Source organism: Cupressus sempervirens, chromosome 4 (genome assembly GCF_028749045.1).
Source record: "Cupressus sempervirens isolate cs-2001-9-10 chromosome 4, ASM2874904v1, whole genome shotgun sequence".
NCBI lineage: Eukaryota > Viridiplantae > Streptophyta > Pinopsida > Cupressales > Cupressaceae > Cupressus > Cupressus sempervirens.
Window position 1 is genome coordinate 581296233 of NC_143121.1, and position 72089 is coordinate 581368321.

The following is a 72089-nucleotide window of genomic DNA, read 5'->3' on the forward strand; positions in this document are numbered from 1 at the left end:
GCCTCCTATTCATGGGAAGCCTTTGCTTTTATACATTTCAGCCACTGAAACATCTTCCTATTGGCTTAAGAAGATAAAGACAAAAAAGAAAGAGCTATTTACTACTTGAGTCAAACACTGGTTTCTTATGAGAAGAACTATAGCATTATTGAGAAAGCTTTCTTGGCAGTTGTCTTTACTTGCCAGAAGTTGAGACACTACATGCTTGCCCACACTACACAACTTATGGCTAAAATAGATCCATTAAAGTACTTGCTCAATAAGGCAACTCTCATAGGAAGATTGGCTAAATGGGTCATGATACTCAGTGAGTTTGACATCCAATATGTTGAATGCAAGGCTATAAAGGGACATGCAATTACAGACCAGCTGGCCGAGGCACCCATAAAGAGTCTTCTACAAATGAACATTGATTTCCTAGATGAGTCAATTCTAACAGTCACGCACCATAGATGGGTTATGTTCTTTGATGGGTCCTTCACGCAACAAGGACCAGGTGCTGGATTACTCTTTATTACACCACAGAGGTACTTATTGCCCAAAGCGTACAAGATTCTATTTCCTTGTACAAATAACATTGCTGAATATGAGGCTTTCATCAATGGCTTGAAAATTGTAGCTGAATGGAGAGCGAATCAGTTAGACATCTTTGGTGACTCTCAGCTTGTTATCAACCAAGTAAATGATGTGTATCAAACAAAGGATGAGAAAATAATTCCTTACAAGCACATGGTTGATGACTTGAAGAAGTATTTTGCACACATCACCTTCCAGCAAGTTCCACGAGCAGATAATAAAGTGGCTGATGCCATGGCCATCCTGGCCTCTCTGCTACAAATGCCTAAAAATGATCTCCGACATGAGTTCTTGGTGGAAGTGTTACACTACCTTGCTTATGATACCCCTAATTCCAGGATGACCTGTTCTATTATAGGACAAGAATCATCCTGCTACCATCACATCTATTCCTACCTTTGTAATCAAACCATTCTGGAAGGTCTGACCCAAAATGAGAAACGTTACCTAATCCGTAATGCTTCACATTATGTCATTATTGCTGACGATCTGTATAGGAGATGTCTCGATGAAACACTCCTTAGGTGTTTAGAACCCAATGAGTCCAAATGTGCACTAATTGACATTCATGAGGGCATTTGCAGATCTCATTCCAATGGCCTAACACTAGCTCACAAACTCCTTCGTGCTAGTTACTACTAGCCCAAAATGGAGCAAGAAGCTATCAAGTACACTAGGTTTTGCAAGCAGTGTTAGCTACATGGGAATCTCATTCATGCTCTAGCTAGAGAACTGATTCCCTCTATGAAAACATGGCCATTTCAACAATGGGCCTTTGACTTGGTGGAGGAGATTCACCCAACCTCTTCTAATGGACATAAGTTCATTATCACAGCTACAGATTATTTCACGAAATGGGTAGAGGCAATACCTCTCATAGTTGCTGATGGAAAAATTGTAGCACTTTTCATCACAAACTACATCATCTATAGATATGGTGTACCATCCTCAATCATTACTAACAATGGAGGAAAATTCAAGAATAAAGACCTCAAGGAACTGTGCAAGAAATTCAAGATCACACAACATTGGTCTTCCATTTATTACCCCTAAGGTAATGGCCAAGCTAAGGCATCCAATAAGGCAATCTTCAAAATTCTTCATCACACAGTCAGCAAATCAGGGAGAGACTGGCATCTCCAGATCAATCCAGCTCTATGGGCATATAGGACAAGCATCAGAACTCCAACGGGCACGACTCCCTTTGCATTGGTGTATGGGGTGGATGTTGTGCTTCCAATAGAGGTCAAGATTCCTACCTTGAGAATCTCTATGAAAGGCCTTATCACTGATGATGACTACAGGATAGCTTGACTTTAAGAGCTTGTGTTATGAGATGAATGATGACAAGTGGCATGTGATCATCTATGTGCATATCAACAAAGAGTGGCACGAACCTACAATCGAAGGGTCAGGTCACATGACTTCCAGCTGGGTGACCTCATCTTGAGAGAGAACCCTAAGAATCAACAACACCGAGTGCAAAAGGGAAATTTTGAACCAAACTGGCTAGGTCTTTACATCATTACTGCAGTATATGGATCTAGCACCTATCAACTTTCCACAACTGAAGGAGACGTGCTTAAAGAACCTGTCAACACTCTCCACCTGAAGCGGTTTTATAGTTGATTTAATCTCAGCAAGCCCTTTGTACATATCTAAATGTCCTGAATAATCATAAAAATTAGAAAAAAGTCCTAAAAATTTTGTTACCCTAGTGAAAACCTCGCAATAGGCACCTTCCTAACACCAAAAAAAAGTGAAAAATCTCAAAAATACAAAAAAAATCAAAAGAATAAAAATACAAAAAAATTGAAAAACAAGAAAAGTGCCATTGGTGAAAACCTGGAAATAGGCATCATGGTAGAAAAAAAGAAAAATCTTGCCAAGAAGGTGAAAACTTGGTAAATAGGCACCTCTTGTTCCCAATGCTCCATCTTGCAGCGCATCTTTTGGCTATTCTGTACAGTCGCTTTCATGCTTTCTCTTTCTTTCTTTTTCCTGCTCATGTATCCATGGATTGAGTCTTGTCACAACTTGAGGGCATTCCCTTTAGTGTCACTATTTTTGAGATTCTCCTCATAGAATCTCCTTTGAGATAGTCACCAGTGGTCCTCACTACATCTACCTACTATTGCCAGTGTCACTATTTTTGAGATTCTCCTCATAGAATCTCCTTCGCAATAGTCACCAGTGGTCCTCACTATGTCTGCCTACTGTTGCCACTATAACTCATTTTCAAGATTCTCCTCATAGAATCTCCTTTGTGATAGTCACCAGTGGTCCTCGCTGTGTCTACCTACTATTGCTAGTGTCACTCTTTTTGAGATTCTCCTCATAGAATCTCCTTCATGATAGTCACCAGTGGTCCTCACTGCATCTGCTTATTGTCGCTAGTGTCACTCTTTTCAAGATTCTCCTTATAGAATCTCCTTTGTGATAGTCACTAGTAGTCCTCACTGTGTCTGCCTACTATCGTCAGTGACACTCTTTTCAAGATTCTCCTCATAGAATATCTTTCGCAACAATCACCAGTTGTTTCAACTATGTCTACCTACTGTTTCTTAGGTCATGTCTCTAGATTCCTTTATGGAAGATCTCTCTTGTGTCAGTCACCAGTCATCTTGGCTATGTCTGTTTACATTCGTTCATTCCTTCTTAGGTTCTTCATAGTGAAGATTCCTCTTTAACCTCAATCACTAGTCATTCTGGTTGCGTCTGCCTACTATTGTCACCCTACTGAAGAGATTTCTTTCAAACATGTTCTGGACACTAACACTTGACATCAATCCCAAATCATTGAACTCAACAATGATATAATTGTTTGGATATGCTGAGCATTTTCTTCTTTTTTTTTCTTTTGCTTTATCATATCTCCTCGAGCAACTCGATGGTTTTGTCTTTGACTAGAGAAGTAATGACTGGGGGCATGATCTTTTCTTTTCTTTCTGTTTGCAGTTTAGTTCCAATTAGTTGACATATTCCTATAAGAGGGGTGTCCACTATAAGAACCTCCATCTCGTATTGGATGGTCATGTGTACCTTGACTCCTTTTATATGAATATGTGAATAACATTGGTTCTTCTCCTTATTTGTTAGAGTGAACTCTTCATGCTACAGTAAATACTGACACTCGTCTTGTTAAGTGAACGTACAAGTCATTGTGAGTATATCTAGCACACTTCTATCTCAAGTTACGAATGGAAGGGTCATTGCAAACAGAGTGAATACTAAATACTTAGCATAAGAGGGATCTCCCATGTGTTTGGTGTGCCTATCATGCAAGCAACATTCAGGTCATCCTAGCATTTATGCTCTGATGCTTATGTTAACTTGATATATTAAAAGGGACAAATGTTTTGGTCATTCTAGCTTCTTGTGCCTCGAATGCTTACATTTAATCTCAAAAAACTTATAATGTATGTTCTATTCATATTCTCATGATTGCAATGTCAGTGGGAATTGTATAAAATATGAGCTTTATTTTACGTCCAGTGATGATTAATTGTTGAGGCTCAATAACCAAACCTAAGGTTGCATTTAACATAGTCTTGCATTACATACTTCACTTGCATAAGCACATGATTCAATTGCAACTCTGTTCCCATCCTTTGTGATGAGGAATTGTTGGCTTCTTCAAAGCATCATGTTCTTCTCGACTGCACAAATGATCAATTAATCACTCTTTTGGCTACTTTGGCTGCTCTGAATTCATTTTGGGACTAAATTCAAAATCTAACACACCTATGTCACTCAAAAATGCGTTTTAAAATTTTGGGGACCGATGCAATCGAATGCTTGTGCAACCCAAATCTCTCTGCTACTTTGTGATTCTTGGAATCCTTTCAACTCTACATTGTCCATATTTTCAAAATCCATTTTAGAAATAGTTAACTCAAGTCAACTGTGGCTAAATCTAGTGAACTTTTGGTCAAACTTGGTATTTGCAACTTCACAATCATTTCAAATCAACTCTGAATCTTCTTTCGATCATTCTAATCTCTTCTATATTCTACTGAATCTTAGATTTCTTCTATATCTCATGATATACTACTTCACATCATATTTCTGGTATGTCATCTTTTGATTTCACTCCTGAGGGGGTAGGATGATTACATCATTGAACTTGCATTTCAAATCAATCTAAATCTTCATCGCTTAGGAGATCTTGTTCCCATCTTATGTCCTTATCACTTGAGGCATCTTATCACTCAGGGCATCTTGTTCCCTTCTATCTGGCATCTTTGCTATCTATCTTATCTTTTCATCAATTGATCAACCTTATAACAACCCTTCTTAGAGTTCAATGGATAGGTATTGGGACAATCTAAATGCTGACTCTTGAGGATCAAGCCTCATTCTGGGGATGATTCTATGACTCATGATTGGACCTTGTTATCTTTTATCAATCTTAGGTATCTAGGTGTTCTATCTGGATCCTTGAAGTTTAAGCTCCATTCTAGAGATAATCTTCTAAATGCTTTCAATCTCAGGTATCTAGGTGTTCTATCTATATCCTTGAAGGTTAAGCTCCATTCTAGAGATAGTCTTCTAAATGCTTTCAATCTTAGGTATCTAGGTTTTCTATCTAGATCCTTGAAGATTAAAATCTATTTTGGAGATAATCTTCTAAATGCTATCAATTTCAGGTATCTAGATGTTCTGTCTGGATCCTTAAAGATTATGCTCCATTCTGGAGATAGTCTCTTAAATGCTACCAATCTTAGGTATCTAGGTGCTCTACTTGGATTCCTTAGGATTAAGCTCTATTCTAGAGATGGTCCTTAAAAGCTTATCAATTGGTCTCTGTGTCATCAACTTTGGAACCAATCTCATCTTCGCATCATGCTTTCTGATTTTCTTTGAATTGAACGTGTTGCTCGCACATTCATTCAAAGAGAGGCAAAATGTAATACCCCAAAATTGGCTCATTGCCATGATACGAATTCTGGTCTATTTTTTATCAATCTTAAGTCCTATGTCACTAGGAAAATTCTTATTCGGCTACATTCATCATGCTTATTATTTAATTCCTATAGTATTTACTCATATTAGTCACATTAAACCTATTGATTAATATTTAATTTAATTACTAAGTATTTATACTTTAATTAAATTAAATTATATCCTAAGGCTAATGTACTATGGAATTAAATTTATTTAATTTAATAAATGTACCTATTTTAATAAATTAAATGAAATTATTTAATTAAATGGAGAACCGACTTCTAATTAATTAAATAAAGTTATTTAATTAAATGGGAAGCCATTCCTAATTAATTAAATGAAGTTATTTAATTAAATAAGAAAAGTGTCTCTAATTAATTAAATAGAATTATTTAATTAAATAGAAAAGGTAATTATGAGAGCATAGCTCATTTTATTAAATTAAATATCTCACCAAAATCTCTCTTCAGTTCAAAAAAGGAAATTCCTAGTTCACTACTGATCAAATTAGAAGTGACCCAGATCACTTGCTTTTACACTAAAGTCTATCTAAGTTGACTGACTCTTACACTCAGATCTGAGTTAGTTAACTCCCTTTAATTTGGGAATCTTCCTTTATGATTGAACTTCATCTTCAATCTTGACTGTTGATTGAAATCGATCTCAATTGTTGATGGATTCCAGGAAAGTCTATTTAAGAGACCTTCATCTCTTCATTTTGGGAGGTTAAATGAGAATTTGCATGGAATTGCTGCTAGATTGTGCATTCACTTGAGCTCATTACTTTCATAAGATATTCATTTTCTAGTTTAATCTCATTTAGCATAATATGCATACATTTTAGCATAATCTTCTTTTACATGTTCTTAGATTAAATGTGCATACTCCATTCTAGATTAATCTACATTCTCATATAGATTAGTCGCATTTTCTTTTAAATCCTTTGTTCGTAGAGGGTCTGGTTGCTTAACACCTCAAATATGAGGATATGTAACAAGAAATTCGCTTTAGATAGAAGGCAACAGGTCGCCTTGCCAGCTAATTTTTGGATGAACAATCCAATGTTCATTCCAAGATGAATCCGCAAATAAGGACCATGTTGAAGTGTGTGTGTTAGCATAGGCCACATTTTCACATATACAATGGAAAGAATATTGTGAGTTGGAATGGCCATGATTTACTTACTATCAGATCATAATGCTTCATCCCCCACTCAACTAAATGCATTGGAAGTAACTCCACAACCACTGGAATAGAATCTTTGGGATTCTATTAGAGTGCCAAATTCTAATTTAGATTGGCTAGTTCATACTTTAGTTTCATGATTTGGCTACGAAATTCCCTTTGCTGGTCTATGGCGCCTCTGTTCGTGTTCTTACAGATTGGGCACAATTGCAAAGCATTATTTTAAGGGTTCATCTTGGAATTCCCCTTCTTCCAATTGGGGGTATCTCTTATATTGCTTCTCTAAATCTATTTGCTACCAACCTTATTGTATCTGGATTATGAAAATGTTTAGAGTGGGTTATCTTCAGATGGGTGATAACCCTTTTTAATTTTTTGTTATTAATATATACATAAATGTAAACTTTAGGGACGATGTTGGGTTTTCTTCACCGATTCTTTCGCAGTTGACCTTGTTGAATCAGATTAATAAATATTATAGTGGCTTGCCACTTTTTCTTTAAAAAAGAAAAAGACTACCTCATTTTTTCATCTCAAACATGAAATCTAAGACCTAATCAATAATAGTATAATTACTATAGATCCTTCCTTGCTAGTATCCAAAACTAATCATACCATATTTAAAGATCCATTGGGCTAGTTCAAACTTTGACTCATAGGCTAATTACACATGCATTAGATATGACTACACCATAACTATTTCAATGAGTCAGACTCCCACATATCCACATTCACCTTAAAGGCTAAAGACCCTTGTTGTGCTATCAATACATGTCATACCAAGATCAACCTACTTGGATCTCCTTCTAGACCTCCTACATCTACTAGACCTACACCTCCTAGTAGACCTAATGCCCCTACTTCATCCAATTATAGCCTTGTTAAACAACTCAGCAAGACCCCTGCATAAATATCCATCTTGGACATATTATGTGTGTCTCCACAATATCAGAAGATCTTCGATCAAGCCCTTAAAGAATCAGTATCCCAAATAATATTGATGTTGCCCAGTTCTAGGCTATGGTTGGAAACCTATCCACATCACAACATATCACTTTTTCCCACCAAGATAGATAGCAGAGAAGGAATAAATATTTGTACCCTTAAAGTTGTCAAGGGTTTGGGTTACTCTAAATAAGATGTAGATTCCCCTCACAGAATCACAATAAAGGCCTATGATGATGGTGAGTGCTTCTAGAAAGGCATCACAATCTTACCCATTAGAGTTGGTCCAACTATTGAAAATACATTATTCTAGGTCCTAGATATCAAAATGAATTGCAACATGATACTAGGATGCCCTTGGATCCATGATATGAAAGTAGTTACCTCTACATACCATCAATGCTTAAAATTTTCCTATAACAATGTAGAGGTTACCATCCTTGGTGATCCAAACCCATTCCAATTTTGTGATAGTCTTAGAGGAACTACTACATACTATGTCCCAAAAAATCATGCAAAAAATCCACTCAAGTAATCAAAATATGTTGATCCTTCCACACTGACACCTACATTCAAAGGAAAGCTCAAGATTGAAGACCAAGGTTGTGGTGAGTATTCTATGTCACATGCCTTTCACATTGGAAAACTCTCTCTCTCTCCAAGTCATATGGTAAACTACAACTTATTTAGAACAAGCCTAAGTTCATATTTCAAAAGAAACCTTTCGTGACTTTCACTAATGGATGTGGACTACATGAAGAACATGTTTATGAAAACACATCTACATGGATTGAAAAGGATAAAGAAGAACAAGAATGTACTCCTATATCCTTAGATAAGTATGGACCTAGATTCACTTTCATGCAAAAAAAAAGATACAACAGATGTAGTCGTTTGGGACCTCAAAAACAAGGCATTATTCAGCCTATTACTACATCAGGACAACCTCATAGCCTAGGACTTGGATTCAAACCATTTGTTTTGGATCTCCCTAATACTGAGTCATCCTTGTCTAAGAATGTGAACACTTTGAACAATAAAAAGGCATTTGAGAACACCCAACCCAAGCCTACAGAGCCTACATTTAACATTGATGACCATGATACCTCCTTTGGTCTTGACCACATCTTTGATCCTGATGAGCTACCCATACAAGATAAGCATATCACTAGCAATTCTACTACCCTTCAATTCATCCACAATCTTTTGACGAAATACATTGTGATCCAAGCCCTCCTACCTCTAAGCATGATACTTATTACCCCTTTGATAGAACTGCCTATATTTTCCTTTGACCAAAGCTTATTCAACATTGATGATGGCATTTCCCTAGTTTACCCTAAACTCATTGATTAGGACCAACAAGTATCACGAACATTTGACCAATTTGAAAATGATGATGCCATTGTAGAATTCTTGAGCTCTAAGAATATTTACCACAAGGTGATCACAAGTCAAGATTCTCCATTTACCTAAACATCATGGCATATTTTGGGGAGTTAACTCTATCTTCTAATGAAAAATTAGAAAAATAGAAAAAAAGGACAAAAGTCAGTCTCTTTCTGAAAACTAAAAGGCACTATTAGACCATGAAAATGTAAAAATAAAGGACATATCCATGAAAATGTAAAAATAAAGGACATATCCAAGGGTGAAAACCTCTCTGAGGCACCCAAGGATGGAAGATTGGACATACCCCCATTGAAATAAAGATCAGCCTTGTGGAAATGATAGAAGAAATCTAGGAACACCTAAAAACCCTAAGATCATACTTTTTGCAGCCTCCTTATCATAAGAAGAAAGAGATGAGTTTGTTAGATTATTTTTAGAGAGGCAAATCAAGTTTTCCTGGTCTTATGTAGACATGTTGGCATTAGATCCTAAACTAGTCCATCACTTGCCACTAAAACTAGGAGTGAAACTAGTAAATAAAAAGTTGAGAAAGATGCATTCTCAAGTTGCTCTCCTTATTAAAGTTGAATTGAAGAAATTATTGGATGTTCGCTTCATAAGACCCAATGGTTATGTAGAGTGGATAGCTAACCTAGTACTAGTAAGAGAACACTTTGGGGGCATCCAAATATGCACTAACTTCCGTGATCTTAACAAGGTATGTCCCAATGATGATTTCCTTTTACCAAATATAGACATCATTGTAGACATGACATTTTGATATGAGATGTTATCACTGATGGATGGCTTTTTTGGGTACAATTAGATAAGAGTAGCTCCTAAAGATCAACACAAAACAAATTTCACATACCCTTGGGGAACATATTGCTATACTATTATGCCATTTGGTGTCAAAAATGTTGGGGCAATATATCAATGGGAAATGACTACCATCTTCCATGATTTCATGCACATCCTAATGGAAGACTATTTAGATGAATTCCTTTGCAAATCCCCTAGATGAAGGGATCATTTGGACATCCTAGATCAAATATTCAATAGAGCTCCTAGGGTACATTGTTTCTTAATGAGGCATCAAAGTGGATCTTGAGAAAGTAAAAGAAATACTTGAAATGCCTCCTCCAAAAAATCTAAAAACATTAAGAAGTCTACAAGGGAGATTATAGTCTATCTGTAGATTAATTACACAATTAGTAGATAAGTTTCACTCCTCTCAACATCTATTATGTAAAGGAGTATCTTTTCAATGGAATAGCCAGTGTGAAGAATCCTTCCAACAACTCAAAGATAATCTTCTACATCCACCAATTATAATGGCTCCTATTCTAGGAAAACCATTCATTTCATATATATCTACTATAGAAACAAAATTAGGAGCTCTCTTAGCTTAATATGATGAAAAAGGGAGAGAGAGATCCATTTACTACAACAATTAAACACTTGTGGGTTATGAGCTAAATTATTCACTCATTGAAAAAGCTTGTCTTGCTATCATCTTTGTAGCCCAAAAGTAGAGACATTACATGCTCCATCAGAAAATAATGCTTGTCTCTAAGATTGACCCACTAAAGTATCTCCTAAGCAAGGCCACTCTAACCATGTGCTTAGCCAAATGGGTTATGATCCTTAGTGAACTTAACATCAAATATGTAGATAGAAAGGAAATCAAAGGGCAAGTGATATCAGATTAGTTAGTAGAAGCACCTATGATAGATTATCATCCATGTTGTTAATATTTTTGGATGAAACCATATAACATGGATATAGCTAATGAATGGAAGCTTTACTTTGATGAATCACATAAAAGAAATGGTTTAGAAGTTGGCATTATGTTTACCACTCCCCAAGGTGTCATAATCCCCAAGTCATATTGGATAGCATTCAATTGCACAAACAACATAGCAGAATACAAGGCAATGATTATAGGACTGAAGCTAGCTATCCAATGGAACATTCAACATTTACAAGTTTTTGGTGATTCCTAGTTAGTCATCCACCAAGTTAATGATGACTATGAAACCAAAGATTATAAGTTAATGCCTTACAAATAGATGGTAGATTTCCTTAAATCAAAATTTTTCAATATTTTTTTTTCATCAACTACCACAAATACACAACAAGAAAGTTGATGCTATGGCAATTATCACTTCTATGATTGATATGCCTCAAAATGTGGAGCATTGTGAGTTCCCTATCAATCAACTTTTGATTCTAGCATTTGAAATCTTTCTATCTAAGTTCGTGTATGAACTTGTTGGTCACAATTCCCCTTGATATCATGACATCTATGACTACCTACACATCCAAATCCTACCCCTTAACTTATCCAAGAATAATTGTCAAGCCTTTATTTTCCAAGATATTAGATATGTCATCATTGGTGACACCCTTTACAAGAGATCCTTTGACCAAACCCTTCTTAGGTTCCTTGACTCATAAGAAGATGAAACTACCTTACACAAGGTTCATGAAGGTAAATGTGGAGGTTATTTCAATGGTTTGAGTCTAGCCAAGAAGCTAGTACAAGCTAGATATTATTGGCCCACCATGGAACAAGATGCATGTAATTTTTCCAAAACATGTCATAAGTTCTAGATACATAGAAATCTAATCTATGCACTAGCACAAGAATTACAGCTAGTCATATCTCCATGGACCTTCTAACAATGGGAATTTGATCTTATTGGAGCTATTTCTCCTCCTTCCTCTGACTATCATAAGTTGTTCATCACAACAACATAACACTTTACCAAGTGGGTTGAAGTCATCCCTCTGACTTTCACCATTGGAAAGTAGATTTCAATGTTTATTTTGAACTACATCATATGTTAGTATGGAGTACCCTTGGATATTATTACTGATCATGGAAGTTCTTTTCAAAAAAAATATGTGGATAAGCTTTGCAAGAAGTACAACATATACCATTGATATTCTAGCATTTACCATCCATAGGGCAATGGCCAAGTAGAAGCATCTAATAAGACCATTGTCAAGATTATCGAAAAGACTGTCAATGATTCTGGTCAAGATTCGCACTTACAACTAACAACCAAGTGTGCATGCTCACACTAGCACAACACCATACTCTATTTTCTATGGCATTAAGGCCATACTTCCCACTAAAGTTGAATCTCCATCATTAAGGGTATCCTTACATGTTTTTGATGATGAAAACTACTGAATATCTAGGCTCCATGAACTTGAAATGCTTGATGAGTGGAGACAAGTTGCATTGACACATATGTAAGCTTACCAAAACCAACTCAAATGAAGCTATAATAAGAAATTTTGAGGGCGTCATTTTGAGATTGGTGATCTAATCTTGGTGATGAACTACAAGACTCAACATCATAGAGAAAAATTAGGCAAATTTGAACCAAATTGGGAAGGATCTTATGTAGTTATTGAAGTATTTGGATCTGAGGTATATCAGCTTATGACTCTAGAGAGTGAACCACTACTTGTGTTCATCAACAAAATGCATCTCTACAAGTACTATACTTGATTCTATCTAAAAGCCCTAAAAAATATCAAAAAATGGAAAAAAGTCCTTGAAATATATATTTTTAAAATAGCAAAAAGTAATGAAAAGAGAAATGAAAAAAGTGAGAAAATTCATGAAATAAATGGATGTCTTGATGAAAACCTGGCAAACAAGCATCTTGGCACAAAAAATTGAGTCAAGATAAAATTTTCATCCAAAAGTGAAAACCTGGCAAATTGGCACTTCGAGCAAGTACCATGGTAAAAACCTGACAAATAGAAGCCATGTGTAATCATTTATTGCTCTTCCATCTATTAGGATTCCATTTAGTTTTTCTACTTTTATCATTCCCTAATTATATTGTTCATATTACAAGGCATCCCTAGTCTTTGATCATGGCCCATGAACTAGTTAATGTCCATTGTTATCTTATCTAAGTATCACTAGTCTGTACATACTCTGTCTTTAGAGTTTGTACATAGTCTGCATCTTGTCTGGGGGCATATTACCTACACAATGCATGAGTTTGAACTTGAACTATGGACATCTCCTTAAGAACATCTTATCCATGGGACTTATCACATATTGGATTGGAACTAACACTTTGAATCCTTTATGATCCTAAAAAATCTATAAAAATCATAAAATGTCTTGAAAAAATCCCTAAAAAAACATAAAACGTCCTCAAAAAATATATAAAAATCATAAAATGTCCTTAAAAATCCAAAAAAAAATCATAAAATGTCTTAAAAATATCATGAAAAATCATATACTATCCTAAAAAAATACTAAAAGTCATAAAATATCCTAAAATAAACACTAAAATTTGTAAAATGTCCTAAAGAAAATGAGTAACACAAAAACATCAAATATCCTCACAAAGCCCTAAAAATCACAAAACCCATCAAAAATTTGTAATAAACCTTGTAAATACTCACTATGGATAATAATTCCTTTTTCTTAAACACTTGCACATGCATAGACTAAAACTCAAACCACTGCACTTGAATGACAATCACACTATCTGGGCAATGTGAACCAACAATCAATCCAACATGTCACTATGAACCTATCAACTAAATCAACAAAACAAGCTATAACATGATCAACCTATCAAACACTATCTGCAAACCTAAAGTGTGAAAAGGAAATTAATAATGGACAAGAATAACTATTGGCTAATGTTGTTTAGTGAGTGATTTATTTTTTCTTTTTTTTTCTTTGATCATGTTCCTATGCCACTCGACGATATAAAATGACCTATGAGAGTGGTCAGGATGGTTCATGGTCATCTTTTCCTTTTATCTATTAAAATAATGTACCTTTGAGAGTCTAGGACATGGCTATATATGCCTTAGGAAGGAAAAGGTCATTTTCTGTCTGCATCATGCTTGTTTATGCAAAAGGTTTCACTGGTGCTCTAGCCCTTTATGCCATGATGCAATGCATTCCATTTTCCATATCAAAATAAAGCTCCAATAACATATAGTGCACTTTACAAAAGAAAAATTCCTCACCTCATACTAACTATTCCTCATCTCATCTCCTCTATCTTCTACATCTCCTTCATTCGCTACCTTGGTCTTGTGCTCTGATACATCAAAAGCATTGATATCCTACATTCCTACATATGTCAAAAGTCCTAAAAAATCCAAAGCAATACATCCTTGCATCAACATGGAATTTATATTATTTCACATTTCATTTGCATTATTTCTATATCATTTTAAATTTCATTCGCATTCATTCCATATCATTTAAATTTCATTGGGCATTCATTCATGAGGAAAATATGTAGCAACAATAAAGATGTCATTTCCTAAGCATAACATGTGATAAATCAATGCATGATGTCATCATATAAAATTCCACATAGAAAAGCATAAATCCATCCATATAAAACATATAAAACATATGCATAATCCATCTCACATAGTTACATCTCAGAAATGTCTCACAAAAGTATCAAAGTACATGGCCATGGTTTACATCAATATTAACTACCATAGGCGTGAACCATGAAAGAGCATAATAGAAAACTAAAAAGAAAAATAGAGACGCCCCTCTATACATAAGGATACATGTGTCAACTTGTGCTATTCCTAGCCTCACAGCCTCTATCTGGCCTCGAGCATGATCCCTTTGCTATCTATGGTGGCCTCATTGGTCCCATCACCCCTGCATTGCTCTATGTCCTCTGTGTCTAATATGAGTGAGATCTTGATGCACAGAAGCTCTCTACCCTCTATCCTAGTGGCACTACCATCTCATACTAATCTCTCAACTACTATGTCTGCATATGTGCCTTGGTCATCATCGTAGCCATTTCTTGGAAGTTCAAATCTTTCATGTTACTAATGAACTTCTGGGACTCTTGCACTACCCTCTCTACCATATGGACTATGGCATCCCTCCCTACCATAGCCTAATCCCTCTCTTGTATAGCTTGATCCCTCTCTTTTATCATTGCATCCCTCTTTACTACAACTCGATCCAATCAACTCCAGAGACCTCCGATCACATCCATAATCTCTAATTGGTTAGGTTTGGCTTATATTGGTACTAGTGTCCCCCCAGTGTAATCCACTAGGTCCCCCTCAACATCCATCACTGCCGCATCCACACCTATGTCATCCTCATCACCTTCCTCATTATAATCATCCCCACCCTCCTCGTAGTCATCCCCATCACCACCTGCATCCCCTCTATCCCCACCCTTTGCTTCATCAGCTCCCTGATCCTCTCTCTCCTCATCCTCATCCTCATCCTCTACATCAACACCCTCATCATCATCCCCCACATCATCATCTCTTGCCTTAGCATCATCCTTGCCATCCTCCCCCTCCTCCCCATCATCATACTCATCTCCTCCCTCCTCATCATCATCCTCATATCCTCCCTCCTTCTCATCTCCCTCATCCTCCTCCCCATCCCCCTCCTCAACCTACTCTGCCTATGATCTTCCTTGTGGTACCCACACTACTGGATCTGTTAATGGCCTTGGATGATGTTGCACAAACCATCTATCATATGTCATTATCATGCCTGTGTGCTCCACATCTATTACTTCTCCCCATACCCTCAATTGTAACTCCTCCATTTCACATAAGCCACCTATATCCTGATAGGTGCTCCCCACTCTTGGAACTCTACTCTTGACTATGCAAATAATGCCAAACCTATCGGCACCTCCTGTATCTCCTAAAACTATTTTCATACCTGCTCTAGTAGTTGCATCTCTATTACCAAGTGACCAATCATTGTGCACCCTATGAGATAATGTTCCTGCCCATAGTATGGTAGGTCAATCCCATTATTGTCCATCTCAGGGAAATCTTTGTAGGGTATCTAGATAAACTATGTCATAGTATCTAATTGGTGCCAAAAGAACTAAGTGTACCCTAATGCTCCTCGTGCTAGTATGCCTCTATAACTATATGAATATGACATGTCCTCCACTATCCCCCTCTCCATAAGTCATCTAAATACTACAATGTGTTCATATGCCCATATCTATAATAGTGTACCCCTGGTACTAAATGTTAGTCTGCATTTATATGCTACCTGATGTAGATAATAGTACAACATCGCCAATATGCATGGTCCCTAGGTGAACATGGCCCCATCCATGATCATCCTCTCTAACACCCAACCCCATCTGATAGGGAATCCATGTCCACACCTATCAAGTATTAGTAGTCCACCAATAACCCAGTAGATCATAACTATCAGTGACTTATGGCATGCTACTAGTAGCTCCCATCCAATCTCACAATCCTAGATCTCTAGCTTGACATCTCCACATCTGAATAACTAGTGTAGCACCAATCGCCTAGTAGCTGAGTCATACATAGTTAAGTCCCCATGAATTGGAATATTGATGATGCACCATACATCATCCAAGGTCATAGTAGCCTCCCCTATCAACTTAATAATTCATCTTTGAATTCCATCTCTCTGTTAGCCCTATTAGTAGGGCTCTGTTCTCTCTCACCTCTAGCATAAATGTGATATGACATAGACCAAGTCCTACCAAGATCTCTCACTCACTAGTAGTCATCTGATCATGTAGCATTAGGCTCTGAGGCCTATTTCCTCTCATCCATAATAGGGGTAGATCCTCTTGCATAACCATATAGCCTATGCCAACCTCCTATGGCTTGGTATCTAGTTTAACCTATATTTGACCCAAGTTTAACCTAGTTTGGCTCTAGTTTGAATAAGTTTGACTTTTTATAAGCATGCTTGACTAATGTAACTTATGTTTTGAAATCTTTCTAGGGTTTTGAACATGCCTACCAAGTTTCAGGTCATTTTGAGCTCATTTGCATCATTTTTACCCTCTCCCTATCGATTTGTTAGATTTTTCCTCCATATCAGTTAGGTTTGAATAGGTTGTACCTTTTTTGACAATATTGACCTAATTTGACCTATTTTTTCAACTCTTCCTAGGGTTTTAAACATGTGGTTTAAATTTTGGATCATTCCAAGTCTATTTGCACCCTTTTGGGCCCTTTGCATTACTCTTTGTTAGCATCTAAATGAGTTTGACCTACATCTTCCCTAAGTTTGACCAAGGTTGAAAAATTTAACCATATTTGACTAAGTCTTAAGCCTTTTTTGACATCATCCTAGGGTCTTTCTAGTGTACCCCAAGTTTGAGGTCGATCCAGGCTCATCTGGACCCTGTTCGGAGCCCCGAAGCATCCTAGGGTGCAATTGGGGCCCCCAACTATGCCCATGGTGCTTTTGGTCATGAAAAGTGTTCTTAGTGTGCACTTGGGCATGCTAGGAGTGTCCACTATGTAGTTGGCTACGTTTTGGATGCAGTTGGTGCATTTTGATGCCCTAAACTTTCCCTGAGACCCCATTTGACCTTGTTTGACCCTCGATTGACTCCTAATTGCCTAAAAAAGAATAGAAAAGCATAAAAAGTATAAATATGGCCTTGATGTACTTACCAAAGGTCTTTTGTCTACTCATCATTGATAAGTACACACTTGTTCACCATGATGTTGCTTCGTGGGTAACTAGTCCATTCTGCTTGCTCCAGAGCTCTTTTCTACAAAATGTGAGGGTGAAAATGACTTTCAAACCCTCTCTAAGACCTTTTATAGTCTTTTTATTCCTAGATTAATGTGCAAGAGGCACTTTCTATGTTGGTTGCAATGCCTTTTAACACTCTAGAGCCCATAACTTTCACATTTTAGCTTCAATTTTTGATTTGTCAGTTGTTATGGCTTTGTCTTCTCATTCTCAATGAAATTGACCTATCATATGTACATGCTAGTCAATTTCTCAAGATGGAACCAATATATACCACCATTACTAGGGCATACTTTTATGACTTTTTCATCAATTTTCTTTGACAGAACACTCTAAATCACATTGTATCAAAGAGGGGCAAAATGTGGATGCTCAAAAATGGTTCACGTCTACGATTTTATCACATTTTCAAATTCATCCCATTTTCTCATTCCACTAATTCTAATCTTTTGGTTAGCTTTATTACATCTCAACAATGTCTATTATCATTCATATCCTCTTTCACATCAATTGCAGATCATTTTGGAACCATTTCAACATCATAAAGAATCATATCAAATCAGCTAAGAATTATATCAAATCATATCAAATCAACACAAAATCACCCCAAATCTACCTAGAATCACCTAAAATCAACCATAATCAACCTGAAACATGTCAAATACCTTAAATCAATCATCCTCTATCCAATCCTAGGAATTGTTGTGGCTTTTGGTGCCTCAAAAACCTATATATCTAACTATAGTACTATCACGACTCTCAGTGCTAGGTCAAAACATCATTCTTGTCATTTGATCATGGACATTGTTGAGTCCCTTAGTATCAAATCATGACATCATCAAACCATTTTAATAACATTGACAATGTCCATCAATATTATTATGATCAATCATATCAATCAATCTTGATCCTATAGCATTTATGATATCGGTTAAATGTAATGTGTCCTTAATATATGTCATGTGCCCTTGGCATGTTATCAATCAATAAATTTGACCATGGCTTTGTTCTACCCATCATCATCTAAGTTGATCCACATTTTCATCAAAGTATACTATCGCACTTAATCAAATTGGCCAATCATCTACTAATTTTCTCTATAGGATTAAATAACCCATAATTTAATCTTATGTCATTTCACTATTTATTCTTCCTAACTAACCTTTTCAATTGATTTATATTTTATTAATTAATCAATTAGTCTTCACAAAAAAAGGAAATTAACAATTTCCTAAGTCCCATTTTCCACTCATAATTTACAAATTCATTTTTTTTTGTGTGTGGATATATGGATTGCTAATTCAAATATTCCACATAATATTGACACAATATTGACATCATCATAATACATGGCATGAAGCACCATGGATTCTCCTTTTACACTTGGCTAAGATATGTCATAATCCATCTATTCTTATTCCCTCACACATATCTATATTTGATATCCATTGTCATAGATTCTTGGCTTTTAGTGGGTTTGAGGTGTCACATGATGCATCATAGATCCTCCACCATTTTTAGCCATGTTTGACTTCTAAGCATAATACAATCCTAAATTTGGCATCTTGTTTCATACGTGTCATGGATTCTCAAAGGAATCTCTTGCCAAGTCACATATCCAACATGACAAGTCCAATGCTCTCATCTTGCATATTGATTATAAATTGAGCCCTTGTTCTTTAGTCTCTCATGCTTCAAAAAAACTTCTTCCAATACTCTCATGTCATTATCATTATCATGGACTTTTCACTTCCTAGTTGTGTGCATTATAGGCAATTGGAGCTACAACATATGGAGAAAAAATAAGGAGATGGGAGCTACAAATGAAAGAGGGGGTTCTAATTTTGTGTTGCTTTCTTTTTTTATTTGGCTTTCATGGTAGACTAGAGGTTATCAATATATGTTTATTGAGCTTGTGATTTTCTCATAGTATGTTAGATATTAGCCCATTTTCTGGTCCCACAGTCATATCTTTTAATATGCTACAATCCTAATGAGGTTTTATTGCATTAATTTCTTTTTGGTATGTATTTAATATAATTGGTAGAATTCTCATGGTTCAGATAATGACTATAGAGACATAAAGGTGTTAGTGGTCCATTGGATGTTGTTTCTAAGGTTATTTCAAGGGAAGTAGTTTTATTGTGCCTTGATGAGTTTATGGTAATAATCTCATCCTAGATGATCTCCTAACATTAAAGTATTCATTGGAAAATAATTAGCATATGCTATTACTATTCCATTCCATTACTTATACAAAAGAAACCAGATAAATATTTTTCCTTTACCTTCAATTTTTAACATTGTAGATAAATGATGTAGCTGATGGATTGATATTGAATAGAATGTTTGGAAATGCTTTAAACAAAGGAATTGTAAGTACTTCCAATTCACCTTTTGTTGTTGTCAAGAAGTGAACTATAATACTCAATAAAGGAATTCCTTTGTTTTTCATGAATAGGTATAGTTAGTTCTGTATTAGTGAAATGTTAACTTGTATATTAGAAGTTGTCATATGTCAATTGAAGATGATCTGTTTGTGACCGCATATCTTGTTTTCTACTTCCAATAGGCCTCCTAATCAGCCATATGAGGGTGGTCTACAGAGAGATTTATTCTTACCCTTCATCTCATTGTTGAAGGTGCAAAGAAGGAGACTAACTTTGAACAAATAATGGCTGAATATAGAATTAAACCATTTAATTTTGTATAATTCAAATTAAATATAAATTTAGTCCTTTTAATTTATAATCTAATATAGATTGATACTTGGAAATCACTCTTAGGATTGTTTTTTAATGCATTTTCTTGTTTTAGGAGCAATGTGTAGTTCATCCAATCAGTTCATCTACTGACTATAGAAAACTCACTTTAGTAAGGTTCTTACATCTCTCAAATTTTGAAACATGGAATATCGAGTTCTTTTAAGTTAATTATACTTTCTATATCAAATTCCACTAGTAAATATAGCATAGTACATACAAAAATATTCCGCATATGGGGTTTTTGGGGTTGGTCTTATGGTTGATAAACAATGATTAAATCAAACAAAATAAAACTTGAGGTCCTTCCTAAGTAGGGAGGTTGAGCTTTTGTAACATATAAATATTTTCACTACATGACACTTATTGGAGAAGGTTGCTCTTTTGATTTTTGTGTTTGTTGCCTTAATTATTGCAGTCTTAATTATATGGTTTGGTGTAGGCTGAAAAAAGATTATATTTTTGTGGTGAAGAAGCCTCTTAGCTTTTGCAAGAAAAGTTTCAAGGTTTGATAGGTGGATGCATTTCCACCCCAACAAGTGTAGAAGTTATCATGGGGTAAAAGTTACAAGTTTATATTGGTAGATAATGATCTTTGAGTTTATATCTTGGAAAGAATATTTTGAATTTTATGTTTTCTACACCCATTGATCACCTTGTAGTTGTAGTGGTAGATAGATTTATGTACTTCTTTGCACTGTCTAATTATTATTACTGGGCATTGATTGACTGCAATTGGAGCAAATGGCTATGGTTACTTTCTATTCAATGATCTCTATGGGAAACCTCTAGGTGCAATAGATTACTTTGGACTGTCATATCCCCATTTTAAGATAGAACTTTAATAATAATTATATAATACAAATAAATAATAAAGTTATATTAAAAATAAAACTAAACTATAAACCAAGGAAATAATATTTAGTATGATATTTTAAATTATTAAAAAATAATAAAATTTTCATGAGTAATGAAAGAAATAAATAAAATTAAATACAAGAGACAATATTGTAAAAATTATGTTAACTTTCTAAATAGAATTTAATAATAAATAGAATAAACACATATAAGTAAGTAAATAAATAATATAACATAGAATAATATAAATTAACTAAATCTAATGAAAATTCAAGGGATGTTTGATAAATAGAGATGAATCCTTAAAATTAAGATATAAAAGGGAGGAGAGTTTATTTTAGAGAGGGGAGAAAGGGAAGAGAAGAGGAGAGGAGTTCAAAAGGAAAAATGGAAGAGGAGAGTAATATGAAGAAAATAAGGAAGTGACTTTTTGAAAATGTATCAATGATATTGAAAGGATGTGAACCTTTGAAAGGGTCATAATTATGAAAAGTTGTGACTCTTCAAAAATATTTTAATTATAAAGTATTGGGACTTTTCCAGAAGATTTTAGTTATGAAGAGTTGTGACTTTTTGAAAGGATTATAACTATGAAGTGCTGTGACTTTTCAAAAGATTTGTATTATGAAAGAGTGTGACTCTTGGAAAAGAATAAGGTAACAAAGATATGTTTATGAATTTATTTATGAACAATACTTGTGGATAATATTGTGTTAGGTCATGGGTAAACACCATGGATATCAATGTGAACTCAAAGCATGGAGCATGTGAGATAATAATATCTACATTGTCTACCATGGCCAAGATTCAATATAGAAGCATGGAGCGTGGAGATATTAAGATCTCCATTGTTTGCCATGGCTGATACTTGAGTAATAATACATTAATCTATTAGGAGAATTATAAGATTCGAAGCACGGGGGTAGCAAGGTATTAACACCTTGAACTGACCACCATGGTCTAGAATTCTCCGTGTTGCTAGAATATTCTGATGTTGTCAAACATATGCATATGTCGTTAGCCTTGGATAGAGGATGCATGTCCAAGAAGAATCTTAAGGAGTGCACTCTTGGGATGATGGTGAAGTAGCTATGAGCTATGAAGCCTGATCTAGAGATGTCCTTAAGATTGGGGTCAACTTAGAGGGTAGAATAATATAGTTAGTTTTATTATTATTGTGATTCTAACATTTATTTTTGCAGGTATTACTTGTCCCTATCTAACCCTATTAGTGGGGAAATTACAGTGGTATCAGAGCCTGATCTTGCCATCCTTTAGGGTTATAGAGGATTTGGAAAAATAATTTGTATGGAAGACTAATGTAGAAAGTTAATGACTATTAGAAAGGATCCAAACATATCCATGATAGAAACCTAATAATTTGGACTAAAAGAAATGTATATCTCAACTCAACAAAAGAAATTATCTAATTGCTTGAGGACAAACAATTTGAGGAAGGGTGGATTGTCATATCCCCATTTTAAGATAGAATATTAATAATAATTAGATAACACAATGTTATTAAATAAATAATAAAGTTTTATTAAAAATAATACTAAACTATAACCCAAGGAAATAATAATTATTTAATCTATATTATTAATAAAATAATATTTAATATGATATTTTAAATAATCAAAAAATAATAAAATTTTAATGAGTAAAGAAAGAAAGAAATTAAATTAAATACAAGAGACAATATTGTAGAAAGTATGTTAACTTTCTAAATATAATTTAATAATAAATAAAATAAACATATATAAGTAAGTAAATAAATAATATAACATAGAATAATATAAATTAACTAAATCTAATGAAAATTCAAGAGATTTTTAACAAATAGACATGACTCCTTAAAATTAAGATATAAAAAGGAGGAGATTTATTTTAGAGAGGGGAGAAAAGGAAGAGAAGAGTGAAGGAGTTCAAAAGGAAAAATGGAAGAGGAAAGTAATATGAAAAAAATAAAGAAGTGACTTTCTGAAAAGGTATCAATGATATTGAAAAGATGTGAACCTTTGAAAGGGTCATAATTATGAACAATTGTGACTCTTCAAAAATATTTTAATTATAAAGTATTGAGAATTTTTCAAAGGATTTTAGTTGTGATGGGTTGTGACTTTTTGAAAGGATTATAAGTATGAAGTGTTGTGACTTTTCAAAGGATTTGTATTATGAAAGGATGTGACTCTTGGAAAAGAAGAAGGTAAGAAAGGTATGTTTATGAATATATTTGTTTAATTATGCTTATGAATTTATTTATGAATGATACTTGTGGTTAATATTGTGTTAGCTCATTGATTAACACCATGGATATCAATGTGAACTCCAAGCATGGAGCATGTGATATATTGATATCTACATTGTCTACCATGGCCAAGATTCGATATTGAAGCATAGAGCATAGAGATATTAAGATCTCCATTGTCCACCATGGCCAATAATTGAGTAACAATACATTAATATATTAGGATAATTATAAGACTTGAAGCATGGGGGTAGCAAGGTATTAACACCTTGAACAAACTACCATGGCTGAGAATTCCTTGTATTGCCAAAATATTCTGATGTTATCAAACATATGCATATGTCATTGGCCTTGGATAAAGGATGACTACCCAAGAAGAATCTTAAGGGGTGCACTCTCAAGATGACAACAAAGTAGCTATGAGCTATGAAGCCTAATTTGGAGACATCCTTAAGGTTGGGGTTAACTTAGAGGGCAGAATAATATAGTTATTTTTTATTTTTTTTTGGCAAAAGTGGGCGAACCATTGAATATATTATTTTTTCTAAAACTAATTCAAGAGCTCAACTAGGAAAGAACCAGAAAGAAAACACAACATTGTAAAATATAGTTAGTTTTATTATTATTGTGATTCTAAGATTTATTTTTGTTAGTATTACTTGTACCTAACTAACCCTATTAGTGGGGACATTACATCCATCCATCCATTTTTCAGATTCCATTTGGAACAAATGGCTATCCTTACTTTTTGTTCAATGATCTCTATGGGAAACATCTAGGTGCAACATATTACTTTGGACTTTTTAGTGAGTAGTTTGCTCTATAGGTCAAATGGTATAAAAAATATGAATGAATTGGATTTTCACAAGAGAGACATTTTTATTTATTTAGTATTGAATCCTATCCATTGTTGATCATAAAATATTTCTATTTATGTTTATTTTCATGTTGCCACTCTTTTATTTGTCAATTTTAGCCCATTGATGCTAAGGATGATTGTATGTAGAGCACTTCCATACTCTTGTATTTGAAGGTGTACCTACATTTGGGGCACAAAATAGGGCAAAAGCTTATTGATTTGTCACATTATTTGATGTTTTTTCTCTCTCTTTTATCTTTAAATGTTGTCATAGGATACACCAAATTTCATCTATGAAGTTCAAATTTTAGCGAATTTTTACTCTTTCTGAACTTCATCCAAATTTTATGATATTTAATATAAAATTATTTCTTATAATAATATTATATTATTTTAAAAATATTGAGTTATTTATTTTAATTATTTAGCAATGTCAAACTCTTTTGACAATATTGTGGATATATTACTTAAATTTTAAAATAATATAATTTATATAAGTTAAATTTTATATTGAATTCTTTCTGAATTGAATTCAAATTCAAACCTTGTGACATAGTTTGAATTTAATTAATTTCTCAAAAAAATTGAACATACAATATGAGCTCATTCTATATGTCTGATTATGTCTATGAAATACAAAATACAATGATGAAGGATACTTACAATGTTTAACCTCATTTGGCCTTTAGGTCATATGAATTGGTTTGGAATAATTGTTTGAATTTTATTGATCTCCCATCTCTGTATTTCTTAATTTTTTGATTATCTTGGAAGGAGGCCCATGCATGTTGAATTCTTTGACATATTATATTCGACACAAACAACTCCTTTTATTCCTAAAGGCTAAAACTAAATCCCATGGTCACCTGGGTAGATAGGAATGGCCTTATGGATTAAGGTTTGTCATTTTTGAATTTTAAGTATGCTTGGTATGAGAGTGTGTGTGTTTTACATGAGTCTAGTTTCTAGCAACAAGTGCAATAATAACTCTGGTTATGAGTGTGTATAGTTGACTATGTATGCATATGTATGCCCTTTTATATATGATTGTGCATATAGCTTTTCATGCATCCAAAATGCAAAAAATTATCCTCTCAAAATATTAAAAATGTCAAAAGTAATTGATTCTATTGTATGTTTAGTGCTCAATTGTTTGCAATAGTAGAGCTAGCACTCATTAGAATCCATTCTAGATTTCTTATTTAAGATGTTGGATCAATTGGGAAACCACACATTGTATTAAATGAAAAACAATCAATTTGAAACAAATAAATGTAATTAAAAATTTAAATGAATTCGTCTCTAAGTAGAATTCATCGATATATTTCTTGTTGCCTCCAGAATTGATTAAATGGGTACATCTACCAAAGATTGGGGATATGTCAAGTAATGTAGGTTAGTTTCAATGAAATAACTTGCATAATAGAAGAAATAATATAAAATATTATATAAATAGTTGATAATTACTACAAGTAATAGGCCACTTTGAGGGGGAAACCTCCAAATATCTTCGATTAGAACACACTTCACAATATGATGTTGAAATAAGATTCACAACCTCCTAAATATACCTAATTTTTCTTAGGTTGAATAGACACAACCCTACATAACACCTAGGCTAACCTACCTACCTATGTAATAATATAATAATGATAACATGATTTAATTGAGGATTAAGATAGCCACATGTTGACTATTCATAACCCTATATATGCCAACATTAAGGGCATAACATGCCCCCTCTCTTGAAAGAAGCATTGTGCTCAATGCTAACCAAGTGTAGATTCTTTTGAATGAACTCCTCATCCTCCCATGTGGCCTCTTCAAATATTAAGTTCTTCCATTAGATGATATATTGAGTCAAGGTTCTATTCCTCAACTTCTTCATACGTGTTTGAAGAATGCACTCTAGTTCCAAAATTATTATTCCTTCTTCATCAAGTTCTTTTAGTATTGTTTGAGTAGGAATATTCTACCCAATTACTTTCTTCAAACAAGGAACATGAAAGATTTGATGTATCTTTGTTGTTGGTGGCAACTCAAGCTTATAGAAATCTTTTGCATGATTTGGTATGGTCCATAATATCTTAGAGACAACTTATTATTCTTTTATTTTTGCTTCATTGATATTTGTTTATAAGGATACACTATCAAGAAGACCCAGTCCCCAACTTCACAATTTCTTTCACTATAATGTTGGTTTTTCTTTTTGTTTCATTTGATTTTGTGCCATAGCTAAATTCTCCTTAAGTCCTAAAAATATAGTTGGTTCTCTACTTCCTAAACTCTTGGTGACACCTTTAATGATGATGTGATGGAAGGAGGATGATATTCATAAAGTGCCAAAAATGGAGAAATTTTTTATGAGCTATGAAAAGAAGTATTGTAGCACCATTCTGCAAGAGGTAGCTAATCTACCCATTAAGAATTTTTTTCTGAAGTGAAACAATGTAGATATCCTTCCAAACATTTATTAACAACCTCAATTTACCCATTTGATTGAGGATGGTATGAAGAACTATGAGCCAATTGAGTATCTAAACATGAGAATAAATCTTTCCAAAAGTGAATAGTAAAGATAGGATCATGATTAGTAACAATAACCTTAGGTGTACCATCTAGCTTTTAGATGTCCTCCAAAATTTTTTTTTTTCACTAGATGTAGTGCCTGCCCCTGGTTCGCATTTTGTTATCATTGTTGAACTCTTTTAGAGCTAGTTTCATGTTGATGGTTAGTAAAATTATTATGAGATTATCAGATATTGTGCTATGGATTCAGTTGATATGTGATGAGATTACTTAGACTCTACATTTCATGTATGTATGATAATTATTTTTAGTGTTTGCAGTTATTAATGATGATTAGTAAGATGATTTATTATCATATGTGTTTTCTTATGGATACTTACCCCATACTTACATGTGTATGGTGTGCGTGTTTGCTTTGTTTGTTTGCTTTTGTATGGTGTGTCTAATGTGGTTAAGGAAGGGAGTCATAGTCACCTGCTAGTCGGGATCTACACGATGCACCACTTCATGTCATTGACTGTTTAGTTTAGTATATATTGTGCTTGTACATGCATAGTTTTTATGCAGGTTGCAGGTATCGAGTATCGACTTCCTTGAATTGCCAGGATGAGCGTACCCTATCAAATTATCTCAATGATAAGAGAAGGGAGATAAATTCTCAAGTCCAAATCCCAAACCTAAAAACCATTTGTCCTAGTGAGTTAGGACAAGTATCAAAGTTGAATACCCATCGAATGTGTCGAATGACATATTTCATGATTTTTAACCCTTTAGATTTATTTTGTATGATTTCTTCTATGATGGGTTTTCATATTTTATCTTGGAGGTCTATGGTGAATTTTTCATTAATTAAGTCTTAATAAATAGATTTAATTAATAAATTATTTATTTGAGAAACTTAATAAAATATCATGATCTTTGATATTTTGATTGTAATTAATTAAATGTGAATTATTGGGGAAAAAGAATTAAATAAAAGAAAACTAGAAATTAAAATTAATAATAATAAAAGTTACAAAAATTAAAATGAAAGTTATAAAATTTAAATAGAAATTATTTAAAAAGTAAATTGGAGTTATAAGCTTGCATGGGAATTAACATGTGTCAACAACACGGGGGTTAGTGCATCAATAGAGCACAAGGTTTCTACAACTCTATGACTCATCAAAAAGGTTGGAAAAGACCCATGCTTAGTTGGTGACACCTTTCAGCAGTTTCAAGAAGCATTCCAAAGGTTTCTTGAGAGCTCTTTATATTCAGGCATTCATAGAAGCTGAATGGAAACTACAAGCTACAAGCTTAAAATGGAAGCTTCAAAGCTTACATGCATGGGAGAATTTCATATGCTCATATATTTTCTACATGCTTCTATGATTCATCTAGCACTTCTAGTCACTTGGAGATTCTCGGTTGGCTTGGATCTTGGAGGAATTGCAATGATGGAGAAGGAAGGGATTTTCTATGGACTTCTGAGGCATGACGAATTAGCATCAATGTCCAGGTGCACTCGTGATAATCACATATTCTATTTGCACTATTTCTCTTCCTGTCTTCATCATGTTTGTTATATGTATCTAAATACTCTCTGTGATTAAATCTATAATTGAAATAGGAATCTAGATATGCTATTTGGTTGAGAAGAAAACAATAGAAAAATCGTAGATCCAATTAAGGAAGAAATTAGATCTAAATGGGTTTGGGTTCGAATTAGAATCAAATTGAAATAGATTTTAAAATGGATTCAAGATTTATGGCCAAATCCATTAGTGAAATTATTGGATAAATTTAGAGAACAATTACATTTTAAGAGGAAATTCTTAATTCATCACAAATTGTCCTGTCGCTGCCCTTTGGATAGACCCGAACTCAATCATTCACAAATTTTTATTGTGATTGAATTTATTCAATTGCTCCTGTCAGAATTGGCGCAACTTGGCCCTCTCCAACATATTTTAATTTTAGCCTGATCCAACAGTTCATTAGGGAGATATGACCATCGTACTGGGACTGTTTTATTCAAGAACAGATATTTCTCCATTTCTCATAACTAAGAGTTCTTTATGCTTAAACTTCACAAAAATAATATATATCAAAGCATGAAATGAATTAAAGATATTATTGTAATCTTTCCTTGTTAGAATCTTATTAATATGCATTAGTTTTATATGATTTATTATATAATCTAATTAAATCAAATTTAATTAAAATTAATTAATAGTAGAAGAAGTGTAATTAATTATTAGTCAATTTAAGTAAATATATTTTTAAATGAGGGAAAATTATAAGAAAAGAGATATTAATAAGTGGAATTAAATAATTGAATTATTAATGAGATCATTATTTAATGGATAAGATTATTAATGAGTGATAGTATAAATAGTTTTAACGAGACTAATTGGTCAAGATAGAGGAAAGAAAATTCATTATACTACGATTAAATCAGAATCATCTCTTGAGAGAACATTAAATTATAATGATTCAAACATTTACCCTTAGTTGAGTTTAGAATGGTTGATTTCAAAACATTACTATGATTTGAGTTATTATGTTATTATAATACGTTATGTATTATTAAATAAATTATTGATATATGTTAATGGTGTTAAGAGTTAGTTAAATATTAACTAATGAAGTTTATGGAGGTATTCTCTAGATCGATTATTTATAGTTTGATGAGTTTATTATTTATTAATGTTTGTTGGGTCTAACAAACTATTAATAAATAATGGTTTAAATAGTTATCAACAAATTTGATTAGAAATAATCTAGTGGAGATTATTTAATAATGAAAGTTTTGTAAAAAGATATTAGTTTTGGATTTGAAGTATGATTGATTTTTAATCAATTCACATTCATTGAGTTGTCAATATAATTATATTATGCGATTGAGATTTATCTTGAAATGACTATCATTAATACGAATTAATTAAGGAAACATTAGTATTCATAAAGAATGATGAATGTGATCTATTAATAAGATTTTCAATATAGCTTGTCATTAAATATTAGCAAGTTGTTATTATTGAACTATGAACATGAACATTTGTGTATGACTGACTTTTAGTTATTAGTCAACTAATAATAATTGGGTTGATAGTTTGGTTGTGAAATTATTAATTAAATAAATTAACTAGAGTTAATTGGATTTAATTAATAATTAAGTTATGTAATGAAGATTTAATTGATATGATTCTTTTATCGAGGTTGTAAAATATTGATATCAAAGTTGATAGGCCTTATTCTCATGACTTGAATAATAACTTTAGATATTTTAATGGTGAAGACTTAGTAATATATAATTGAGAATTATTAGAATGATAAAAGGTCAAAGATTGTGATCCGATATTAATTGATCATTCTAATAAAGTTATAATCTCTTATTCGAAGAATGATAATTGGTCCTCTTATAATATAACGAATAATGATCTTAGAAAAGTTGAAAGGTTAATCAATTAGAATATGGATCATGTTTAAATATAGAGGATAATTTAATTAAAGGTCAATGATGATCAGTTTAGTGAATATTTATCTTTAAGTTATTCTTAAAGTATTATTTTTAATTAATGGAAGAATAATGCTATCGAGGAACAAATGGGTTGACTTGTAGGTCAAATGATGGAACTTAAGAGACTGGAAAATATACTTGCAAACAGAAAACTGGAAACCCCTACACATTATTCAACTATGTGAATTTTAGTAAACCAAAACATGTGTTTGCATCGTGTATTCTCTATGCTTCTTGTTTTGGATTTTGGGTTGACTAGTGTTGACCAGTCCTAGGTTGTTACCAGAAGCTCGGGGGTTATGAGATATGATGGCATGTTGATCTTATTTGGTCTCGATCTTTATAAGCCCAACCATGGTAATGTGATTGTGTGCTTTATGAAATGTTTGTATTTGTTCATCAGTCTTCATGTGAGAAGCTGAGATGTATATGCATCTGAGACACTTGAGCTAATGATTTTGAGTCATCGATCAATTATCCTTGGTTTGTTTTCTAGTCACCATGATGGGACTAAAGTGTTGATTTATTTCTTGATGATGTCATGTTGTGACATGTTTTGACTCAACCATTTTGGAGTCTTCGATCAGTATGATTTTGAGATATTCTTGGTTGCTTATTGAGAACCAATGGATATTGTGATTTATTTTGAGATATATTTTACCTATTGAGAACCAATGGATACTTATGATTATCAGTGATTCCTTCAGTTGCCAATAGAGAACTGTTGTGGTCATGATTTTTCTATGGATGCTTTTCGGATGCTTATGGAGATTTGATGATTCTTATCTTGGTGATTTGATGATTCTTATTATGAATTTTTTGATGCTTTTATCATGGATATTTGATGATTCTTTTTATGGATTATCTTTTGGATTTTCTTTATAGTCGCTTGTACAGGACTGTGGTGATTTATGATTCCATGAGCTTAGGGTAGGTAATCTACTTATAGTGTCGGGAAGTGGCTTGCAATGGGGGTCGGGGCCCTAAGTGGCTACCAGGGTAACTCATTGTAAGTTTGGTTAATAAGTGATAATATTTACACACTAAACGGGGATTAAATGAACCTAAAAAGATAATTGTTTTGATGTTCTCACCCATGCCTTGAGTGCTTGTACAGGCTAGGATGGGAGTAGTGAGAATGCAAGGTTGCAACCTTGCATTCCGTAGTATGCCTCGTCAGTACGAGAGGATACTAGTGGCCGCATGAGATCAGTATGGACTTTTGGAGTTTAGCTAACTGCCAGGGTAACTTGTACATGATAATTGTGATGACACTTTCCCGCTTGCAGAGTAAGTTTCCTACATGTCATTGTGTGCCTCTAGGAATTAGATGTCAATTTTGTGTGTGATTGGAACCTTTGAGTTAGTATACTTTTAGGATTCCTGGACTATAGAGATTTGTGTTATGTGTTATGGATAGCCTCTTTGGGACTTGAGATTATCTCCTCAGCATGGTGGGAGTGGACCACTTAGGTACCACACAGTCGGGTGGTAGTGTATTTTCCACTCTTATCATTTGAGATTCATTGAGACATCATGGCTGATGCGTCCTTCATGATGGTGGATATGTATCCTTTTATTGATGATTAGCATATGTTAGATGGTGTTATCTTATGCTTATATTTGCATGTTAGATTACTTTCTACATATGATGTTGTATATGTTAGGAGTGATATTCCTACTATGTTAATACCGATGATCTCTTTGGTGATTTGGGATGTTATGCACGAAGGGATGGCTAGGGCCCACAATGGTCTAATGATGCTATTAATGGTTGGGAGGAACCGTGCACTTAGTTTATTTTGTTTGATCTTTATGATAGATGTATATGTCTTCTATGATGATGTATCATGTGATTATCTCTACTTTGATGTATCATGGATTGGAATAGGATGATGTACCTTATTTCACATATGTATATTCTTTTAAGCCTTCATACCTTGTGACATGTATAGTGGATGATTAAGCATTTGGAAATGTAATGTATGAACATTGGACTTATCATTATTATTCATGTGGATGTTGTACTAGATGGATTCATGTATGTTAGTTAGTTTAGATGTAACTCAACATTAAGGGATTCTTAAAGAATGAAATTAGTTATGTATGTTATGTTTACTTTTAGATGGACATTGCTATTACTTCCGTTATTATGTACAAGTTATATGTGGTATTTACTTTCATGTTATAAAAATAAATAAAAAATGTTACCAAACTTAGTGAAATTCTAGATTAATTCTTTGGATCCCTTGGTGGGGCATTACACTATACTTGTTGCAAAAGGATGTGATAATCAATGAGACGTGCATATTTAGTGAGGCAATCAACTACTACCATGATGACAATATGACCTTTAGATTTGGGAAGCCCCATGATGAAGTCCATGGATACCTCTTCCCAACATTGGCTAGGAATAGATAAAGGTTGCAAGAGACCTGGTGTCTTAATTATTTCTCCCTTATTTCTTTGACAAACCAAACATTTATCCACAAATTTTTGAACATCACCTTTTAGCCCTTCCCAAAAAAATCTTGCTTGACCCGATGATATGTCTTATGTAGTGCCTCTCCCATTTGAATTCTGTAAGTCATCCTGATGGATGCAACCTTGTTGATCTTTTGTTGTGATGGGATCATGATTGTGACCCTAAGTGGTCTACACTGTCAAGGTGTTTGGATGTATGTTTCTATATCAATTGCTTTGATTATGCTTTTGACTGATTTATGAGATTATGATGTGATTTTTGGTTCACTGAGGTTTGTGCTAGTGGTTACCAAGATTGATGTGGTATCATGAGGTTGTTCTGTGATTACCTTGAGATGTCTGCAGAGATTGCACTATGTACTTTCTACCATGCTACACTAGACTAGGTTCCTGTAGCAGTGGTTAGTCATGTCTATGATTGTATTTGCTTATATCTTTTAAGTGCCTTTAAGTGTTGTTTAAAAAATCTTTATTAAATGCTTAAGTAATTAAAATGGGTTGTTCTTGTTGGAATCTTTGGTTATGTATTGCAGACATTTACCTTGTTATATTTTGATCTGAGAGATATCTGTTCTTATGTGATGCTTTATATTTGAGATGACCTAAGGGTCAGATGTTACACCTTGATTCCAATTTCATAGATTTTAGACTACTATGCTATTTAGTTAATCATATTGCATGATGATGCCATTTTGAGATGACAGTGTGTTTTATGATGATATATGGTTATCTGGTTTTTGGACATACCTCTGAATATGTTATGTGATGGATTTAATGCTATGGTTATCTACTTCATTCTTGCATTGTTATGCTTTATGCGAACATGAGTGATGTAAATAGATTATTTTAATATAATTAATTAAATGGTTAAATTAGGTAATTTAATGCATTTATTGCTTTGGCTATGTTATTATATGCAATTGCACTTGATCGTGTTGTTTAGTGTGCAGGATTTATATCCCTGGTAGTGGCACATGGAGTTAGTGATTCAACCATTCATATTTTACCAATGTCATCCTTATATGGTCGACGTATCCTTTATTAAAATGTTTAAATTAAACCTTTTGGTGATTATTAAATCTGAACTCATTTTCTTTATGTGATTAGACTAGTAAGCGTGTCTATACATTTAGAGGTTCGCATTGTCGTGAAAGTTATTAAGGAGATTTATGTGTTTTTGGGTTTTTGAGATTTTTAATTAATTTATTTTAATTTCTGGCACCTTTTCCATAGATGAATTCCTATTTATAGAAATAACCTATTTTCATTTGGGTTGATTCAGAGTTTAACTAGGTTGGCTGGTTAAATGCCCTAATCGATTATTCACCCGAAAAGTGAATTAGTATCCAAAAAAAAATTTAATTCCTCACTTTTCACTTTCGAATTGAAAAGTTGGAGAGTAAAACCCAAAATCCTCTTCATGAGGATTTACTATTTTGTTCATTGTGGGAGCTACGGGTGTGGGATCATCGCGAGGTTAAGCTCATTAGATCTAGCTCAAGGAAACCTTGGATTGCTACGATTTTCAACTACTTCTGTAGGATATTTATTTTATGGTTCAGATTCCCATTTTTCCCTTTTGGCTGTGAGGTAGGGCTTTCCTATTTTATTGTTTCTACTCTGTTTCTACTTCCATTTCTTGTAGCATTATGTTAGGAGGCTAAGAACTAGTTTTTCTCTCCATTTCTGTTTGCTAGTTCTGCCTGGTTGGTCGAGCATGAACATTTTCCTATTTTTGGAGTGAGGGTTTGGGTTTTGTGTGCCGTTATGCTGGCCATTTTTGCATACAGTGTCCAATTCATTTTATTTTTGGATTTTTGGGGTTCTTGAACCCAAAGGCCAAATGGGTTTTTATTTTGGTATTTTTCTAAAATTTGGGGTTTTTACCTCATTTTGTGTGCCACCCTATTTTCTTGGGTTTCCTTGGCACAATGTGGGTCGTGGAATTGGATGATCTATTGCGATCATTGTGATCCCTGTATGATATTTTCATGTGCATTCATACTTGTAAAAAATAAAAATCTTGGCTTGTATTTCATCCTTGTTCCAAGGATCTTCGGGCGGGGCATTACATCTAGTATCAGAGCTCATGTTCAAACATTGGGATCTCTGTGTTTATGTTGCCCTTGTAGTTGTTGTTGTGCTGGTTGAGTACGAGTGTCTTGGTGAGAACTTGTGATCTTTGTTGCTTTGTTATCTACTCGTGATGGACTTTCTTGTCTAGTAGATGCAACTAGATCTATGTGAAGAGAAGGAAGCAAGTCTTCCTTGTTTTTTTGTTAGTGTCAATGTGCCCTTTTGTTTGGTTGCTTGTGTGACCCTTTTGGATGGAACCACTAATTGGTGTCCATGTGTTGGCCTTGTGTGCCTCTTCTTGTTTCTCCTCATGGAGAAAGGTGCATTGTTTCCCTTATTTTTCTCCTTATTGCAAGTAAATAGATGAATCTTATTTGTGATTCTATGTTATATCCTTATAGTGATAAAATGGTTCCTTTCATTGAAAATGAGTTTTTATTGTGAATCATTGCAAAGTAGTAGTTTTGCATTATATCCTTGGGTTAATGACTTAAGTCCCCAATCTGATTGCTTCTTAAGCTTATGTAAAACTATATTAATTTGATAGATATTTAAATATTGCATTGCATGGAAAATAATTAAGGAAATTAATGTTGTCTGCATATGCATGAGGTTACTAATGGTATACTACTTGATATGTGTGAGTGTGTTCTCTAACACTGATGGGATGATGTATTCCTTAGCATTGTGTGGTGATTTATCCCTCTTGTGTGACTGTACTTAGTCATCACCTATAGTGTGATTTGTTTGATGCCTTATTTCTTTTGGCTAGAGGTACTTTCCTCATGTTATTGGGCTAGCATTTTTTTTCAGTATTTTCCTCTCTTGGAGTAGTCATAAAATTTTATCTATCACTCTCTTTGTGATAGTTCTCACATTTGACTTATTGTTGAAATAAGCTCTTTTTGGTACTTACTGTTGGAATTGACAATTCCCCCATTTGGACTTTTGATTATGTTTCATGATGACTATTCTGGATGTGTTTTACTGCTTCCCTATTGTGTTTTGTGACTCTACCATGTTCATCTCAAACCGCTAGTAGTACGTACAATGGATAATATCATGGAGAACATGCTAATGTGTCTTTGTTAGATTTAAAGTTGTTATTGTAATTGCATGGTTTAAAATATGAGTAAACATAGTGTATTCTTTAAAGAAATTGAAGATATGTATTCGCTTTATGGTGACTCTTGAACCCTTGCTTGAAAACCTTTTAGTTTCATTGTGCATTAGTGCTTATATTATGTTTAATTAAAGAAATTATGAAAGAGGAGTAATGATGGTTTCAATGTGTGAACTACCATTCATTCCATGTCTTATGTTGTTTTGGGCATGTGTACTCTTGTGTGGATTTGGACATTTTGTCCGTTGCTTGTCTTGGTGGCCAAGACTATTGTTTTTGCCTTTGTGGTTTTTTCTTAAGTGGTGACTCAAATCGTAGGTCTTAGGTATCTCTTAGCTCCATCTTGTTGTAGTCTTTGTCGATATCTTTTTGACACTTTTAGAATGGAGCTAATCCGAGTCTGAATGTGAAGCTATGGCTTCTGGAGTTTTTGATTGATGTTAAGTGTACCTTTCTGAGTAGAGACCAATTCAATCATGACATATCATATTTATGGCCATTGGAGAAGTTTAACTCTTTATGTTATTCATAATGGAAGAGTTATCTTGTCTTCATAATCTACTAGGTACTTGTTGGAGTTCATGCTGAGGTTTGTGCATTCCTTTTAGCATTAAACCACCCTTGTGAAGTGGTGGGGTTCGTGAGCATTCCTTGCTCTTGGATGATGTTACCTCATCATTTAGGAGTGACTCAATTCTTTAATGAGTCTAGATTCTCCTTCTTGGACATTGCCTTGGGTGCATCTCCGTATCTTTTTCTCTCTTGTGAGAGTAGGCTAGTGTGGTTATGCCACTAGCTCAGTAGTGTTCTCTTGTGAGTATGTTGATGGTTGGGGAAATTGTGAGTTCCCTAACATGTCTTGGGCTGATTTTGTGCAGAGGTTGAGAGTTACTCCCTCTTAGTTCTATACTCTATATTATCCTTCTCCCTAATCTTATATCTTCATGTGGTTTGTCTCAATCAAGTTTCTCTTTGATTGTTGACTTGAGGCTGGAGATTGAGTTTAGTGTTAGGTTGGGGGTGGTTTTCCTAGCATGGTGCTAGAGGGACATGGTATTATTGGACACATGTTACCATCTCGTGAGTTGGTATGTAGACATTACATGATTGTGTCCACTGATGAAAGTTTGTTTGTGCAACCTTGTGGAAAGGTGATATCTTGTCTGGTTGGGTTGTGTTACCCTAGTTCCTAGTGATAGTTGAGCTCTTTTACCTTGGAGAGGCATTGTGCTCCTACACTTGGTGGTGAGTAGTCTTTTGGAGTGTGTCTTTTTGTTGGTAAACTTTCATCCTCTTTGTTCAAGGGTGAGTTTATGTGGAGGCTAAGTTTATTCTTCCATTTCTTGTAGCATTATGTTAGGAGGCTAAGAACTAGTGTTTCCCTCTGTTTCTGTTTGCTAGTTCTGCCCAGTTGGTCAGGTATGAACGTTTTCCCTATTTTTGAAGTGAGGGTTTGGGTTTTGTGCGCCGTTATGCGAGCCATTTTTGCATACGGTGTCCAATTCCTTTTATTTTTGGATTTTTGGAGTTTTTGAACCCAAAGGCCAAATGGGTTTTAATTTTGGAATTTTTCTAAAATTTGGGGTTTTTACCTCATTTTGTGTGCCACCCTATTTTCTTGGGTTTTCTTGGCACAATGTGGGTCGTGGACTTGAATGATATATTTGAATATCATTTAGATCACTTATGTGATTTTATGTTGCATTGGGATACATGTTGCATCCATACTCCCTACATTGTGTTTGGTTGAGTGATTTTATACCTGGTGTTATTGTTTCTTTTAGACCTTTGCTTTTGTTTCATGAACACTAGGATTTGTATAGAATCCATACTCTTGGATTGAGGTCGGTTGAGTAAGTTCATGATGTTTGGTTTTGTTGCATCATTGGGATTCATGTAGAATCCATGCTCTCAGATTGAGGCTGGTTGAGTGATTTTATGATGTTTGGTTTTATTGGCTTTGAGATTCGTGTAGAATCTATCCTCTTGAGTTGCTTTCAGTTGGGTATTTTCTTTTGCATTATGTTCTCATTCCTGTCCTTGTGTTATGATCTTGGTGATGGTGGTGTGCCACACATGAGTACGTGCACGTACATTTGTTAGGTGACTTGTGAGGCTCGATCTTTTATGGATTTTTCGGAAGTTATGATCATTGGGGTTGGGATGGGAGTATGCATGCCCACAGGCACTTGTCGTAGGATGAGCATGGGTAGGGTAGGGTAGCATATGGAGGGGGCTTCTATCTTATAGCCTAGTGACCTTAGTCCCATAAGGTTGGTGGAGGATAGGAAGTTTTAAATAAGTGATAATTAAATAAAATGTGTGACTAATAATAAAACTTAAGATAATAAAATGTGTGTGCAGGGCCCTCTGTTGAGGAGTTGAAACACATGATCCAAGCTTGGGCTTTTTGATGCCAAGCGACTCTCCATGATGTCAGTCCCTACTTAGTAGCCTTTTGAGTGTCTGGCGTGAGTGTTAGCCTTGGATGTTGTCCTTTTTGTGTATTTGTGGTTGGACCATTATCTCCATCAGCACGGTGGGTGTGGACCTATAGGTTCCACATGGTTGGGAGGTGTAGCTACCTTCACCACTGCTAGGGATCAATGTATAGAGATGATCTTTTTTTCTAGTGCGACCGTTGCTGTATGTCTTCACTTGATACTTCAAATTCTGGAGTATGCTTTCTTATGATTTGTGCTTTCATTGGGATGTTGGTATATCATGTTTAGATGATGTTAGTTTATTTGATGCATTCCCTTATCATGATGTTTAGCATATGATTAGATGATGTTATTTGATTTAGTAGTATATCTGTTGCTTACTGCTATTTAGCATGTGATAGGTGATGTTATCTATTGTAGGATTATTTTATGCATTTTCACTAGCATGTTAGATTTCCTTATGCTGATATTGTGCATGTTTTTAGTAGTGATGTCCCTATTATTACAATACCGACAATCTAGTCGGTGGCTTGGGATGTTACGCATGGGGGATGGCTAGGACCCACGATGTTCTTATGATGCTTTTGACGGATGGGAGGAACCACACACTTATTTTGGTTGTTTAGTTTCTTCTAGTTTTTCTGTTTACTGCAATGTTTATTTCAGTATGTTCCTTACTATTATGGTTTGGATGGATAGATGTTCCTCTTTCCTTTTTGTTGCTGCTCTTGAGTGTTCATTCCTTGATTCACATGGATCGGTTACTCCCTAGTGTGGAGGTTCTTTCCTCTATTTTGGTCTTTTGTGTTTCTAGGAGTGTTTTTGTGTTCTTTGGGCAACATTTTTTCAGCATGGTGTGACATTAAAAATGTATCACACGTCCATGCAAACTATGTCATACGATACTGTAAAGTATTGCATGCCTTCTTAAGAAATGTCGTACAAAACTAGAAGAGTGTCATACGCTTTCTTGAGAAATGTTGTATGACACTAGAAGAGTGTCACACACCTTAGGGAGAAGTGTCGCTCTCCCTTAGTAAGAAGTGTCACATGGTTTTTTTGTAAAAACCTACACTGGAAGATAGTGGGCACTTTTCGTCATGTTCCAAACTTTTTGAGGGTTGATTTGGCTACCCTTTTGGGTGTTCTTCAACCCTATGTTGTTGCATTTTGAATTCTGTTGATTTCTTTTGAAATCCAATTTTTGTGTTTCTGTTTTAGTCTCTTGGAGTTTAAAATATATCATTTAAGTATAAACTTATACTTAAGATATATTTTAATAAATGTGATGAATCTTTTGAGATAGGTTTCAGACCTCTCAGAGATAAGTTAAGGATTCTAAAAAATTTCAAGGCTTCAAAAATCCAGACAGCCAATTTTCAGGGCTTCAGGATTTCAGGCTTAGCCAAATTTTAGGATTCTGCATTTTACCCCAGCTTGGTGTTTTGTTGATGAGTGGTCATTTCTTGAGCCCTCATCTTGTTGTGGTGGTTGTTGGCTTTTGTTTGTGTGTGTTAGTTGGTAGTGGCATTTAGAGATCTATTGGTTGTCAGGTTTGTGGTGAAGTCTTCCATTGCGATCATTGTGATCCCTGTATGATGTTGTCATGTGCATTCATACTTGTAAAAAAAAAAATCTTGGCTTGTATTTCATCCTTGTTCCAAGGATCTCCAGGCAGGGCATTACATCTTCAAAAATCCTGAATGACCACCAATTTGGGAGTCATTTAGCTCTTTGAGAATCTTGTGTTTAAGAGTGGAATACTTCTAGAGATACATGTGCTCTCTATACCAAAGAATATCTGCCTTTAAACAAAACTTATGTGAACTACTAGGGTCACTTTTTATTTGTTGGATGAGATTATTTTTTGCAACATCATTTTTCCACTCTTCTTTGGCTTCTACCACCAAATTTTCTTGTAATATTGAAATGGTACACAATAAGGCTTCATCTTTTTCATCCTTCCTAGAAAGTGCATCGGCCATAATATTTTCCTTCCCTTTCTTGTATACAATTTCAAAGTCATATCCCAACATCTTAGTGACCCATTTTTGTTGCTCTTCTAATGATAGTCTTTGTTCCAAAAAAATATTTTAGGCTATCATGATCTATCTTAACCATGAAGTGTCAACCCATTAGATCAGGCCTCCATTTTATAACTACATGAAGGTTTGCTAGCATTTCCTTCTCATAAATAGTTTGACTTGATTTTTACCTTTTAATTGATGAATCTCAAAAGTAATTGGTCAACCTTCTTGCATGAGAACTCCTCCTATCCCATTTCTAGAATCATCACATTCCACAATGAATTCCTTGGTGAAGTTTGGAGTGGCAAGAACTGGAGTTGTACACATAGACTTCTTCAATTGCTCAAAAGATACATTAGCAGATTCATTCCAATGAAAAGAATCCTTCTTCAATAGAGTGGTAAGGGGTGCTGCTATACAACCATAGTTCTTCACAAATCTTCAATAGTATCCTATCAATCCCAAGAAACCCCTCAACTTCTTAATAGTTTTTGGAATAGGCCATTCCATGATAGCCTTAATTTTGTTAGGGTCCAACTTTACTCCTTCATGTGAAAATGTGTGTCCCAAATACTCCACCTCCTTAAGACCAAAAGAACACTTGGATGGCTTAGCATAGAGTTGATGATCTTCAAGTAATTGTAATGTTTGATCTATATGCTACAAATGTTCCTCCCAAGTCTTTCTATAAACTAATAAATCATCAAAAAACCTATCACAAAATTTCTTAAGAACTTCTTAAAAATGGAATTCATCAAACTTTGGAATGTAGATGGTACATTCATAAGAATAAATAGTATCACCAAAAAATCATAATGACCCTCATGAGTTTGAAATGTTTTCTTACACATATCTTCCTCCTTAATCCAAATTTGATGATAACCCAATCTAAGATCTAACTTGGTAAAATACATATCTCCATTTAATTCATCTACAAGATCATTGATGACTGGAATAGGAAACTTATCTTTAATGGTGTACTTGTTGAACACTCTATAATTTGGATACATGCACCAAGTGTCATCCTTGTTATGCAGCATCACAATAGATGAGGAGTAAGCACTTTGGCTATGTTTGATAATTCCTACCTCTAACATTTCCTCAAAAAATAATTCTATGTCACTTTTTTGTATGTGTGGGTACCTATAAGGTCTATTTTTTGGTGGCTAGCTCCCTAGAACTAGTTGTATGGAATGGTCATGATCCCTCTTAGGAGAAAGTCCTTTACGCACATCTCCAAGAATCACTAAGTGATGATCAATTATTTCTTGTAAATCTAGATGAGTAAGAGCATTAGATTGAGAGACTTCTAATGAACATAATGGTGAGGCTAATTATTGCCTCTATTTTATGATAGTTTTAAACACTCTATTTTACTTCCACCAAGACATTTGTGAACTTATATTTACTTGAACTAATGATTAACCTATGGGTAGATAGTATGTTATATTTTGCCAATATTATATATATAATTTAGTATTTCATATAACCATTAGAATGTGTGTTCTAATATTTTAATTTAATTTGATAATTCTTATTTTCAAATATCTCTGCATAATAACTAACCTATTAGCAAAGGAAGCTGAAGATGGTCAGAAGTATTCAAAGGGAAATGTTAAAAACAACCAATAGCATTCAAGGAGAAAAGATGTCAAGGTTTAGCCACGATGAAAAGATTCATAACAGTACCAAGGGACACAATCGCTAATATGGAGGAGCTATGAAGAATTGTTATATTTCTTTGCATTTATTATTGTGTCAAAGCAGTTGTCTAGACTTTTTTATTTGTTTCGTGAGTTGTTATCTTTTCTTCTTTTCCTCTAGTGGATTTGAAGTTAGTTTATTTTTCTTTTATGTTTTAGAATAAGTGTTGATCTTCTATTTTTAAGGATTAGACCAATAGTGTTAGAAGTTAGAAGAAATTTTATGACAAGAAACTATTAACTCTTGCAGTGAGTTATTTTTATAGTTTTATGTATCGTTCTCATGCAATGAATTTCTAGAACATAATGAAATAACTCCTAGTTTATATTTTGTGTTAGTAGATTAGTAGAAGCCAACCAAGGGGGCCCACTTGGGAGGTGGATTAGATTAGAGTAACTTATAGATTTGTTTTCAAGTGTCTTTAGTATTGCAAGTAGAAGTTATAAGTTCCTTCCTATAGCATCATACTTTGTGAGTGTTCTTGCAGCATCTGTAAGAATAGTTATAGTAGATGAACTAAGTTGGAATATATATTAGTATTTAATTTCCTTTCCAATATTCATTTTATTAAAGAGTTAAGTGTGTTAGTTTCCTGTAGTACCAGTGTAGGTTCTTTCCTTGCATTTTACTTTCCTACAGCATAAGAATAATGACTCATTAAGAAACCTAGTGCACATACTATGCTGACCATTAAAAGAATATGCCCCTGGGTTGAAAAAATTAAATGCATCTCATGGTGGGGAAAAATAGTCCTTAGATTGAATACACTATTCCTAAGTATGGCCTTTGGCATGATTATTATACACCTATTGTGAGGCAGACCACATAGTTGGACCAAAAATCCATCTACACCTTTTTTAAGAAGCTTTTGCATTTGATGAGATCTTACCATTTGTGGGGATTTTTCCTTCTATATTCTTAGCTCCACTACCTTTACTTTTTATGAAATCACATGACTAGTTCTTGGAAGTTAATCTCAATTGTTCCCAATGTAATAAGCCATTGTACTCCCAAAATAATATCCGTTGCATCCATGGATATTGCATACATTGGGGTATCAAGTTGATAATCTCCCATGGATAATTTGATGCTATGTCACTTCCCTGAACAACTAACTATGCCCCCATCTACAATCAAGACCTGAAATTTTTGGGTTTGATATATAAAACAATTTAGAAGAGTTGCCAACTTTTTGTTGATAAATTTATGAGTACTACCTATGTCGATCAATGCTATTTATTTTTGCTTCTTTAAAAACCCAATACCTTGAGAGTTTCTAGTGCAATGAAACCTAAAAGATAAATGATTGTTTGAGAATCATGTAATTCCTCACTTGATTCCCTATCCTCCTTTGATATGGGTTCATCCTCTTCTTCCTCACTTGGACCTTCAATATAGAACAATTTCTTTTCACTACATTTATGTCCTCAACAATATTTTCTATCACTTTTGAAACACAACCCTTTTTCTCTTTTTTCCTCAATTTTTTGTGTAGTCAACATAGTAGGTTGAGGAAGAGAAGGTCTTGAATATCCTTTTTATCTCATCACATTAGCCCCTTGTTTTATAGGAATCAAGAACTTCTCCTCTACCCTGTCACTCATTTACTAACCTGAGACAAAATATGCATACCTCATGTTGAATGTGGTCCTTTAGATCACGCAAGAATAAATCATTCAAGTTCTCCTCTATAACTATATCGACTCTTAAGGATAGATTTTGGAATTTTTGAATATAATCCTTAACTGATCTTGTTTATTGAAGCTTAGCAAGTTGGCTAAAGAATTTTTCTATCACACTATTGTTATATTGTGCTTGGAGTTCTTCTATAAAAATTGACCATGATACAATGAGACCCTTTTTCCTCCTATGAGTACAAAGCCAATGATACCAAATGAATTGATCTAGTTCTAGATATAAGGAAGCCATCATGACCTTTTGTACATAAGGGATTTGATGTACTTCAAAAAAAAATCTCTATTTGATTTATCCATGTTAGAGGATCTTTGTCATCAAATTTGTGCATATCCACCTTTGGAAAAAAATTCCTAGATCCCATAGGATTAATAAAATTTGTGTCATTATTAGTCAACTTGAAGGTTTCACCTTGATTTCTCGAGAGCTCCTTCCTTGTTTCATTCATACAGGTTCTTAACATGCTACGTATATCTGATATATATATCTCCTCATAGGTCACACATATCCATCTTAACCTCTTTCTTGAACTTACTAAGTTCCTCATTAGAATTACTAACCTTTCTTGCTTCCCAATCTTGATCAAAGGATTTCCCTAGTGTGGTAGCATTCTTTTTACCTCTTGTTGAAGGCCCCATCATGATAGAAACCAATTTTTTTGAAATAAATCACGCAAATGAAATGTAAATTATTTGATTTTTTAAAAAAAATTATTGTAAGCTACTAGGGTCAAGATACCCTTACTCAAAAAAATTCCAAAAAAATAGCAAATTTGTTGTCTTAAGAGAGAATTTTCCTAATTTTGCAATATCTTGCTTTTTTTTCAATTTCCAAGCTTTTAAATTTAGGCTCCTCTACTATGTATTCAAAAACCCAATACAAGTTATACTCCAATTTGGCAAGATGTGAGAGATATGAAGATCTTAATAAATTGTGTAGAAATAGTAATTTTGTAATATTTTTCTCAAATTTGCTCCAATTCCTCTAAATTTTGGATTATAGCTTCTTTAGTATGGTCTTCAAAAACCCTTTAAAAATCTTTGCAGAACTCTCTAAAATCTGAAAGTTATGCTCTTCCCAAAATTGCCACAATGTTAAGAAAAAATATTGCCTCTATGATGCTAAGATCATGCTTTGATAGCACTTGTAATGAGATAACTTGCACACTAGAAGAAATAATATGAAATATTATATAAATACTTGATAATATCTGAGAGTAATAGACCACTTCTAGGGGGCAACTTCCAAATATCTCCAATGAGAACACACTTCATAATATGATGTTGAAATAAGACTCACAACCTCCTATATATACCTAATTATGCTAAGGTTGAATAGACACAACCTTGCATAACACCTAGGTCAACCTACCTACCTAAATAATAATATAATAATGATGACATGACTTAATTAAGTATTAAGATAGCCATAATTTAACTATTCATAAGGGTGTGGCATTAGCTACCAATTTTTCATAACTAAGAAATTCAAGGCATATAACACAAAGTTGCATTTTGAAGAAGAGGGTTCACTAAGACATGCCTTCATTTTGTGGCTGCACATTTCTGGATTGACATTTTGACATATCAATTAGAAGTATAATTGTAGACATGGTTAACATTTCATTTTATTTGATGTAGGTTATGTATGAAAATAAGGCCATATTTCTCGACTCAGTCGAGGAATCTCCAATAGAACTCTTTGACTGGGTTGTTACGATTGATGATGCAAAAAGGATTTCACTGAGAACTTCATCAAGTTCTAGGAAGAATGATGATGCAGATATCTATGTCAACAATGAATTGGGATTTGCAAAATATCAAACCATTAGCAGGTACAAATTTTAAGCTTTTTGCACCAATTGATATCTCAGGTAAGTCCAAACTTTTCTTACCTATTTTAGTATTTATAAAAACATCTAGGTGAACTATGGTACACATGATCATAGTTTCCTCTAGTAATCTCTAGTCTCACCAAAATTGTTTCCATCAAGGTCAATACTAATTCATCCTTATGAATTAAAATATGAGGCCTCTATGTAAGTTTTTATTACTCATATTTACACATCAACTTAGAAATTTAGTTTGATTGTAGGTCACTTGTAAGAGAGACATTGAGTTTCTTGTTTGACTTAAGTGAGGCTCATAATATTACTAGTTGGAATAAACCTTGTTTTATGAGTCATTTTCTCTTAGATTTATCTAACAATTCAGTTGATGAAAATAATCATTCAATGCTAAATTGCTTCCATACTAATAAACTAGAATGTCTATATTGTGCCTTTTTTTATTGTGATATATATTGTTCTCCTCAATGATAACATACATTTTCTGTCTGATTTGGTTGTTGTATCACTAGACTAATTTGTAACAAATGGATATTTTATCAAATGACTAGTTTCTCTAAGACATGTTTCCTATCTTTTCTAGTTCAAAGGAAATAAGTTCAATTTAAATTCTTATTGTATAGGGTTTTCATATTGTTTTTTATTTGTGAATTAATTATATTCAAGTAATTTTTTCATAGGAAAAGTGTTGGAAATATAAGAGGACTAATTAAGAGGGGACGGGTGAATCCGTTACCACAAAAATAAATCCCAAATCCCTTAGATGTCAATACAAATCAAAATACAAATATTGTTGAAACTAAATTACTGTTGAAACTTAGCTAGCACAAAGATACTCGGTTAACACTAGCAATTTACTGTCACTTGGAAAGTATTGAAATATCAACTATAACTCTATAAATAGTGAACATGTAGATCTTAAGATATTAAGTATGATTAACCTTAATTAAGTTAGTTGCATACACATAAAAGAAATAGCATGAACACAAGTGACACCAAGATTTAACGTGGAAACCCAATTTGGGAAAACTACCAATTGCAACTTGTTACTATTTTTCACTCTTCTAAAGTGAGCCCTATTAGGAGTCAACCCTATCAAAAGTTATAAAAGTTGTGTCTTCATTTTTGGGTAAATAATAATTATTTTGATGGTTTATTGTGTGAAGACAAATCTATTTACCAATAGATTTTTGGCGAGTACTAGGGACCCAAAAATCAAGATCAGTGTCTATATTTGTTCCCTTAGTTTAATAATTATCTTTGTGTGTAGGAAATTGGCAACTCTATATAAAGACCATGCTGATTGTGAGAGTTATGAGAAGGCCAAGGCCAAACCCTTCTCTCATGGAACTTTATTCAATGGAGGATCAAGTGTTGTGCAAGTTTGTGGACAATCATAAGGAAAGCATTTCCCAAGCTATCAATAACAACATAAACATGGAAGAGGACTCCACATCTTGGCTATTGTGGAGAAGCCTTTGTGTTAGATTCCACAAGTTGAAAGAGCTAGAAGAAAAGAATAAAGTGTTGCAAGCATACCAGAAAAGGGTATCATAGTTAAATGAAAAGCTAAAAGATGATGAAAAAGAAGCTCCAGTTATTTTAGTTTCATCCATTTATTTTAATCACCTTGTCATGAATGAACAAGAAGTCCAATCAGATTCACTTCAGCCTCCTACTGATCCAATTTTAAAGGATGAGAATATCTTTGCCAACATAAGAGAAGTGGTGGGCAAGAATGATGAAACATTGTCCCAAATTTATTTTTCTCCTCAGGTAGAAAGTTTTACATTTGAAGGTTGTGATGATCATCTCTCTCATTAAGATTCTATCAAATTTTTTTCTTACCATGCCCATCTAGAATATGAATCTTTTAATATCACACAAGATAGTGAAAATAATGACTATTTTTGTGTATATGATGGAGAAGGCCCTATTTTAGAATTTTTTTTTTTGAGGTAAATGGGGTATTAAATCTTCTTGATAATGTTACTTTTGAAAATGGTGTTGAAAAGTATTTTGAAGAAGGTTTAGTCATACACCATGATCTAACATTAGAATAAAGAAATTATAATAGTTGACAAACAGAAGATCATAAAGTATGATTTATAAAATTGGTAGAAATAATTCACATAATCAAGCCCTAAAATATTTTTCATGATTAATTTGAACCTGAACATGTCCACTTGAATTCCAGTTAACATAATTAGCATGATTTTAATATTCGTGTGAGAAAGATATAGAGCCTTTGTGGAGAACATCTACATACAATCATCCATTACAGGTGTCAATAGTAAAATAAGTTGTAAACAACAAAAGCTTTCCTCTTGTTTTGTTGGATATAATAGGAATGTCCCATCTATGAAAGGATGCACATCCCTCTAAATATGGTGGTGGTAGTGGCAACAATTACTATAGCCATTGGTGTAACCCAAGTGTATCTAATATTTGGAATGAACTTTTGTATTCCTATGTAAATTAGGTAAGGTGTCAAAGATAGATTTAATTTTATGCAACATATAGGTGTCAATATTAAAATAAGTTGTAAACAACAAAAGCTTTCCTCTTGTTTTGTTGGATATAAGGAATGTCCCATCTATGCAAGGATACACATCCCTCTAAATATGGTGGTGGTAGTGGCAACAGTTACTATAGCCATTGGTGTAACCCAAGTGTATCTAATATTTGGAATGAACTTTTGTATTCCTATGTAAATTAGGTAAGGTGTCAAAGATAGATTTAATTTTATGCAACATATAAGGTCTATGAGTTAAAGTAGTGATCAATAGTTTAGATGCATCGTATTTAGCATCTTTATATTCTTTTAATAAAAATCAAGTTGAAAGGTATCAAATGTCAATTTTGGGTAATCATCATTGTACTAAAAACTTTAAATTCACAAGTATTGGTGTAACATTGTCAAAAAAATTGAACATTAAGTCAATAAGTCAATATGGTATCTTCATCCATTAAAAAATGTCAAAAGGACAATATGGTTGTAGGAGGGGTAGATGCTTTTATTACCACATAATAATAGTGAGAATGAGAAATTTGAAACAATACAAACAACCAAGAGTTATGGAGCTTATTTACCACACTATAGAGAACTGAACATTAAGGTTAGTGGGATTGTCTCCAATTCATCCATTATTATCATCATTATCCATATTTAATAAAACTTTAGTTGAACTCTATAGGAAACAATCTAACAAAACTAAATATGAAGTTGTATGTTGAGTTGGATTTTGATTTGGAAGATTGTTTGGTTATAGTGGCACTTGATTGGGTCCTCAATGCATCCATTTAATAGTCAACTAGATATACATTTTGTGATGAGATATTTAGGTAGATATAATTGGTTATTAATGGTCAAGGTAGATAGAATGGGTAATTGCAATTGAAGGGCACAATACATTTTGGTATGAGATATTTAGGGAATGATGAATTGATGTTATAGGGAATTGTGGGTTTTGATTGGGCGGGAGATGTAGGTGACAGGAAGATGACTTTAGGATATTTCTTTAGAATACAACTTGTTTGATAATGATATGCCACTTAGTGTAAGTCTAGTTTAACTTTTATAAGTTTTGTTTTAGATAAACTAGTAAATACTAAATGCCTGCTCATTTTTTGGACATTGAGACAAGGTAATGATTGATTTTCATTTTTTCCATGGAATCTTGAAATAACAGTAGTGCTTGATATGAAGTTTCAAATGTTTTTATTTAAGTTGTGTATTAGTAGGACCTATAAGCATGAATTTTGATGATACTACATTATGGGAGTATCTTGAACATTGGAGATTATTGATATGTTGTATTCATGACTATATTTGTCATTGGTGTCAACATAGCATGGTTTCTATAAAGTCTAGCAAAGTAAGAAGATAGAGATCTTGATGGTATGGATAATGGTTTTATTGCCTAGTTGTGCATAGTTATGGACATGTATGACACAATGTCCAGATTAGGTGGTTAAATGCCTAGAGTCCAAGTCAAAGATATATGGAATTTGTACCTAATTTATGAAGAGAAGTTCAAAAATAACATATTGGGAATGCAGTTCCTCATTTTTTTGGCTATCTTTCATCTGAGATGTAATGAAGAGATGCATAGTTAGGTAGTGAGAGAGGACAATCCAATGATGATGTCAGTGAGTGCACAAGCCTTAGTATTGCACATGTGAAGATTTGTATAGACTATGAGCTGGTAGTACTATTGTAATTGTAATTAATTAATTATCTTATTTTAATTAATTGGGAAAGCCTCAAGGTTGACTCAAGATATTATTATGAAGATATGGTATAAAGGAGAAATTTTTTCCTTGATTTTAATGTGTTCAAGTATTGTGATCATTGGAAGAAGTGCGAAGTGTGAAAAAGAGTAGAATGCTTATTGAATGCATGTAAGTGATCTAAGGGATTAGTGGATGTGTAGTTTGAGATCTAATTGCAAGATCTAAAGGAGTAGAAGTTTGGTTTACAGGATAGAGATATAGTAAGGAAGTAAAATTAAATTGTATCATTCTATAAGGAATAATACATAGATCATTTGGATAGTGGTTTCATTGGTCTTTCCCTTGAAGCTATTTGGGTAGTGGGTCTAGCTATCTTCCACAAATCCTAATAGGGTTGGAATCTTCTAACAAGGATTCAAAATCTCCTAATAGGGACTCATATGCATTGAATGATGCAACAAACTCCTAATAGGGTCTATCCTCTAACAAGGAATATTTATATTAGTACATCATCTTGTGGGTACCATCCCCACTGGGGTTTTCCTTTTGATCAATGGTTTCCTTAGTTAAAATATCTGTTGTTATTGTGTATGAGTATATTGCTATGGTTTTAGTTTACTTTACTCATATGGTTAAGATTATTTAAAGTTGTTATTATTGATAATAGTTGGATAACTAACTCACCCTACACCACCCCCCCCCCGCCCCCAGTTATATAAGTGCACTATATATTCTAACAATTGGTATTAGAGCCTTAGGTCCTTGAAGGAAAAGCTTAACAACTTTGGGAGATCAATGGAAAATATGTTTAGGATAGATAGTCCTAGATTTGATCAGGCCAACTATGATGGTTGGAAGGACAAGATGAAGACTCATCTATTATGCATGGGCCCAAGATATTGGATCTCAACAAAAAGTTAGAAGTCAATTATTAAAGAAGAAGACCTTGAAGTTTTTAGTGAAGAAGAGAGAGATCTATTCATGTGTAACATTAGAGAAAGAGAAGCCCTAATGAAAGCTCTTCCAGAGAATGAATACAGTTAGGTAAAGTAATTTGCAACATCTCATGAAATCTAGAAAGAATTAGAATCTACTTTTTAAGGTGATGATCATGCAAAGAGAATTAGATTATAGAATTGGATATGTGCATTTTAAGATGCTAGAATGATGGAAGAGGAACATGTAAGAATTTATATTGGTAGAATATCAGAAATGGTTGCGGGAATTCAATCTCATGGTGGAACCAAAGAAGATGATGAAGTGATATAGAAGATCTTGAAAAGTTTGACACCACCATTCAAGATGATAGCTCAGATGATTCAACTAGTGATGCCCTACACTAAGGATTTCACTAAGGAAACATTTCTTTGAATATTAAAAACAGAAAAAGAAGATCTAAGACAATATGGAGAACTAGCAAGAGTCAAAAAAACTTTTAGTGCCTTGAACATTTGACCTAATTTGACAAGAAGTGTAAGTAATCCTGGAGATTTTTTTGGTAGTAGTATAGATGATGAAGACAATAAGATTGATGGAAGAATAACCCTTCCAGTGAGAAGAGAAAAATATGGTAAGAAAATCGTTAAATGTTGGACTTGTAATGATTTTGGTCATTATGCATCTAAATGTCCTAAAAGAGAGAAAAAGTATAAATGGAAGTTTAACTCTAGAAGAGATAGAGATAGAAATTGTTTGTATGCAAATAAAGATAAAAAAAATAATGAGATCAAAGGAAATTAATGATGAATTAGGATTTGTGGCTATCAAGGAAGATGATCTTGATAGATAAATTAGAGAAGAAAGAGCTCTAGTTACCTAAGTGGAAAAGAAGTCTGATTGGATAACTGATAGTGGTTGTTTACATCACATAACTACTTATATAAATAAGTTTGTTAAATTCAAGAATCATGATGGAGGTATTGTTAGAGTTTGTAACAATGCAACCCATCATATTATATGAATTAGATCCATTGCTCTTGATAGTAAAACTAACACTAATGATGTCTATTTTGTTGATGGATTGAAGCATAACTTATTGAGTGTTGGACAATTGGTGGACAAAGGTTATCAGTTGTAGTTCACTAAGAAGACCTGCACTATCAAAGACAAAGATGGTAAGATGAATGGAAATGGCACTAGATCTAGAGGTAATGTATTTCAGTTGAATACTATTGAGATGACATATTTGGTAGCTAAAGTGGATAACAATTGGTTGTGGCATAAAAGATTTTGTCACATAAATCTTGATAATATTATGAAGGTTAGTAGTACTTTTGTAGTCAAAGACTTGCCTAAGATTGTTCAACCTACTAATGTTGTGTGTAAGGAATGTATTTTGGCTAAGTGGAAGAAAGTATCTCCCTAGCAAGAAGTTCACTACCACAAAGAAGCTAGAGATTGTTCACATAGATCTAAGTGGTCCTTCTAGACCAAGAGGATTCTATGATGAAAGGTATTTTATGATTTTTGTTTATGATTTCACTAGATTGATGTGGGTAGCATTTCTTAAAGAGAAATATGAAGCTTTTGAGATGTTTAAGATATTTAAGAATAGAGTTGAGAATGAATCTAGTGTAAAGATTAAGTGTTTGAGATCTAATAAAAGAGGAGAATTTACCTCTAGAGAATTTAACATATTTAGTGAGGAAAATCGAATCAAAAGATAGCTATCTACACCTAGAAAACCTAAGAAAAATGGGATTACTGAGAGAATAAATAAGTCTATAGTAGAAGAAGCTAGAGTGATGTTATTTGAGTATGATATTTCTAAGACATTCTAAAGAGAAGTAGCAAATACAATAGTATATAATCTAAATAGAGTATAGATCAAAAAAGGTATAGACAAGACACCTTATGAACTATGGTTTGGAAATTCACCAGTAGTCAAATGTTGTAGGATATTTGGGAGAAAATGTTATATCAAGAGAGACAATGACATTGGTAAGTTTGATCCTAGAAGTTATGAAGGTATGTTTCTTGGTTATTCATTGAAAAGTAAGGCCTATAGATGTTTCAAATACAAAGCTAAGACAATTGAATGTGCAAATGTAAGGATTGATGAGAAGTATGGAACCAAAGAATAGAAGGTAGATTATAATTAAGACTAAGAAGAGGATTACTCTAGAATTGTTAGACATAATGCTGAAGTTTTGTTTAAGACTAACAATGACTTGTAGAATGATGTGTTAACTTTTGATCATAGAGGAGAATATAGCTCTAAACCTATAGTAGAGATGAGAGTTGAGATGTCAACACCTACCCCTAATAATAATTTGACAAGGAATCACCCTCCTAAGAAGATAATTGGAACTAAAGACAAAGGTGTTATGACAAGGAACAAAGTAAATAAGGAGATATGCCTATTATCTCAAGTTGAACCCAAGTGCATAGATGAAGCAATCAAAGATAATCATTGGATCCAAGGAATGAAGGAAAAATTGGATCATATAATAAATAATGATACATGGGAGTTAGTTCCTATACCAAAAGACAAGAATGAGATAGAAACAAAATGGGGTTTTAGGAATAATATGTATGAGCAAGGAGAAGTTGTGAGAAACAAGGCTAGAGTTGTTTGTAAAGGTTATTCACAAAAAGAAGGCATTGGTTATGAGGAAACATATGCACTAGTAGCAAGAATGGAAGCAGTAAGGATGTTCCTAGCTTATGCAGTGAACAAGAAATTTAAATTTTATTAGATGGATGTTAAATCAGCCTTTCTAAATGGAGAATTAGAAGAAGAGGTTTATATTGAGTAGCCTGAAGGATTTCCTTTATCAGAAGATAAAGAAATGGTATGTAGATTAAAAAAATCTCTTTGTGGTTTGAATAAAGCACCAAGAACTTGGTATATAAGGTTGGATAGTTACTTGGCAAAGCTTGGATTTTCTAAAGGTATGATAGATAGTAACTTGTACCTGAAAGAAATTGAAGATGGTTTATTGATCATTGTAATATTTGTTGATGATATCAATTTTGGAGGAAATGATGAAACTAGTGATAAAATTTCTGAAGAGATGAAGAATGAATTTGAAATGAGCATGATAGGAGAAATGAATTTTTTCCTAGGATTGCAGATTATGTAGAATAATGATGATATATTCATTTCACAAGCTAAGTATCTAAAAGATTTTTTGAAAATGTTTTGTTTGGAAAGTTGTAAACCTATTGGCACACATGTAGTGGAGAAAAAAAAGTTTAGACCAATGATTGAAGGTTTGTAGTATCTGACTCACACTAGATGAAATTTAGAAAGTGCAGCTGGGATTGTAACTAGATTTCAAGATGATCCTAAGGAATATCATTTTGCAATAGTTAAAAGAATATTTAGATATCTAAAAGGGACATCTGATTATGGAATATGGTATGATAAATCAAGTGATTTCACTTTGTGCACATCTATTGATGTTGATTAGGTAGGTAGTATGGATGATAGAAAGATCACCAGTGGTGGAACATTCTTTCTTGGAGGAAGGTTGGTTTCTTAGTTAAGAAAGAAGAAAGATTTCATTTCATAGAGCATATTTGAGGAAGAGTATGTTGCAACAAAAAATACTTCTAATCAAGTTATGTGGATGAAGCAAATGTTGAAAGATATTAGAACTAAGATTGAAGAACCTATTGTCATTTACATTGATAACACAAGTATAGTGAGTATGTCTAAGAATCATATATTTCATTCTAAGATAAAATATATATCTATTAAGTATCATGTGTTGAAGAGAAAGAAATAGAGAAGGAGATCAAATTGGAGTATGTAAGTACTAAGGATTAGATTGTAGATATACTTATGATGCCTTTTCTTAAAGATAATTCTGAGTGCTTGAGAGGTATGCCTGACGTTATGCCCATGCCTAATTCTAAATAGATAATGTAGAATGTGCATCAGTCTAGTGGTATAGAGCACTATTATTTGGCTAGACTGAATTATGATGCTTCATGTATGGGGAGTATCTGGTATGTACTAAGCCACTAAGGACTCTTGGTATTTGGTATTTGGTATTAAACAATGTCTTTGGACACTTGAGCTGATTGATGACTTGGAACAGCTAATTAGTAATTGGTATTGAGTTTGACACCTTTGGCATTGATGTCAATGGGGGAGAGAATATGCATGAAAAAAATATCTTAAGGTATGGGGGAGAGCATATATGGAAGAAATCCTATGAAATGGGAGAGAAATATTTCTTTAGAGAGATTTAGAAAGACTCATGAAAGGAAGAATGAAGATTTTAGGAAGATTTTAGACTTGATTAATGAAGAGGATTTGAGAAGAAAAGAACAGAACAACAGAGTATTACTTGGTATTCTTGGAACTTAGATGTTTTTCATCTATTTTTCCATCAATACCAAAGGGGGAGATTGTTAGCATGAATGTTGATGATGCTACATTGTGGGAGTATCCTAAGCATTAGAGAGTATTGATATGTTGCATTCATGACTATGTTTTGCATTGATGTCAACATAGCATAGTTTCTATAAAGATGGGCAGAGTAAGTAGACATAGATCTTGATGGTATGGACAATGGTTTGATTGTCTAGTTATGTGTCATTATGAACATGTACAAAAAAATATCCTAATTAAATGATTAAGTGCACAAAGTCTAAGTCAAAGATGTACAAAATTTGTACCTAATTTAGTATTTTAGAGATAGAGTATTGGGAAAGAAATTCCTAATGTTTTTTGGCTATCTTTAATCTAAGATTTAATGAAGAGATGCACATTCAGGTAGTGAAAGAGGATAGTCTAGTGACGATGTTAGAAAATTCAAAAGCATTAGTATTGCACGTATGAAGTTTTGTAAAGACTATGAGCCGATAGTGCTATTGTAATTTTAATTAATTAATTATCTTATTTTAATTAATTGGGAAAGCCTCAAGGATAACTCAATGAATTATTATGAAGATATGACATAAAGGAAAGATGTTTTCCTTTATTATGATATGTGTTCAAGTATTGTGATCATTGGAAGAAGTGAAAAGTGCGAAAAGGAGAAGAATGCTTACTAAATGTGTGTAAGTGATCCAAGAGATTATCGGATGCATAATTCAAGATCTAGTTGCAAGATTTGAAAGAGTAGAAGTCTAATTGAAAGGAAAGAGATAGAGGAAGGAAGTGCAATTCAATTCTATTATTTTTCAAGGAATAATACAAAGATCATTTGGATAGTGGGTTCATTGGTCTTGCCATTGAATCTATTTGGGTAGTGGTTCCAACTATCTTCCAAAACTCCTAACAGGGTTGGCACAACTCCTAATAGGGTTGGAATCTTCTAACAAGGATTCAAAGTCTCCTAATAGGGACTCATATGTACTAAATGTTGTAATAAACTCCTAACATGGTATATCCTTTAACAAGGAATATTATATTAGTACATCACCTTGTGGGTACTATCACCACCGAGGTCTTCTCTTTGATCAAAGGTTTCCCTAATTAACATATTTGGTGTTATTATGTATAAGTATCTTGTTGTAGTTTTAGTTTAATTTAATCATATGGTTAAGATTATTTAAAGTTGTTATTATTGATATTAATTGGATAACTAATTCACCCACTCCCCCAGTTATATCAGTGGACCATATATTCTAACAAGATCATGAGAATGATGATGTAGGGGAGGAGGTAGAAGATGTTGATAATGAGATGGTAGACATTGAAACTTTTAATTATGATGATTTGAATATTGTTTTAAAGCTAGAGAAGAAAAAACACTATATTGATATCATGCAAGTATGTGCAGAACAAATACAAACTAAATGAAAAGAAAATAAACATATAATCATTAAAAACTAAATAACTCCCTCAATATTGTTAGTTTGGCTTAACCATTTGAAACTAGAATTGGCAATAATGATTTCTTAGGTGGGAAAATCATTTTATAAAAATAATCATGGTCTATCTCTATGAATGAAAAATTTCTAAGATAGAAAAACTCAAACAACTAAGTCTAAATCATGTCTCCATACCAAAATTAAGGCACTGAGTTTTGTGAAAGTTGAACCATCAAAAAGACGTATCTCCCCTATAAACAAATGAACCTTCTATCTATCTCTACTAGCCTATAAAGGTCCACTGATAAGATAATAAATAGCTATAATGATGTTCTTAACCAGGAGGGTCCACATTCCATTCTCTACATAATCTATATACAATTGGATGTTAAATTCATAGAGGCTTCTTATGATCGATAATATTATGCCTTTCTACATGTTTTTTTTTTTCTTTCTATTGCTTCCTTTCTCTCTTCTAAGATAACAATTTAGAATTGGGTATGTTGTGTTGGAGGGAACACTCTTTGTATTGAGTATGCATTACACATTCCCCCTCTATAGTCTTGGGGGGTTTTATGTTATGAGACATAGGCAACTATATTATTTACTTCCTAAACTTTGATGACTCCACTTCTTACATAGGGTACTCTACCTTTGATCCCATTCTTGTGTATATTGGCACCTCTAAGCCTTTTCATGGGGATTTGGTTTTTATGGTAGGGAATAAGTCTTGGAATCAACCTCTTAAATATGAGTGTCTTCTCTCCAAATTTCATTGATATTTCTCTATTGGTCACCTAGCTATATATTGAACTTGCTAGTTGTATAGTATCTACTACATAGTATGATGTTAATGATGATTACTTTATTGTTTAGAGTTCTCCATCATATTACCCCTCTCAATGGGATGGCATGCCTCTTGCTTTTGGTGTAACTTTATTGATTCCATCAAACCCTATTATGGAAATTTCAAACGTATCATTGTAGTATAGTATTCACATAGCTTTAGACCAGCTCTAATTCATGTGGTAGTTGGTCACCTTTTACTTTGTGATTTTTAAGCTCTCCCCTCTCATTTTGATGCTATTTTCTAGGGAAATCCCCCTCTAATTCCCTTCATTCTAAGAATGTGTATTCTAATGTCTCCTGGACTATTGTAGGTATGATGAAAGATCTTCCTAAGCATTTGACAAAAAATCATGATCAAGTGTTAGGTGTCAAGACTTCCCATTATAGCCTTAATATTGTTAAAGTGGGAGCTAAAGAGTCTTAGGTCCTCCATTCAAGTGTTACAATTTCTAGTAAGTTGTTTGTAGTTTTTCCTCTAGTTTAGTTGTATGATTTCTCCATTGTATCTAACCTTGTTTGAAATGTTTTATATTATGTTATGGAAAATTTCTAAATTTTTGGACCATTTTCCTTATTTTTTCCAAGTACTCTCATTTTATTCAATGGTAAAGGCATCAATCCACCCAATCATTAGATTAAAAATATTTTTATTCAATGGTAAAGGTATGAACCCACAAGCTAGGTTGTCTAATTTGAGGGTTATTAGGGATAACCAAAGGCTTGGTAGAAAGAGACTCTTTCTTCTAAATGATATGCATGATAACAAAGTAGAATGGAATAAAAATGTAGAGATCATTAACATTAGCTTTGCATGCTCTTGCAAGACATTAATTATGGAACAATATTATTTACTTGCTATTTAGGTTCTATCTAAAAGGGTATGCTTCAATTGGTAAAAAAAATTATCAATTATTGAGGCTAATTAAGGCCTTATTAACTTGTAATGATTCAAAAAGTGTGATTTTTTCTCACTACTATTAGGAATGCAATAAAGTGGAAAATCCCCTCACCAACCATGAAATTGACATTAACCCTATTCTTGAGTTTTATGTTATTTATTATGAATGTTTAGAATGTTCTAGATAAGATTTTTCTTTTTGATATATTTATAAACATTAGATAAGAATGTTTAGGACCTCAAGAATGTAGACAACTCACTACCACTTGAATATAAATATCCAAACTAATCACTGACTAGGCCACTGTCAGTGATTATTTTGGATATTTATCTTCAGGTAAATTTTTATAAACAAAACATGTTGGTCAAAAATTTGACCAATTGATTGACTAGGATACCATCATGGGTTTGGGATCCTATTCAATTGAGGGTCAACATAGGTTGAAAATTCAACATAACTTGGTCAAAATTTTGATCAACACATCAACCAAGATGTTGTCGTGGGTTTGGTATCCTGGTCAATAATTTGGTCAAAATTTTGACCATGTTTGGTCAAAATTTTGATGCCAATTCTCATTAACAAGGGAGGTTGTTGGTGTAATTAAGTATTTACCAATTACACTTTACTTAAGTTACCTAGGTTAATGCATTAGCATATTACTTGTCATGTAGACACCTAGGAGTTTCTATATTCATATGAGTTGTCATGTAGACAACATAGTAGTTTGCACTCCAATTAACTGCATGTTGTCTACTACGTCTCTTTATGAGATACACCTTTGCATTCTTATCCTCTCTTTTTTGTACATACATCATGCACATTGGAGGATAATCCACTCTTGGTGGACATGTACTTAGTTGTTAACCTTATCTCTTTGCTAACTCCTAGTCATATCAATTACCTTTATATACAAGCTAATTCTATGTTTTACTCATCCAATTATCTGATATCCAATTATCTAATATCCAATCATATGATATCCATTCTTATTTGATCATCATTTATCTCTCTTGTTCTATCTATTGAGCTTCTTGATCTTGGCATTGAATTAAACCCTTAGGCAAATTGTTGCACGGTATTAGAGCTATACCAAATTATTACATGGTATTAAAGCTATACTAAATACTTACATGGTATCAGAGCCATAGGAGTTTCATTACATAGCCATTGGAGAGATTTTTTTCGAAGTTCAAGATTGGAGCTTGCTGGTGCAAATCAAATATTGGTATCACATTTAGAAGGTCAAAAAACCACCAAATCAACTTTTGTTTCATCAAAAATTGGACATCTAAGGTGATATCTAGAGTCATTTAACTTTTTGAGGTATGACGATGGTGATTAAGGAAAAATAATTACAAAGATGATTTTCAAACAATGATATCTCCCTCATACGAACTCCTTTTTTTGAGCAATTTTTTTGTTTTGGGGTAGAATTTAGTGATCTACACATTGATGTAGGTTGTTTGTAATATTTGTTCCTATTTATTTCTAAAAATTGGCAATCCCAATTTTTACAACTTTAGAGGCTTCATTCGAGCTCATATGGACACATATTCAAGTGCTATTTTTTTGAAAGTGCATAATTTTTTGTCTACTTTCTAGATCTGGTATCAGTTTGGAGTAATTTTGAGTGGACATAGTACTTTAAACATTTGGTCATTTTTGGCCTTTTTTGGCACGTGTAATTAATTGGATCCTTGAGAGATCTTGTGTCTTATCTTTTTGAGTCATATATAGCTTCATATTTTTTGTTGTAACTATCAAAAATCAAAACTCCACTTTGGTTCATTTTAACAAGTGTCCAATTGTACATACACTTAATATAAAGTGCCAAAAATCTTTTTTGGGGAGGGGGGGGGGTTGTATTGATTAGTACATCATGGATGAGGAAGATTTAATTACCTTTCCAATACAAAACTATAATGAATGGAGTGAATTAGTTCTCACTTATCTTAGTGAGCATAATGCATTACCATATGTGAAAGAACTTTCATACAATGGTGACATTGTTACAATCATTTGTCATGCACTCTTTCTATATATGGATATGGAGGTTATGGATTCACTTGTGGACATGAAATCAACTAATTTTTATAATATTTGGATCTATCATTGGGAGATGTATGGAGATCCACATGTTCCTCCATTCCTGAAAGATCTTTTACCTCTAGTTGTAGCTACATCCTCTCTAGTTGAGATCACTACATCAACTATTGCTCTTGATGATGCTTGTATTCACATAGTCATGAATTCACATGATTTAGTGTAGCAAGATATTTTCCTTGGGATGAATTCTTGATCGACATTATAGGTTTTTTTGTGGAGTCCTACATTGAGGATATGGGAGACATTATTGATGATATACATCTTCTCTTTATTGAGGATAATCATTCTTTAGTTGTTGTGAGGGAACTCTTTGACCCTCATGATTTTCTTCACTTGATCTTTCTTTTGAGTTTGACATGATTGTGGATACTTTCTTACAACATTTGTAGGAGGTCCCTTTCACTTCAAATAAGACATTTGAGTCTTTGGTCATTGCTTTACATGAATCTCAAACTTCACTTGAGATGTCAAATTGCATGGTTGATCATACTCATGTGTTGCAGATTCCTATGTAGTTTCCTGAGAAAAATTACATTCTAAGAGTTCTTCCTATTGATTGGGGAGGATTCTTTTGTACACCCATGCCACCATTTATTCCTCAAGGGAGAAATATAATTAAGTTTTCATGGTGTATCTTCTACATTGATCCAGAAACATATTTCATGGGTATAGATTCTACATTGGAGGGGGCTTCTTTATTTCTCTTCCTACTTATTCCTTTGAAGAGGCATCTTGGACTTTGGAGTTTGATCCACATTCCTATATAGAGAAGTTGTCATTGGTTCCTTGTATATCACCATCTTCTACTAGACTTGATCTTGATTGGTTCATGACATTTTCATTATTCAAGACATGGTGACACATCTTCAGACTTCATAGACAACATACTTCATATGGATTCCCCTTCCATCTTCCTATCCATAATGGGAAGCCTTCTTGCATTTGTATTTGGTGTATCTTCATCCTAAAGGGAGAAATGTTGTTTGTAGGCATTGGATTCTCTTTTGTCTTCAAGTGCTCATCATTCTTGTAGGAGATCATTCACTATGGGGGGAATTTCATTTCTCTTTATTTCCTTCTTATGGAGGGATTATCTATTATATATGCATGATGTATGTCATAATAGGGAGGTCTTGATTACTCCATCCATGCATGCATCTTAGCTTAGTTTTCTTCTCTCTTTTTGGGGGAGGGTTTTTCGCATGTTGTTTTCACTCTTTCTTCACTTTATGAGAGATTGAATTTCATATCATTTGCACTCACATATTGTACATGGGTACCTAACATGGCCTAGTAGCTAGGACCCATCTTACATTATCATCTAGCTTTTGTGAGCTTAAGTGCAGTCCCCTAAGTTGCACTTAAGGGGGGTGTTGGTGTAATTTTGTATTTACTAAATACACTTTACTGAAGTTTACTTATGTTAATGCAATGGCATATTAGTTGTCATGTAGACACCTAGGAGTTTGAATAATCATATGATTTGTCACGTAGACAACACAATAGTTTGCACTCCAACTGAGCACATATTGTCTACTACATTTCTTTATGAGATACACCTATGCATTCTTATCCTTCCTTTGTTGCACATACATTCATGCACATTGGAGGATGATCCACTCTTGGTGGACATGTGCTTAATTGTTATGCTTATCTCTTTACTGAATCCTAGTCATATTAGTTTCCTTTATATACAAGGTACTTCTAGGTTGTATTCATCCAATTATTTGATATCCAACCATCTGATGTCCATTCTTATTTGATCAACATTTGTCTCTCTTGTGCTATCTTCTGAGCTTCTTGATCTTGGCATTGAATTATTACCTTAGGAAAATTCTTACATGTATCAGAGCTATATCAAGTTCTTACATGGTGTCAGAGCTATACTAAATTCTTATAGAGGTCATTTTTTACCAAATTGTGTGTCAAAATTCTAACACTCACAAGACTTGGTCAAATTTTTGATGAGGAAAATAGCAAAAAATCAATTTTTAGATTATTTGACCAACATGAGTCAAAAATTTGAACAATTTTCGACAAAAAATGAGTCAAAATGTACTACTATATACTTTGTATACATTTCTTTGCTTAGCTTCTATTATTTTCTTTAAAAAACTTGCCAATCACTAGAGTACTCAACAACCTTTGACTTGCTTGAAAATAACTACTGCTCAGTACATAACTGATATGTACATGTCTTTAGTACATGGCTCTAATTGTTTAACATGGATCAAATTGTATAGGATGACTCAATCGTAGTGATGTCCAACCAATCCTACCTTTTGAATGACTATGTGTTTGATACTAATAGACCACTTTTCCTTAGGGATCAATAATATCCCCTAGTGAAATTAGTAGCAAATACACTTTGTCATGATCAATTTTTTTATTACAAAAATAAAACATAAGTACTCCCCCTTAGGATATAATCGATACCTTGACTCGGTAAACACTATACACATGTTTTTTCTCTACCCTTAGTATATACATGTTCAAAAATCAAAACTCCCCTTGGCTTTCTCATCATATTTCCTACTTTTTTTTGTCACTCATGGCTGCTTGGGTGTAGGAGTCAAACCAAACTTATCCATAAATGGTTTTTGGATTTTTTAAAATTGTATCTAATGTATTATCCATTTTTTCATATGGATTCAATAGCTTGAATCTCAATCTCCAATTTTGCTGCTAAATCCATCAAATTATCTACAACTAGTAGATTTGGGTCTATCTAGACTAATTATTTTTCACTCTTTAAGTTTATTTACATAACCTCTGAATAAGGGGTCATCATATCTTGAATTGATATAAGTTTAGCTCTTATTCTACCATATTTTGCAATCAATTTAGAGGGAGGCAAAATTTATCTTGGATAACTATACTACACTAGAACTTGTGTCTGTTATCAGTGTATTGGCATTATGCTATAAATATTCCTCTATCTTATCCATTCTTCCCCTTATATGCTTTGTAAATGTAGAAACATCATACAACTTCCTAAAAAATGTATGCACATTTTGAGAATTTTTTTCTAAATTATTTACAAGGTTTGATAACTCTACCTATCTAACAACAATATCTCTTGCAATCTTCTCCATAACTTTCTTCTCAAACTTGCATTCTATCCATTCCATTAGTCTTTCATGTGCATGTATGTCTAGGTCATTTATGTTCTCCACAATAAATACTAGTTTCTCAACAATGGAAGCATTCTCATCCAAATTACCAACAACAAAAAAATGAAGAAATATGTCCTTAATATCATAAAGTGCTTATTTTTGTGATTAATTTTGTTGATGTTCCCTCCTTTCTTGAAAATAATTCACTTAGTAGCTTCATCTACTCCTCTATCAAATTTTATTTCTCCCAATCAGCTATTAGAATGTCTTCATCAAGCATAAAATTTTTAGCTTGAAATGCAATAGGGGACTTCACTCTTTTCTTCTTGATTCTCTTCCCATATTTACTAGAGCTCAACATTGGTACTTGTAAACTTTGTGTTTGTAACTCCATACCTAGTCTCTAAACCTCAATTCTTCTGTCATCAGCATTCTTAGGCACTTTGCTTGACTTTTTCTCATCTATGGGTTTGAGTTCAATTGTATAAATATGTTGTTTTTCCTCCTTTGTTACCTCAATGTAAGGTCTTGAAGCTTGTGGCCTTACTTCTTCAGTAGTAGATTGATTTAATTGAACATTCTAACCTTCATCTATCTGATTTACTTCAACATTTATTGCAACATTTCCCTCTATCTAGCTTCATTTGTCTATGTGATCTCTCCTTTATTGATTGAAATGATATGTTTCTTGGAAATACTAACCTATATAATACCTTGGCTTACATCTTGGCTTTGTATAGAAACATGGGTAGATGAAAGTTCAACTAATTGATGTTCCACCAATGTCTCGATCTTTGGATAATGTTTTATTTTCACTAGTATAGGTTTAAAGTCTAGCAACTTTGCATGGACTGGCAACTACACAGACTTAGTCTAAACTTGGCTTGCAATCTATTATCTTTTCTTTATAATTTTTGTAACTTGAATGGTTTCAATTTCATTTTCAATGGTTATAGTCTCCACTCTTCTTTCACTCAATTGTACTAGGTTATTGAAGATATCACAAATATTTACCTATCCATCATCAAAATCTTTAGTAGTGTCTAGCTCAACTTGGCTAGCCTCTTCCTCTTCCTTTTCATCCTCATTAGCAAGCATTAGGTAATAAACCTTCTTTCATACAATCTTGCTTTCTTCAACAACACTTTCTATCTTATTTTTCAATACCAAATATTGCTTTTTCTTTGGTACAAATTTATTGGTGTATTATCTCAAAGCTAAAAAAGGCTAGCTTTGATTCAATTTAGGTATAATATCAGTCAATGTGGCTTCCCTTATCTTCCTTTTAGTAGTTAATTCCCATTTTCATTTAGCATCAATCTTATTGTACAACTCTTCAAGAATCAACTTTCCTAGCTCTAGAGGCATATACTTAAAATTGACTATCATATCTACGAAAACCTCTTCTATCTTAACCTTCTCTTCTTTACTCAATTTCTCATCCTTAATAAAGTGAAATCCTAAAAAATCCTACACTATTTCTAAGGTTATCACATACCTCGTCAATATTTTGAGGCTTCTTATGTAATGCAACCTTGAACTAACTCAAGTCATCTAACTCGATCCTTTTGGCTTCTTCTTCATCATCATCCTTATTTACCATGAGCCTCCTCCTTGGTTTTCTCAATGCTGCTTCCTCAAAATTGTACTTCCTCTTTGTTTCACTTGTCACTAATGTAGGCTTGGTGATCTTCACAATCCCTTTCTTTATGGCTTAGCAACAATAGCTCTAGCTTCCCTAGATCTTTGTCTTGTGACCCTTGATAATGTGGTTGTAGGCTTAATAGTCACCTTCTTCAAATCTTTCTTTACCATGGGGCCTACCGCAAAAATTTATATACCCTTCAGTGCCTTAGGCTTGACAAAAACTAACTCTTTGCCTTTTCCTTCATCATCGTCACGTTCATCCTCATCCTCACTGCTAAGATATCATTTTCCTTTAGAATTCATTATTGAGGCTTCATCATATATTCCTTCTACGTTCTTTATCATCTTCTTCCTTTTCCTCTCCAACTTTGGACCCTTTTTTTGCATCATCATCTTGATCTTTGTTGTCTCATTAGTTCTAAATAGTTCAACATTGTTTATCAATATCCTCAGCTAATAACATAATAATCATTGTTGATACTTCATCAATGTTCACCTCATATTGAAGGGGTATCATCCATGTCGTATGACATCTTAGACATAGGTATAATCAATATCCACTAAGAAACATATTTCATCATAATATTGGTCTACTACCAACTTAGGGATCCAAAACCTATTTTTCATCTTTTTCTTATAATCTTTAAAATATTCATCCTTAACTACCTAAAAATTCTCACCTATTTGACTGATAAACTTGTTGATTCTCTTGATAACATGTTTCTAATTCTTTTTCCAAACTAGATCTCCTATTATAAGGAACAAATTATGTACATAAAAGAATATGCAAATAATGAGAGAACCAAACTCGCATGAATTATTCCTGTCCTTCCTTATGTCTCTCAAGGTATCTTCTAATTGAGTGAGATGAAGCTTAGCTAGATCATAACTATGATCTTTCTTGACAATCTTATAATCCATATCCATAGCAACACACGACATGTTGTTGGGTCAACTTGACTGGTAGAACTTTTGTGCTATGACTCTAAAAACAAATTCAATCTCTGGATCCTTAATGGTTGTGATGGACATTTCTTTGTCATTCCATTTTTCATAAGTATTTTTCTCAATCAAAACTCTTCCTTGGAAATGAATGGTTTTTACGCTATCTAGAAGATGGTAACTTGTGACATGATGGATGATTGACTTTGTAATCTTCACTAGTCCGTTCTCCAACTAGAGTTTCATGTCATGGATTTAGCTTAATATGATTTTGATCCATTCTACTTTGAAAACCTTCACAAATTTTAGGGAAAGAGTTAAATCTTTCTTGGCTACTACCTTGTTCTCATCCTTCAAGCTATCATTCTCACACAATTTTTCATATGTGTTCCTCAACTTGAAGTTTCCAATCTCTCAAATCTTGCACATGATACATGATTTGACATCATGAACCATAATACTATTGGTGGAATTACTAATAGTACTATAGAAGAATCACCAACTAATGCAACATCTAGGTATGCCCTATATTTTAGTAGGGGCATGGTTTGTTTCAAACAAATTGAGAATTACTAACCTTTAATGCAACCTTCTTCTCACCAATAGACATTATTGATGCCATTTCTTGAGATAGTTTTTGATTTGCAAGCTACTTCACAACTTAGTCTCAATTCCACTAAACACAAATTGTTTGAGATGTTGAGGGTACGCACTAGATCTTTAACAACTTTGAACATATTTTCCCTACAATTTCCTTCTTAATTCATTCTTGTAAATTCTTGAAAGATTGGTGGGTAAAAATGAGCTTAAAAATCCACTATATAAGGTTAAACAATGGAATTAGGTCTCTTAGATGCTTCGTACATTTATCAAGTGCTCAACAACTATCTCAGCCAACTTTGTGAAACTCAACAAACAAACTTGCTTTTCCTTCATTTGGTCAATACCACTGGTCAGTCTTAACAAGACTCCAATACTGGCACTCAGTCTTTACTAGATTTTTAACTCAACACAAAAAATCATTTTTCTTTCTTTTTTCAAACCTTATACTTGTCCTTATACATCTACTATCATGTTGATCTAGACTTACATGCATATATTATTAGGAACTAATGTATAATTTATCAATTTGAAACATAGTTTGATACATGCCTTTCATTTTATTTTGAGGTGGAGGAATCACCTAATCCATTGGATTCATTGATCACATCTTCACCATTTGTATTTTTGCCTCCATTAGTTTTCTTCTTCCATGTTTGATTCATCTGGGTTCTCACTTCCTCTATATTGACTTTTTCTTTTCTATTGTTCTCTTTGACATTGGGTATGAGGCTCAATTCATATGGTCCTTTCTTAGGTGACTGACATTTTGACAATGAAACATACTAGTCCAAAATTTCTTTAGTTTCTAGATCTTCCTCTTAGATGTATCTTAGAAAAAATTTCTTCAATGTGTCCATACTTTCCACAATATTGACAATTAACCCAAGTATTTTTTAGAATGTAAAGTCCACCAAGATAACTAAAATTAGGGGGTGGAGGTGAATCACTTATCAGATCACTATTACTTTTTTCAACCTTATTAAACTTTAAAAATGTGCTCAACATAAAAAACAACCAAAATAACATATAGATACGTAGTAAAACCAAATACGTTAACTTTAGAAACCCTTGATCAAAGGGAAAACCTCAGTGGGGATGGTACCCACAAAATGATGTACTAATATGCAAGTTCCTTGTAAGAGGATGGACTCTATTAGGAGCCAATGAAATACATTTAGTATATATCAGTCCTTGTTAGGAGAGTTTGAATCCCTATGAGGAGATTCCAACCCTGTTGGGAGTTGTAGAAGGAAAAAGGACCCACTATCCAAACAAATTCAGGGGAAATACCACCAAACTCACTTTCCAACTAGCCTCTATATTATTCCTTTCAAAATAATAGAAAAATAACTAATTTTGGAAACTCAAACTCTTTCTCTATCCATTTGTCATGATGTTTTCACACCAAAACACTTATTAGATCTCAATACTAGATCTACAAACTTTCATCACAATAATCCCTTTGATCACTTACTCACATATACCAATCTTCTTTACTTATTGCATGCACTTGATCTACTTGCTTACATTTCACACTTCATCACAAGGAAAATAACTTTCTTCTATACCAAGTCCTCAAAATAACTCATTGAGTTAGTCTTGAGGCTTTTCCAATTAATTACAATAGGACCTTATTAAAATAACATGCTACATTACATCTTGTCATCATTACATAATAATTTTGGCTCACAGTATTAACAAATTCTCATATGTGCAACCTTAGACTTCATGCATTTGGTGATGTCATCATCAGGTTGTCCTCTATCTTTGACTAACTATACTCAACTTGATTCTATTTTTGTTAGGAGTTATAATCCAAATATCATAAACCACTGTTAGATTGTGGTGACTGAACAGGAAAGTACTATACATACTTCATAAATAGTGGAGTTTTTTTTTTTGGCAGTAGCCAACATGGTAGCCGACATATTATGGCCGACATATGGCTGACATGTTATAACCCTAAAGCGGTTTAATACTTGTATAAAAGGGCTTAGGGTTGGGTATTTTTTATAATGTTGTGATACAAAATTGGTTCTTGCGGCGGTATTGAGTTGTAAGGGATTACAGATTGTAATCAGGTTGTAATCACTAGATTGTAATAAGATCAAACTTGTTGTTTGGTGGACGTAGCCCAGGGATTGGGTGAACCATGTTAAATCTTGGTGCCTTGTGTTCATTTTTGTGTGTTCTATTATTTTCTGTTATTGGTTATATTTGCATGTAGTTTTTATTTATTTCTGTCCATGGTTTATCCTAACAAGTGGTATCAAAGCAAGGTTGTCTTTCAGTTATCCTCTGCAGGAAAGTCTCACGGTTAAGTGGGAGTCTCACAGTTGAGTGGGAGCGATGGCAGATGAGGGTAAGTTGAGGGTTGACAGGTTTAATGGGCAGAACTTCCAGTTATGGAAGATGCAAATGGAAGACTATTTATATCAGAAGGATTTATGGAAGCCATTGGAAGGAAAAGCCAAGAATCAGGGAACTATGTCAGAGGCTGAATGGGATCTTTTGGACAGAAAGGCACTCAGAAGAATTCGGTTATGCTTGGCACCATCAGTGGCATTTAATATTACAAAAGCAAAGACGACAGAAGATTTGATGAAAACCCTAGCGACACTGTATGAAAAGCCCTCCGCTTCAAATAAGGTATTTCTCATGAAGCATTTATTTAATATGAAAATGGCAGAAGGTGGATCTGTTGCAGATCATTTAAATGAGCTTAATACTATTACTAATCAATTATCTTCTGTGGGTATCAATTTTGATGAAGAAATTAGGGCTCTCTTGATTTTGTGTTCTTTGCCTAAAAGCTAGAATGGCTTGGTAATGGTGGTGAGTAATTCTGTTCCTGGATCTAGTACCCTAAAATATGATGATGTGATCGGTGTTATTTTAAGTGAGGAAACTCGTAGAAAATCCTCAGGTGGATCTACATCAGAAAGTGCTTTAAATGCACAAAGCAGGGGCAGAACGACTGAAAGAGGAAGTAACTCTAGAAATCATGGGAAATCAAGAGGAAAGTCAAAGGGGAGGAGGTCTCAATCAAGAGGACCAAATGAATGCTGGTACTGTGGGTAACCAGGGTACAAAAAGAAAGATTGTTGGAATCAAAAGAAAAATGAAGGAGATAAATTAGATGGAGACAAGGAGGCAAATGTGGTAAGTAGCAAATTCAAAGAGGATGCTTTGCTTCTGTCTTTAGAGAGTGTTGATGGTTCATAGGTTTTAGATTCTGGTGCTTCATTTCATGCTTACACCTCATAGAGGTTATTTCATTGATTATGTCCAAGGGGATTTTGGGCTTGTTTATTTGGGGGATAATGAACCCTGTCAGATTGTTGGAAAGGGAAAAATTAAGATTAAGTTGCAGAATGGGAATCATTGGCTACTACATGAGGTAAGACATGTTCCAAAACTAAGTAAAAATTTAATTTCAATAGGGCAACTCGGTGATGAGGGTTGTGTAGTTACTTTTAATGATAAAAATTGGAAGGTTTCAAAAGGTTCCCTTGTAGTTGTAAAAGGTGTGAAAGTAGGCACCTTATATCTTTGTACAGGTCATATTGTTCCTTCTACTTTGATTGTTTCAGAGAAAAATGAATATTCAGGAACAATTACTATAGTTGAGCAGGAAGAACAAATAGCTGCTGTAGATTCTGATACAGTGCTATGGCACAGTAGACTTGGGCACATGAGTGAGAAAGGTATGAAAGTACTTCATTCAAGGAAAGTTTTAGCAGGTCTAAAATGTGTGAATATGGATTTCTGTGAAAGTTGTGTGTATGGAAAACAAAAGAGAGTGAGTTTTGTAAAGACAGGGAAGGAAAACAAAAAGGAGAAATTAGAGCTTGTGCATACAGATGTATGGGGACCAGCCCAGGTTTCTTCCCTTGGTGGCTCTTATTATTATGTTACATTTATTGATGACGCAACTAGAAAAGTATGGGTTTATTTCCTTAGATAGAAATCTGATGTATTTCAAACTTTTAAGAAATGGAAATGCTTGGTTGAAAATGAGACTGGTAAGAAATTAAAATGTCTCAGATCTGATAATGGTGGTGAGTATTGTAGTCATGAATTTGAAGATTATTTCTCCACTAATGGTATTTGTAGACAAAAAACTATTCCAAGGACTCCACAGGAAAATGGAGTGGTTGAACGCATGAACAGGACTATAATGGAGCGTGAAAGGAGCATGAGGTTGCATGCTGGGTTGCCCTTACACATGTGGGCAGAGGTTGTCAATACTGCAGTATATTTGATTAATAGAGGTCCCTCTACTCCTTTGGGCTGTGGTATTCTAGAGGAAGCATGGACTAGTAAGAAGGTGAGTTATTCTTTTCTCAAGACCTTCGATTGTGAAGCTTTTGTTCATATAGACTCTGAAAATAGAACCAAGCTAGAAGCTAAATCAAAGAAATGTGTCTTTGTTGGATATGGAATTAATGAATTTGGTTATAGGCTTTGGGATTTTGAAAATCTTAAAATTATTAGAAGTCAGGATGTCATATTTAATGAGAAAGTGTTGTACAAAGATCTGTTGCAGCAACATGAGAAGAAAGAAGATGATTATGTAGTGTTGGATGATACTCCAAAAGCTGATGTTCCAGCCATTCCTCATGATGTGCAACAACTGCAACAACAAATACCACACACACCAGTGAATGTTAGATAGTCAACAAGGCAAATTAGACCTCCACAAAGGTTTTCTCCCTCTTTGTATTCTATTTTACTTACTGATGCTGGTGAACCTGAAAGTTATGATGAAGCTGTGCAGGTGGATACTAAGATTCAGTGGGAGTCTACAATGAAAGATGAAATGGACTCTTTGCTAAAAAATAAGACATGGGATTTGTGCAAGTTGCCTGCAGGTAAAAAGGCTTTACAGAATAAATGGGTTTACAGGTTGAAAGAAGAGGAAGGAGGTAAGAAAAGATTTAAGGCTAGGTTAGTTGTAAAAGGATTTGCATAGAAAAAGGGAATTGATTTTGATGAGATATTTTCTCCTGTTGTTAAAATGACTTCTATTCGTACTGTTTTAAGTCTTGTGGCTACTGAAGATTTGCATTTAGAGAAGATGGATGTTAAAACAACCTTTATTCATGGTTATTTGGATGAAGAAATATATATGGCTCAGCCATAGGGTTTTGAGGTCAAAGGT

The 72089-nt window shown here is 33.7% G+C and overlaps 1 pseudogene; it reads left to right on the plus strand.

Annotated features, from left to right (window-relative positions):
- Positions 1-16043: 16043 nt before the first annotated feature.
- Positions 16044-49063, plus strand: LOC149562538 (uncharacterized; annotated as a pseudogene).
- The last annotated feature ends 23026 nt before the right edge of the window (positions 49064-72089 follow it).